This window comes from Cannabis sativa, chromosome X (genome assembly GCF_029168945.1).
Source record: "Cannabis sativa cultivar Pink pepper isolate KNU-18-1 chromosome X, ASM2916894v1, whole genome shotgun sequence".
In the NCBI taxonomy this organism is placed as follows: domain Eukaryota; kingdom Viridiplantae; phylum Streptophyta; class Magnoliopsida; order Rosales; family Cannabaceae; genus Cannabis; species Cannabis sativa.
Genome location: NC_083610.1, coordinates 11,695,113 through 11,767,201, shown reverse-complemented (window position 1 = coordinate 11,767,201; position 72,089 = coordinate 11,695,113). Strand labels below are relative to the sequence as shown.

The window sequence follows — 72,089 nt, the reverse complement described above, 5'->3', positions numbered from 1 at the left end:
GATTTGCTTGAAAAGCCTGCTGCTGAGGAAAAGGAACCTGACGAAGCTTCAGAAGCAGTCGTCGAGACTACTGTACAGGAATCTGTTGCTACAGAAAAACCAACAACAAAAGAATCCGAGTATCCTTTAAATTCAATCACTGATCCAATACAGAGGGAACCATCCTCCAGGGTTAAAAAGAATCATCCTTCAGATCTCATCCTCGGAAACTTGGATGAGAGCATGGTTACAAGAAGAAAAGAAGCACTAATGGATGAAGATTGGTTTTTAGCTATGCAGGATGAGCTTCATCAGTTTGTACGAAACAAAGTCTGGAAAATGATTCCAAGAGCCCCGTTTGTGAACATCATTGGAACCAAGTGGATCTTCAAAAATAAGAGTGATGAGTTTGGCACTATCATCCGAAACAAGGCAAGGTTGGTTGCCCAAGGATACACTCAAGTTGAGGGTGTTGATTTTGATGAAACATTTGCTCCAGTAGCTAGACTGGAATCGATCAGGTTACTTCTTTCCATAGCTTGCATTCTTGGTATTAAATTGTATCAAATGGATGTCAAATCCGCTTTTTTGAATGGGCTGTTAAAAGAAGAAGTGTATGTGGAACAACCTAAAGGGTTTGAGGATCCACATTCTCCTGATCATGTTTATAAGTTAGAGAAGGCGTTGTATGGTCTAAAACAAGCACCGCGTGCTTGGTATGATCGTCTAACTGAATTCTTGCTTTCTCATGATTACAAGAGAGGAAATGTTGATAAAACACTTTTCATCAAAAACATTAATTCTGATGTGATTGTTGCTCAAATATATGTTGATGATATTGTGTTTGGCTCTACTTCTAACTCCGAAGTGCAGGTTTTTGTTTCCCAAATGCAAAAGGAGTTCGAAATGAGTATGGTAGGTGAACTCACTTATTTTCTCGGTCTTCAAGTGAAGCAATCAGATGAGGGAACTTTTGTCACTCAAAGCAAGTATGCAAAGAATTTGGTGAAAAAGTTTGGTCTTGAGAAAGCCAAACATACCAACACTCCCATGAGCACAACTTTGAAATTAAACAAAGATGAACAAGGAGTAAAGGTAGATCAAACTTTGTATCGAAGTATGATAGGTAGTTTGCTTTATCTTACTGCTAGTCGTCCTGACATTTGTTATAGTGTTGGTGTTTGTGCACGATATCAGGCAAATCCCATAGAATCCCATCTTTTTGCTGTGAAAAGAATCATTCGCTATGAAATAGAACTATTGATTTTGGGATTTGGTTTTCAAAAGACACTAATTCTAACCTTGTTTGCTTTAGTGATGCTGATTGGGCAGGTAATGCAGATGATAGAAAAAGTACTAGTGGTGGATGTTTCTAACTTGGAAACAATCTGGTTTCATGGCATAGCAAGAAGCAAAACTCAATTTCTCTGTCCACAGCGGAGGCTGAGTACATTGCTGCGGGTAGTTGTTGTACCCAATTGTTATGGATGAAACAAATGATGGCAGATTATGGGTTTGATTCGAAAACATTAACCATCTTTTGTGATAACACTAGTGCTATAAACATTTCTAAGAATCCTGTTCAACACTCTCGCACAAAGCACATAGACATTCGTCATCACTTTATTAGAGAGCTTGTGGAAAATAAAATTCTTGTCTTAGAATATGTTGAAACTAGCAAACAAATTGCAGATATTTTACTAAAGCTCTTGACTCGGTCCGATTTATTTCTCTAAGGAAATCCTTAGGGGTTTGTACTGTTTAATGCTTTTATTTTTTCATAATCCTTGATATTTGAGTTGTCTTAGAGTTCATAATGTCTTGTCTTTGTCCTAGAAGAAAATTTCAACCTTATAAGAATTTCAGTCATTATTTTATTACTAATGTTGTAATATTATGATGTCATACAGGTTTGTCAGGAAAATTGTTCACTCCTCACAGGATTATTCAGGTTCATAAAACAGTGTTATGTAAGCTACCATTTTCGAATAATGTTGTTCAAAAACTGTGTGTTCAAGCTCCATTGGATGAATAGAGCTACCTATCTCAATGTGTGAAAGCCATCTCTGAGTAAGTTGGAACTATGTAATTAGGAGTTATGTAGAAGATACGCTACCATTGAAAAGGCCTACCATTGAGGTAGTGTGACAGCGTCTCCTATGGGTACATTTTATCAGAAAAAGTCTTTTTGACAAATTGGGCAATGTTCCCTGCTTACACTTTCACACACTAATGCTTGACACAGTTTGTGGTAAAAATTGTTTATTCTCGAAAATGGTGTTATAAAGCTGTTACATACTGTTTGATGTGCTTTAATATTCTTGGTGACGGAGTCAATTTTTCCTGTGAACCGGTATGACCTCATTCTATTACTTCATTAGTTTGATAAAATAATTTCTGATTATTCTTATGAGTTTAATTTTTTTCATCAGGGACAAAGACAAATGGACATTATGAATTCTAGTTGCAAAAATATCAAGGTTATTTTATTTTTCTGTCTTTTAATCAAAAAATAAAAAAAAAAGGGTTCATGATCGAGTTGTCAAGTGAGCTTTGTTAAAAATTCTTGTTATTTTTTGTTATGTTTCCTTATGTTCTTAGACACAATTTTTTGCTCTTAAGTGGTGATTAGTGTTTTTTGTGTCTTTGTATGTTCTCTTGTTCATTATTTGTAATTTTTCTTTGGGGGCATTTTTTGAAAAAATAAAAGAAAAAGGGGGGCATATTTTTTTTCTTTTCGAATCTGTTTCAAATCCTTGTAAATATTTTTCTTTTATTTTTTCATTTTATGGAAACATGTTTTAATTGTATTTATTTATTTAGAATGTTTCCTTTATTTGTGGAGATTTGGTCTTTTTGGTGTGTATAGGAAACTTGTACTTAAATAATTAATTATTTTTGTTTTCTTTTTGGTGGCAATTTCGGTTTTGGTAAGAGTTTTTAAATTCTTAGATTTTGTGGGGATTTTTGGTTTCCTTTTCCATTTAAGGAAACATTGACCAAATTTTGAAAAACTTTTTTTTTTGGTTTCCTTTTTCCTCTCCCCACGTGGTGATTAAGGTAAGTAAGTTACTTTCCTTTTTCCATTTTCTTTCTTATTGGGTAGTTAAAATTGAAATGTTATATATGTTCAACCACCCATTCACCCACGATCACCACTCTCTTCTCTTTTCATTTTTTTTCTCTCAAAGGTCTAACTTTTTCAAAGTGTAAGAGTGTTTGTGTTCTAGAATTTTCAAAGGAAAATGGCCAAAACTAAGAATGCCCAACCGTCCAAGAAGCCCTCTCGTGGCTCTGCTTCTGCTTCTCCGGTCACCCCGCCTGCGCCGCGTGCACCAGCAACCGGAGCTTCTGGTTCGTCTTCTGCTCCGACGAAGTCTGCCAAGAAATCGAAGACCCAAGCTCGAAAATCAGTGGCAAATTTCTCCTCTCCTCTTGTTGGTGCCTCTCCTATTGCTTCTTCAACACCTGGGTTTGGTGATCATGATGAATCTCATTCATCCGATCACACTTTGTCGAAGTCCTCTTCTTCGAATGGTGCTCCTAATGTCGACCAAACTTTGGTGACCTTGCCCACGGTGAGTTCTCGAACAAGGTCCAAGGTTGCCACTCCTAAAAAAACCTGAAGTGGTTAAACCTAAAATTGCATCCAAAGAGAAAAAGGTGGTTTCTTCATCTTCAAAGGCCAAAAATCTCAAGGAGAATCCCCCTTCGGTCTCTTCCTCGGATTCTGAACCAGAAGAAAGTGAGGAGGATCATGATTCAGAGGGCTTGTCCGATTCAAGTGAAGAATTTGTGTCCAAAGATCTTCCTGCTGTTGATGATTCTGGATCCGAGAGTGAAGAACCAGAAACTGAGCCTGTCACTACAGAATTTGTTCCAGTCCCTCCTGCTGTTCCAAAGAAGGATAAAGGAAAAAGGCCCATTGTCTCTACAAATCCTGTTCTTCCACAGAAAAGAAAGAGGCCCTCTGGTATTTCTCTTGATAACTTCAAGCCCCACTCTCATTATTTTTGTTATAATGATCATGCTAGAGATATGAAATTCTATGAGAATAGGAATTTTACTGTGGAGAAAAATTTTAATGTTATTGCTCATAAGCCTTTTGGAGTGTATAACATGTTGAAAGAAAGACAATGGGTAGATACCTTGATCGGTTTTGATGGGTATGTGGATAGAATTGTGAAGGAATTTTATGTTAACATCACTGATGAGTTTCTCGATGAGGACTCTTTCATGTTTGGCAAAGTTTTTGTCAGAGGACACTGGTATTCCTTTACCGTGAAGGATGTTGCTGAGGCACTCAATTTACCTATGGGAATTGAGCCAACTGATGTGGAGTTTGATCGTCAAAAGGTGTTCGGTTATCTCTCTGGTGATAATGAAATTGAACTCTCCAACACCATGCATATGTCTCAACTCACCTATCAACATGCTGCTCTCATGAGGTTTGCCCTATCCAATTGGTTTTCTTGCTCCAATCCAGTAAATGTTTCAAATGAACTTGCTTTCTTTTTGTATAAAGTTTTAATTGGTGCTAAAATTGATTTGGCTGACATGATTTGGGAACAAATTGTTTCTCTTCGAAAGGGTAAGAAACCTAGCCTCAATCTCATTTTTCCTCACTTAATCTATAAAATTTTATCTGATCAAGAGGAATTAAATCTTGAGAATGAATCAATTGAGATGCCTGCTGTTGGACCCACTTTCAAAATTCCTGAGAAGCCTCCTCAAGGAAAAGCTGCTCAAAGAAAGGCTCGGTCTGCTTCCCCTGGTCTTAGAAATGATCCTGCTACAGCATCTGCTTCAACTTCTGCTCCTACAGAAATGGCAGAATTCAACTTGCGTTTGGGAAGAATGGAGACAAGTCAGGCCTTGCTTCTTAGGAAGATGGACAGCATCATGAAATACTTCCGACCCAATGATGATGAATAAGTGGTTCAATCTTTTATCTTTTGCTTTTTATTAATGTTTATTTGAACTTATGACTTTGTTCATGTTTGTTTTTGTTATCTTTGGCTCCTTGATAGACAAAAAGGAGGAGTAGTATTATTTTTTTGGATTCATTGAACTCTTTGTTACAACTCTGGACCCTTGGTTTTAGGGGGAGTTGCTTGTTTGTGGTTTAACACTTTTCCGTTTAAAAAGTTGTTTGTGGTTTAACACTTTTCCGTTTAAAAAGTTGTGTTCTTCGGTTTGTAAGCTTTTCCGTCCAAAAAAAGTTCTATGTTTTATGTGTTAGAGAGCTTTCATCCAGGGGGAGTATTTTTCTATACTCTTTTATCTTTAAGAAGCTATTTGCTTTGGTTTCTAACACTTGATGCAGGTTTTCTCATAATAAAATATTTTGTCAATCAAAGTGCCAAAGGGGGAGATTGTTAATTCCATTTTTGGCATATTTAATTGACAAAAATATTTTATTATTCTTTGTATATTTCGGCTGGCATATATTGATATGGTTTTCCTATTTGTGTAAATCTAAACTTGGAAGGAAAGTTGACTAGCTTTCCTATTTATGGAAATTGAGGTAAAAATGGTAAGTTTTTTTTACACATTGATTCTTTGCTAACCAGCTGTTATTCTGATCTTGTGTTGAGTTTCCCTTTTTCTAAGATCAGGTTTCTTGAAGAGAAAATCGGAGCTACACTTTCCTTTTCTATAAAAGGAAAGTTGTAGTTACTGCCCACGATTCTGTAGGTACAGAAACGGAAATTCCTGGACTGATTGAAGAATTATTTTAAGGAAGTTTCTAGTGGGTTGAGGTCTTGTTCAGACCGAATGTAAGCTGTCTATGAGATGTATATTCATTATAAATACATCTTATAGTAGCTAGGTTTTGTATCTCTTTCACACACTTAGAATTGTATTCATATCTTAAAGAAAGAGTGTCTTTGTTTTGTTAACTCTTTTATTCACTTTCATATCATAAGAAAAGAGTGTCTTTGTTTTGTAGAGAAGAGTTGTTCTACTCTTACTCTGTTTATTTGTTGTTTGTATTGTCTTGAGTCTGTATTCAAGTCTACAACAAAGAAGAACATCAGTGCACCTTCGGGAGAAGGGTATTTACAAGCTTTCGGGAGATTGCTTTTGAAGTCTTGCATCGGGAGGATACAAGCACACAACTTTCGGGAGATGGTTGTATAGGCTTTCGGGAGATAGCCTTTAAGCCTTGAATCAGGAGGATTCAAGCACTCTACAAGGTGATCGAAGGAAGTTCAAGCTCTTGGAGTTTTATCAAGATTCGGTTAATAGGTGGAATACATCAAGCTTGCGGCATACAATAAGAGGGAGTCTATTTATGCATAAGTCAATTACTTTGTATTTTTGATACCGATCTAATGAATCTTATCTCTGGGCGTGGCCCCGTGGACTAGTAACAATCTGAAAGGATTGTTGAAACCACGTACAAAAATCTTGTGTGTTTTTACTTTTATGCACTGTTTGTTTTTCTGGGTTTCTCTGGAGTTACAGAGTTGCATTCTGTAACTACAGAAAACTATTTTCAGTACCAGTTTTATTATTCCGCATTTAATTAATCATTTAATTAAATAATCAAACTGGGAATATTAAAATACAGAATTACACCGGCCCTATAGCCAACATAGGCCAGCCAACTTTTGGACATCATCTAGCCGACCAACATGCACTTTGTAGGTGCATGGCTAACCAAATTTTGGCTTGACAGGATTTTGATGCCCAGCTTTCATACGTGGAGAGTAGGCTAGACCACGAATTGGGCCATAAAAGCCCATAAAAATAGAGGAAAAATATCAGCAACTTCCTTATTTTCTAGAGGCAATTTAATCATTATTATTTTATTAATTTAATATGTAAAGTATGGTTTTATTTACCTATTTTTAAAGGATTTTAGGGATGTAATCTCTCCTATATAAAGAGCCTTAGTCAAACCCTAAAACTCTAAGTCTTCAGTCTAAGTCTCAAACCCTAAGCCTTATGCTCTAAGTTTGATAACTCATCTCTCCCTAAGTCTAATAACTCATCCCAGTGCTTTATTCTCACTTGAGATTTGCAAACTCTAGTTTTCACATTATAATCTAAGAGAGCTATTTCAAATCCCATTACTATAGTGATATTAGTAGTATTATTTCTTGGTATCAATACAACTAAAAAGAGAGTAGACCATTAGCCGTTAACTAAGGGGTCGAACTTCTATAAAATCCTGTGTCTATTTACTTTATTGCTCCAATTGTGTAATACGTGGCAAGCATCAGTAATAAATTCGACTCCCTTGTTTGTTGGCTAAATCTGAGGTCAACACATAAAAATGTGCCATTGTACTATACTCTATGTTCTTAGTTTTGTATATTGCCTGAGTTCGAATGTATGAGGAGAATTTCAAGCCCACATGTGATCTAGAGCAAGTGTTGGTATTCCTATTCACAAATCTTAAGTTTTACACAATAGGGTTAACTCTAAAATCACATTTAATAAAATTCACATATAGGAGTCCAACTCTATATACATAATAGAGCTCAAAACGAGCTTTTTAACGATATAAAGAATGTCTAAATCAGAGTTTAGAGCTAAAAATTATGCCCAAAATAAAAGAGAAAAAATTGAATTGTCACCTCGGGATTGCCGTGACCAATCTCGGCAAAGGCTATCCCTTGTTTTGGGTAAAACCTCTCCGCATCCACTGTAAGTCTGGTCGTAGCGATAGGACTTGACAGCCGAGAAAAAACCTAAATTTTAGCTCCAAACATGCACAAATTCATACCAAACTTCAAACATAATATCCTATTGGTAACTAATACCAATTTAGAGTGTAGGAAAGTTCAAAAGAAAACAAATATCACATAGCTAATTCACACATTCAATCTCAAAAATTCCCAAAGCTCACATAATAAAAGCTTAGAATCCAAATATGAATTCATGTTCAATTCATCATTTTCAAAGCAACCAACACGCAACCAACACAACCTAAATGTTAAAAATTCATGCTAAAAAACACAACTACAAAATGACCCAAAATTTAGATTTTGCTGAACTGAAGCAACACAACATCACTAACTTAATATCCATAACAAAAATACTTTACATCCAAGCCAAGAACAACATAACACAATATGCTAGCTCCAAAACAAAGTTAAAAATTCTGAAATTAAATTAATGAAAAGGAGATTAAAATTACCTCAAATGATTCCTCTAAAGCTAAACACAACCCACAACCAAAATTCTTTTGAAATTGCTACACTTCATTCTCAAGATTACAATAATTTCAAAGAAGGATTAGCAGATAGAGGAGGTTGATGGAAGAGGGTTTCAAAGCCAAAAATGAAATTTTTATTTTTATTTTTTAGAAATAACAAGTATAGTTCAAATTATTAATTTTATTGTCAAATAACCATTTTTTCCTTACCACAAAAATTCATCATATTTCACACATAAGGGCAATTCTCATTCGACACCACACATAAATTCATGTAATATTAGATGTTTAATATTATTATCCTAATCATATTACTTACAAATTTTAGATTCCGAATCCAAGCCAAAATATTAAATTATAACTATATTGTACTAACTTATCGAAATTTATATGTAACATGAGAAAGCGAATATACTACATAATAATGTAATCCATTCGCACAAAATATATATTAAAATTATCATTTTATCCTTTGAGGTCAAAATTATAAAAATATTCCAAACACAGAAATAAGATTTTAATTTTAAATATTCTATAATAATTTTACATTTATTCTTAATTGAGTTAATTAAAATTACTAATTCATTTTTAAATTTTAAAATATTATAATTATTCTCTCCTTATAAAAATTTTGTCCCAAAATTTAACTGAACAATTCATGATATTTTTGTTTCGCATCTGATTCCCAACTCTCAAGTCGCCTCTTCAACGTTATTGTTTCTCCATTATATTTTCATCAGTAATAGTATCTTCCTTTTCAAGACTTACTCTTTTCTAATAGTATCTTCCTTTTCAAAACTTACTCTTTTCTATCAAGCATTTCAACTGATTGTTCTTCATATGAAAAGTCAGGCTGAAATTCCAAAATTTTGTAAATATGAGATGAATTTAATTAACACACACTTTTGAAGCATTAAAACATAAAATATGTATAACTACTAGCATTGAGGGCATAACCAATCTGTAGAACACTTATCCTTATCTTCTATAAAATTTTAAAAAGACTAATAAACCTAGAACTTTTAATTTTTCTTTCTTACCAAAATATTTTACTCCTTTTATTGAGTGAAATATAAAAAATAAAAAAAATAAAAAATACTATATCTCTAATTAAAATTCTGTTATTTTGAATCAAAATAACTCTTCTATCTACTCTAAACTGAGAACATCTAAACTTTAATTTTGTCAATTATCTCAGTAGATAGATGATCTCCATTTTTTGCTGAAACCATCTCGATAGTTAGTTGATTGGTACTTTACTAGAAAATCTGAATGATCCAATGTTGTACTAAACTGGTTGTTTGACTTCATAACTTAAAATTTTTTTAGTTTTTAAAAATAGAAAACAGTTTTTAACAACTAGTAGAGGTTGTTTGGCAAAATTTTTTAAGAACAATTTTCTAAAAATTGAGTTTTAAAAAATTAAAAAACAGAAAACATCAAAATATTATCTTTAATTTTCAAAAATAACTTTTTCTGTCTAACATATTATATTTTATATTTTTGCTTACATACTCGAATCCTAGGACCAGCGTTAAAATATATTTATTTTTTAGTAAGAAAAAAATTATAAATAGTTTTAAAAAATTTGTGCCAAACACTATTAAATTTTTAAAATGACAAAAAAATATTTTCTATTCTCACTCTTAAAAACACAATTTTAAAAATTAAAAATATAACAATGAGATCAATTCCCATCAATAGCTATTATTTTCTATTCATGTATATATTTATATACATATCAATTAGTATCAATTAGTTTACGTAGCATATTAATCTATTCACTATAAATTAGGATTATTACATTAATATTATTTTATTTAGATGATTTGTATATGATAATTTTTGGCTCTCTACTATATATTTTGTGTATTTGATATTCAAAAAATATAATTAAAGTCAACCTGAGCAAGTATAATCTTTTTCCATTTTTTTTTTACTTTCTCAGCCGCTTTAACATTAATTTTTTTTTTTCAATGGCTTCTACCACCATTCCCAATAATGATGACCCAAACACTCCTCTTATTGTTGTTAACCTCACCAATATCCTAAAGCTAACAACAACAAATAATTTATCGTGGAAGCTTCAAATTGAAGCTACTCTAATTGGCTATGGCCTCCTCAAGTTCTTGGATGGTTCCTTCCCGGCACCGTCTTCTATCGTTACTTCAGCATCCATCATGTTGTGGGCATTGTCCCACATAAAATAAATGGTAGAGAATTAAACCATATATAAGAACATGGACTACTCCACTCATAGTCAATTGGTTTCGAGATGGAACCCCATGATTCTCAACATAGTATCAGAGCCATATCCCTTGCGGGCAAGTGATCCTATCCGATCCGCACCTATACAGATAGTGACCATGTCCACTCTGATACGGTTCAAAATTGATGAGCAAAAAATAATCAATTTGAGGGAGAATGTTGTGGACATTGTCCCACATAGAATAAATAGTAGAAAATTGAGCCATATATAAGAACATGGGCTACTCCACTCATAGCCAATTGATTTTGAGATGGAACTCCATGATTCTCAACACATCACTACCACAAATCCTGCGCAACTTGGTTTAGGCAAGACAAGCTCCTCTTTGAAGCTCTTATTGGCACACCTTGGAACCCACCCTTGTTCCCCTCATCTCCCACTCAGAAACTTGCAATGCTGCTTGGGTTAAGCTTCCCAACACTTTTGCCAAACAAACTTGTGGCCATCTCAAATCTGTAACTCAATTTGAAGGGCATTACCAAGGGATCTGAATCAATCACAGAATACATGGATGCTATAAAGATGTGCATTGACCAACTAGCCATCCTTGGTGAACCCATGGCTCCAGAAGACATTACTAATAAAGTTCTTGACAATCTTGACTCAAGCTATCAAGGAATCATTGATGCGGTTCATGCTCGTGATACACCTATTAGTTTTGATGAGTTTCATAAAAAATTGCTGAAGAGAGAGCTTGTTATTAAATCTCAAAACCCATCCCCTTCCCTCCCTGCTTCCGCCCACCCAACCACCGCTCGTTCCTCTTACCCACCATTAAACACCAACTACAATCAAAATTCACCAGCCAACCCCAACTATCGCCCACAACAACCATACACACCAACAAACGCTCCAACACCACCAACCAGACAGGGTACCAAGGAAAATGCCAATGGTGCCATACTCATGGTCACTCTGTCCAACGTGTGCGCCCACCTCCTAGCAAAATCTTGATGTGAAATTTTCCATTTCTCAAATCTTTTCCTTAGCAAATTTTGCACCGACAGCAGGAAACAACGTTAAAATAGTCGAAATGTTTATTATCTACCTAGCTTCATTATTAAGTTCTTTAAAAGAAAGACAAGAAGTTTCTTGGAGCAAGTAACACCGGAGAAAAGGGCAAGAGCAAGAATTCTTCCATTAACTTGGATAGCTCAAGTCCAACATGGATATTGTAAGTCATAGAAAGGACGTTTCCCTTCCTATTTTGGCGGGTCGTGTCCTATGTTTGTTTTTTCATAAATATACATATTTTTTTTTGTGTTTTTTTGAAAAAATGTTTTTGCATAATTGATCTATGTGCCTACACAATTTTTCAGATTTTTGTATATTATCATTATTAATAATTTTGTTGAGCACAATTCACATAACCATAGGATCATAACAACATGAAGATTAGAACTTGTCAACATGGTGCAATAGTTCAAACCTTTCCATCTCAAAAATCCTCACCGCGCAGAGCCCTAAGAACCCTAGAATGAGGAGAATCAGGGTCACCACGCATAGCATTCTGCCTCCATATCTCCGCCGCCCTCTTCAGCGCTTCCTCAGCCGTATCAAGCTGCTCCGGCCTCCACAAGATCACGTCCCCACTCGTACCGTGATAAGCCGCCCCATCAGTGGCCTGAGCGATCGGCTTCCGTGTATCGGCCATCTCCATCTCCGACAACGGCGATGCCTTGTGGTGCTTAAAATACTCAACGTCGTCCTTCTCTTGCTCTGCTCTGTCACTCCACCTCTCTGCCTCGTCATTCGGCCAAGGAGACCCATCCAGACCCGCGCAATTCGTGTCTTCAAGAGAAATCGTCGTCGTTTGGTTCCGTTTTTGCTGTGAAGTAGGATCCAGTGGCTGGTTTACTCCAGTGCTCTCTAGCCTTGGGGAACTACCATGTGTGGCGGCCGGTTTAGGTGGCCTAAGGGGTTCAGTTGTACCTTCCACTTTATACTCTGTTTTTTCTGGCGGCTCAGCTGGTTTAGGCTCCGCAACATTTCTCGTTTCCTGATCAGTACAGAGTAAGTACAGATTGAATTCATAATAATATATAACATAAAAAATGACACTATTTTAGTAAGGAACGCACATCTGGGTTTCCATGAGGAGAAGCAGGTTGGTGAGCTTCGTAATCCTCGGCATGACCAGCAGGGTCAGCGGTGCGATACGGCGTCGTAATGGAGGCCAATCCACGCTGGCAAGCTCTAGAGGAGAAGACCCAGTGAGTTGAATTTGCTGCTACGGTTGCAAATCTTGATTGCATTTTTAATTTTTTCGGAGAAATCTAATGATACGAGTATTGTTTTGTGTCTTTAGAAAACAGAGATAATCTCTTACTCTTCCTTTTAATATAAAAGAAAATACAACAGAGGAGTTGAGGGAATTAGTGAAGTTTCTGGAGCTTACTATGATTGACACGTGGTAGGACATCTGACGTGGCTACGCTGTACAGTGCCATGTTGTACTCGTTGTTGTTCTAGCTTCTTCCTAAGTCCTATCTCCATAGCACTGAGTCTAGAAACTAGAAGGATCACGAATATTAAAAGAAGAATAAAATGATTTACTAATTTAAATAAGGGGTACTATGAAGGGAAAAAAATTACCTCTCCTCATATTCCTGTCCCATTTACGTCCCAAGAATTATATTTTGCCAACTCATTTAAAATGCTAATTATACATTTAACCAATCAAATATTATTAACTCCGTTTATTTTCCTTGTATTTTATTTTCTTTCTTATTAAAAAGAACAAAAGTAATCATCTCCCTCTTTATTCTGGTTATTAGTCTACAGTGGCTATACATAGTATATTTTCTAATTTACTATAAGTGGTTTTATGAAATATATCCAGTATGTTTAGGATTTTCTTTTTCTTACTAGGTTGAATAAGAATTTTTTTTAATTTTTATCTTTAAGCTTCTAAATCTGATAAAATATATATATATTTTTTTTGAAATTAGCGTGATGTCATTAAAACAAAATAGAACTAGACCTCATAGTCATTACATAATAGGTTCTCCGGTAACACAGAGACCGGGATAAATCCAAACATTTGATGAGCAAAGGCCCATCTAGCCACATTGTGAGCGGCAAAATTACAAGTTCGACTAATAAAAGAAAAATTACAGCTAATAAACGAGTGAGAAGACTTAGTACAAAATGAGACGTAGTTTTCAAGCGCCCAACGAGATTCCATCCCATTGATAGCATTGATCACCACCCTCGAATCATTCTCAACTATAATAAACTTGTAGCCCATCTCCAAAGCTGTTGAAACCGCTAAACAGCACGCCTCAGCTTCTCCGCAAAGAACATCAGAAAAATCCACCCGCGCCGTCTGAATTCTAACCATTGTTCCGAGATGGTTCCTGGCGACAACTACAACACACATATTGTCAAAGCCCACTTTTACATCACAATTCAGCTTAATCCAATCCCGGGGGGAGGCGACCAAGCTTCCTTGGGAAGCGAAGTAGGACTAGGTAACAAAGAAGCACGTAAATCAGCATAGGCAAAGCAAATATCATCAACACATTTTTTCACATCAACAAGGCAATTATTGTGAACTTTGTCATTCCGCACCCTCCAAATTGTATCCACAATTATGGAGGCATACAAGAAGGCATCCTCAACTCGGACCCCTCTTCGGTTCAGACCCCAGATGAACTTGACCCAATCCCAAACTCGGATCCCAGTATCACAAATGGGATAGAAACCCCAAGGAGAAGAGCGCCAGAGGTGGAAGACCACGTCACAAGAAAGGAATAAGTGTTCCATAGTTTCTTCCCTTGATCCACACAGAGGGCAACTTGTGTCCTCAATGTGGAATCTTCTATTGATCACAGATCTTGTAGGAAGCGCATTAGATAGAATACACCACCACAGGATCTTGTGTCTTTCCAGGATTTTGCTATTCCAGAGCTTGTTCCAGAGATTCGGGGCAACCTCGCACTGGGGGGCTCTATCTAACGCTTGAACAAGATACGCAGACTTACACGAGAAATTTCCATTACTTGTTTGAGTCCATATCCATCTGTCAGAGCCATGACCAGAGGGGTGGCCCCCTTTTAAAATGGCAACAACAGTTTCATGATCGAAGCTTTCATTCAGCTTATTAACGTTCCAGTGTCCATTGGATAATAACAGATCAGACACTCGGTTGAGATTAGTCGCACCTCTCCTGTTTGGTTTTGGACAAAAACCTTTATAGTGGGGAATCCAGGGATCCTCCCAAATAGCAGTACTCTCTCCATTAGTCACCTGCTTACAAGCACCTCTCTTCAAGATTGAGTTAGCCTTGACTACGCTCTTCCAGAACCAGGAGTCAGAGTTTTTATATTTGTATTTGAGAAAGTCCTTCCCTTTTAAATATTTTGCCGTTAAAACTCTGCAGCACAACGATTGGCTGCCAGTGAGGATATGCCACCCCCACTTAGCCAGAAACGCCTGATTCATTTCTCTAGTTTTTTGGAAATCGAGGCCACCAAGAGATTTGGGTAGGCACAACTTGTCCCACGCTTTTTAAATGGAGCCCATGATTTTCTTTCTCAAAACCCCACCAGAAATCCCTAACCAGGCCATCAATTCGGTTGACCATACGATTAGAAAGATTGGTGGTCTGCATAGCATACATAGGCAATGAAAGGCCCACTGATTTTATCAGAGTTGCACGACCCGCCTTTGACAAAGTCTTAGCCTTCTAGCCCTGAAGTTTTGAAGTGAGATTATCTAGAATGAAATTGAAGTCAGCATCCTTTTGTCTTGAGCGGAAAAGGGGCAGGCCTAAATACTTGATGCACCCATCAGGCGAATCAATCCCCAACTTTTCCTTAATCTCACTCCTCATGCTTGACGGGGTATTCTTACTAAAGAAAACAGAGGTTTTTAACTTATTAACCTGTTGACCAGACCACAAACAGAAAATCTCCAGACAACTCCAGAAACCATCAACCTCTTTCAAATTGGCTCTACCCATCAGAATTAAATCATCCGCGAAAAAAATATGGGAGAGAGTAGGACCACCCCTACTTAGCTTTATGCCTTGAATTCTTCCCTGAGCCAGGGCTTCATGTAATAACCTCGAAAGGACTTCCGCTGCCCAGATGAACAGATAGGGCGATAGGGGGTCACCTTGACGAAGACCACAGGAAGGAGAAAATTTTCCAACCTGACCCCCATTCAGACAAATATTTAAAGAAGTGGTGGATATGCATTGGGAGACCGAATCTCACAGGGGTCCCACAGCACTCCATCACATGGTCAATAAAACGCCAGCTCAGGCAATCATAAGCCTTGACAAGATTGAAGAATAAAAATATAATAATTCATAACAGAAATAAGATTTCAATTTTAGTTAAATATAGAATATCAATCGTCGGATAAATTATATTTTGGAAGGGTTAATTTATTTAATATATATATATATATATATATATATATATAAATTAAAAGAAAACAAACGGACTAACGGAGATAGGACAGGAATATGGGGATATGTGATTTTTTCCCATTATGAAGTCCCTCAAGTAGAAATGAAGTTTTAAATCCTAATATAATGTAACTTTTTATAAAAATATAATGCCTGCTACAGCTAATTTTTCAATGTCTTTCAAAAAAAACTAATTTTTCTATCGGTTAGTACACTTTTACATGTTAGTTAAATTGTTATTTAATTATTTTTCAGAAAACCATTGGAGGGATAAAATTAACGCCTTCAGTTCTTGAATGTAACTAATAAAATAGTAATGTAACTACCATAAAAAAAAAATAAAGGTGATTCTACAATACTCCCTTTTAAAATAGATGTATTAATGTATTTTTACTTGTTTCGGCATTTAAAAAAAAAATTTAGTCTAATTTTTTTTCATAATCATGTACGTTATAGCTATTTAAGATATTCTACAAAATTTTGAGAAATTCGGAATAATTTACAATTTAGAAAACAATGTTCAAACCATCTATTTTACACGTGTATAAAATAAAATAGTCACACGTGCAACACACTGCTTGAACGCAATTTTCGGCGTGTTAAACTTTTTCAAATTTCTTAAAATTTTGCAGGATGTCTTAAATAACTATAATTTACATGACCATGAGAAAAAATTTGTCTAAAAAATTATTTCGGATACTAAAACAGAGAGAGATGTATCGGTGTATCTTTTTTAAGGGGGTGCATTATAGAATTTTCCAAAAAATAATAATGTAACTGAAATGTTTTTAAAGAAAATGTAACTGAAATGTTATTATCAATTTAAAATTTTAAAAAAAAATATTTTAGGGTAATTCTACAATGCACCCCTTAAAAAGGATGTACTGATGCACCCTTCATTTATTTCGACATTTATATACGTTATAGCTATTTAAGGTATCCTACAAAATTTTGAGAGATTCAGAATAATTTACAATATAGAAAACAATATTCAAACAGTTTATTTTACACGCGTATAAAAATAAAATAGTCACTGTGTGCAACAACTGTTAGAACGTAATTTTTGGTATGTTTAATTTTTCTGAATTTCTTAAAATTTTGCAGGATGTCTTAAATAACTATACCATGAGAAAAAATTTGACTAAAAAATTATTTCAGATACTAAAACAAATAGAGATGTATCGGTGTATCTCTTTTAAGGGGGGCATTATAAAATTTTCCAATATTTTCTTACTAACTAATAATAAATAAAAATAAAAATGCATACCATTGCTTTTTACATGGATACATATCTATATACCAAAAATCTATTTTTTTTTTTTATATGCAAAGGCTCACACGGTGTTAAATCCCACTAAGTATAAGTGAGGTTTTAAATAATTTTTCTTTAAATAAATCATTCTTGCTTTTTATCGTTTCAAAATATTAATGTGGTTTAAACATATATGCCATTTTATATTTTTATGACCTTTTGTATGTTTTATTGTTGTTTTAAGAGTTGTCATTTGAGGGATATCTAACCCATTTATTCTAATATTTTTATACTTTGATTAAATTATTATTATTTTTTGTTTTTTTTTTTTAAAACATGATTCAATTATTAATTAGCTTATATTGATTGGATTCGAAAGGATCTTAATTTGTAAAACGAGTTTTAATATTAACTTAAACATATTAAAAAAAAAAATTACATGACAACTAAACATTATTACTAATTTGAATTAAATATTATACAAAATTATTAACTTTACCATTTTTTTTACATAATTAACTTTACAATTTTAATACAACTAAAATCTTAAAATATCTTTATTCAAAAAAAAAAAAAAAAATCTTAAAATATCTTTTATACAAAAGTAAAAATAAAAAATTTAAAGCACTTAATAATCACAATAATTAAAATATTTCAAAATATTCAACATAACAAATAATAATAAGATGTATATTTTCTTAAAAAATTTCTTTAATTAAGTGTGGAAAAGTACCTAATACTAGATTTTTTCTTTTTGAATAACATGTGTAAATATGTTAAAATTAAATAAAGCTAGACCTCATAGTCATTACATAATAAGTTATATGGTATGGAGGACGGATCAACCATACCAATTACATTACTGGCAAAAACTCATTTAGCCACATTATGGGCCGTAAAATTACACAGTCTAAAAATAAACGAAAAGTTACAACTAATTAAAAGGTTTGAGAGATTTTTATATTGAAGAACATAGTTACCAATACCCCAAACGGAACAAGTCCCCGTCAGTATTTTGATCACCGTCTCAGAATCACTCTCAATTATCACAAACGAATGCTTCCAAATGATCGATGATTCTAAGGCTAACAAATAGGCCGCAACTTCTCCAATGAGTGGTTCAGAAAAGTTGAGCATGTTGATAGACACCCACAAAACCGACTCCTTGTGGTCTCGAGCCAAAGCCACCACACACATTGAGTCACAACTAACTTTAACATCACAGTTGATTTTGACCCGATCATTCGGAGGGGAAGACCAAACAGGAGGTGCAACCATCATTAGCGAAGGAAATAGACAAGAACCAAAACCTGCGTAACATATAGAAATAGAGTCAATACAGTGCTTAATGTTACATATAGAATTATTGTTAATTGTATTGTTGCGGGTTTTCCATATTGTATCCAGTACAATTGAAGCATACAAAAATAATTCCTAGACCTCTACTCCTTTTTCCTTCAGGCTCCATAAGAATTTGATTAATCCCACACTCGGCCCCTAGGATTCAGCACTGGCATCACACCCGAGGGGAGGACCTCCAGAGGTGATAAGCAAGGTTGCAATAGAGGAAAAGATGTTCCATTGTTTCCTCTCCCTCACCACAAATAGGAAAAGACACATTCTCAATATACATCCTTCTTGCAAGAGTAGCCCTGATAGGTAAGACATTTAAGAGAACACTCCATTAAAGGATCTTGTGACACTCTAAGATTCTAGAGTTCTAAAGTTTATTCCATAGAGCGGGAGCAATGGTGCTAGGAGAAGCACGATCCAATGCATAAGCTAGATAGGAAGATTTAGTAGAGAAATGACCATTGGATTCTTTAGTCAAAATCCGCTTATCACTACCTTGACCCCAGGCCTACCACCTTTGATGATACTATTGGTTGTCTCTAGGTCAAACAAGTTTTGGAGTTTGGCAACATCCCAATTGCCATTGTCTGTCAGTAAATTTGCTACTTTCTCCAATTTCTCAGGTCGCCCGTTAATAGGATGAGGATAGAAATCCCGACCATGAATAACCATAGATCTTCCTAAATGTTTGTATCTTGCCCATCCGTTATGAGTTTACAGGCTCCTTTAATAAGAATTTCTTTAGACTTCAGAAAATTCTTCCAGAACCACAAATTCGAGTTCTTGGATGAACACTTCAAGAAAAGGTCTACTTTTAAGATACTTAGCACTTAAAACCTTGCAACATAAAGATCGATCCTCGGTATGGAGAGCCCAACCTCATTTAGCAAAAAAGGCCAGATTTATTTCTAAAGTTCTCCTGAATCCAAGCCACGTTGAGACTTAGACACAACTAAAAATCTCTAGCCATGCCTTTAAACAGATACCACAGTTTTCTTGCTCGCAGCCCCACCAAAAATCTCTAGCCATGCAAGTGATTTTAGTTGGAAGTTTCTTTAACAACTCCGTATTTTGCATAGAATAAACTGGGAAAGCCCTACCGATTTTATCAAAGTAGAACGACTAGCTTTAGACAAGGATTTTAACTGTAACCCAGCCTTGACCCCAGACCTGGACTCGAATCCCAGCCTTGATCCCGGACCCGAACATGTAACCTGGCCTCAGAGCTGGAATCCTAGACCCCGACCATGAGGAGAGAGAAAGTGGTGAGAGAAAAAGTGATGAGAGAAAATATTGTGAGAAAATAATAAGAGAGAAAGTGGTGAGGGAGAAAATGGTCGGAGAGAAAGTGATGAGAGAGAAAATAATGTGAGAGAAAGTAATGTGAGAAAATGATGAGACAAATAATGTGAGATAAACTAAAGAAAAAAATATTGAAAAAAAGTAATTTTTTTGCTCTCAAAATTTTGTCTTTAGCAACTTTATTTTTTGAAAATTATTTTCAAAATATATGGCAAAACGTGCTAAATTGTTTTGAAAAACAATTTTTTAATTATAATGTTAAACTTGCACAAAATTTCACGGGCCAAAAATTAAAATGAGAGAGAGTCTTAACCAACAAGGCTACATTACATTTTAATAAATCAAATCATTCATTTAAATTCTTCCCATAAGATCAATACGAGGCTATAGCGAAAAACAGATAAGATCAATAGAATAAAGCTAAACAATCCATACACTACCGATGAATAAATTACTCTCATCAGAATAACCCCTTCGTTATTACAAGTTAAAACCTAATATTGAAACACATAACAAATACACTGAAAAGTTAGGTTCTAAACTAAATGGTACCTCAATTAACAATTCATGAGAGAGTTAGCCATAATCTGAGTCATTAGTAGTTACATCTAATCATCTAATTCTAAATGGTCATACATTAGTAGTACACATAATTATACACAAGGGTCCTAAACTAGATTAGATAATTACTTAAACAATTCCCTTTCATAACTTCAGTTTTCCTCCGCTGTTTGAGAGTTTGGAACAAATTTCAGACAGGAAAGCAAAGAAAGCTGCAATGAAGCACATAACCCAAGACAGGACAAGGATGGTCCAGTCCAAAAAACTTCTCTTGGGTAAATGAGCTCTGTCTGAAATGATTAGTGCTCTGTAAATCGCTTCTGTCAATGCATAAGCTGAAACTGGATCTGAATCTTCTGCAATAAATCCATACTCGGTTAAGCAGACAATGTCATACACACCACTTGTCTCTGATATATTTAGCCATTCACTTATCTTTATCCTCCCTTCAATTCTTTCCTCAGTTGATAACATGTCACCATGTGTCAATATTAGTATTGGGTTCTCAACTACAAAATAAGGTTAAAAAGAAAAGGTTAAGTTTTGAAGCAAAAGAAGCTGTGTTAATTATAAGCTGAATCAGTTGATTGAACTACTTACTGCATTTTTTAAAAGCAGGGGAAGAGTAAAGCTCTTTAATGGCATCCATAGGCTTGTAATTCCCTGCCTTGTAAGCTTTATAGATCTCTGCTATGTTAGCCACCACCATGGCACAATTGACTCTCCTCCTTTCAAATTTTGAAGACGATCTCGACATAAGAACTTCTATTTCATCTTTTCTTAACAAATAATCTCCTGATCTCAAACACAGCTGGTTATGGTGAACCCCTTCATTCATCCAACTCGATAACTCTTCTATATTCTCACTCATTTGTTCATAATCAAAACCTCTCGAGTCATACACGCAAAACCCACTTCGCAGTGACCTCAGCACATTATGTTCCTCCAAGAACATACTTGTGTAATCGGGACTATTCCCTAATAAACCAAACAAAAAGCAAAATGTATATTAACAAAACAAAACCTGCAGTTTACTACTTAATAATTAATTAGTAAATATCAATTACCAGAAGAAGTTTGGGCAAAAGGAACAAGTCCTGAACGGCCCAAAACGCAGTACATAAGGTTAACAAGAGAGCTCTTGCCAGAACCAGAAAATCCAACCAATAGAATTGTAATAACCGGAGGAATATCAGTTTTTTCCTTTGGAACACCTCCGGTTGGCATCCAAAAATCACCGGACCGATACGTGACCAGCTTCTGCCTAAAGTCATTGATACCTTCGTTTGCAACAAGAGCCAATCTCTCAAGCTCTCTCAACACCCTTAGCCTCGGCGTGAGCCCAGCCACGTTAGGGAGATTATTATAGAGCTTGAGCATTGCACATTCTAATTTGAACTTCTCAGCCGATGATCTCCACCAGCAATACGGCTCCAAACCCGCCGAGTTCTCGTACTCGTCTTCGTCACTAGAAGTGGAGCATATTGGGCTCTTCATTTTCTTCCTTGGGTAAATTGAATTGTGAACAGTTATGGTACTTCTACACATCTATGGAGACAAGACAAAGGTGGTCACTTTGAGCTAGCTTGGATAATACCATGCTGAGTCCATATGTTGTGATGCTTCGTAGGCTATTTCCTGTTTTGTTTTTTATATTGTACTTTTACGAAAATACCCCTGACTTAACGTTCTTATTTTGAGAGGGATAGTTATGAAATAGGGGTGTTTTCAGGAGAGGAAATTTTTGTGGTCGTTAGTGATCGGACGAGATTCAATGTGTTTCATGCAGATTGTGTCTTTGCTATGAGTTCTTTCCTGACAGCCCATATAATAATTCAGCCACATAAGCTGTACTTTTTTTATTTTGTTCTCAATTCCAATCAAGTGACTAATACATTCCATAATATCACTTTCAAAGAGAGAATTGAAATCCTTTCTTAAAAACATTTTAACTAGGCTGGCTAATTAGTAATTTTTCTCTTTAAACTTTGACATGTACTAAATCGTGCCTCTTGAATCTTTTCGGTTATTAAAAATTTCCCTTGAACTGTTGAGATTATTAAATTTAAGGACTTTTGTCTAATTTTAGTAAAAAAAATCTAACATGGATGAAAGTTTAAGGGGTATGATTTAGCACATATCAAAGCTTGAGGAGCATGATTTGGTAGATATCAAAGTCTGGGGAGCATGGTTTAGTACATAAACAATCACTGAAACAGTAAAATTGAATGAAATTAGACAAAAGTCTTTAAATTTAACAATCTCAATAGTTCAGGGGGAATTTTTAACGGCCAAAAAAGTTTAGGGGGCACGATTTAGTACATGTCAAAGTTCAAGTAAAAAAAATTACTAATTAGTCTTTCAACTAATATATGGGCCATAATATTTCCCTCACCCAAAATTAAATGACAAGAACCAACATTAACAATAACACCATCGTCACTAGAGCCTCCTCTCTTTGTAATTGCATAAATTGGATTAAGGCAATCACACTCACCATGCAATCAATCTCCGGCCTTTTAGTGTAACACCATTTGAGAGCCTTCCAAACAAGCATATAATTTAGCTGAATAAGGAGAAAAGCATCCTGCCACCAAATTTGTGAAGACCCAAAAACACACGACCCTCATCGTCTCGAATCACCCACCTCACACAATAAAAAACTTAAGTTCTGTTGTGACTAAAAGTAATAAAAAATATTGTGACCTAAAATTTGTCATAAAAAATTTGTTGTCATGACGAGGTTGTAGCTAAAAAATCCGTGACAAAAAATTTTAATTATAATAAAAATATCATTGTCACTAAAAGTCAGTTTTGGTCGCAACTAGTCTTTGTGACTATATTTAGTTACAACCATTCTTTAGCCACAATTCATTTATCTTCACTTACAACTTTTATTGTTACTAATAATTATTTAGTGACAAATTTTGTTGTCATTAATACTTCTTTAGCCACAACCTACATAATTTTAGTCATAATTTTTATTATCATTAATTCTTTTTTAAGTCACAACAAAAGTTTATGACTGATTCTTATTTATTCACAATTTTTTATTGCGATGAATATTTTTTTACAATCAATAATAATAAAAAAAAAAACTATATGGTAGGGTATACAAAGATTAATTACTTTTTAGCTATAATATATATAAGCATAATTCAATAAATGTCTTGGCAAGGTCTTTCATTACTACTTTTTGGCTAAAAAATTGATTGTTCATGATCTATTTTAGCTAAAACTAGAAAAAACAGAGGAGGAAATAGACATAGCTACCTCAATAAATAAATATAATTACTTACATATCTAATGACTAGGCGATAGTCAAAATAATACTAAATTAATTTCTGATCCAATTGAAACAAAATCTAGTAATGCTCAACATTTGATTGTAGTACAACAAAGCTTCTTTTTTCAGAACTTTAATTTGTTTCCCAACACCTTTAACTTCATTACCCTCCTCTTCTTTCAAATTCAGCAAACAACTCATGAATTTGCAAAACACAATCCAAACTTAAACACTCCCTAAAGCTGCAACTCTTAGAACATGTCCTGCTTAACAACACATTAAATACCAATCAGAAAACAAAATCTAACACATAATAATGCTTAATTAACACAAGAAGCATAGAATTAATAGTAAAATTTAATGTAAGCTACTTAAAGTTGTTTTACCAATTTTGACAAATAAAACAAAATAAGACATTTCCCAACTGTGTGGCTAATTTCAGAACACTTATTATTAATTATAGTACATCCATTAGTTTCTCACAATATTAATTTCATAGATTATTTTTATGTGTGTATACATACCTTTTAAGAGATTCCATGCCATTTGTGGGAAAAGATGTTAGACAACTATTCTTTACAAAATTTTTCTAGTTGTGAAAATATTAGTCTATGTATGAGAAGAAAACAAATGTCATATTATTCTTCTGTCAATACCAAAATCTGTTAAGAAAAAAGGAAAATAAAATAATTAGTTACCTCACGACAGATTATGATTTCTTTACTTTTCTGTGGGGTTTTGCCACAACAAAAAGACTCATGTTTCATTACATTGAAACTATTCTGTGCAAACAGTTTAGAGATAATAATGTGAGGACAAGTTAATAATTCAAAACCTTAATCAGCTAGATTGTACTAAATCTCAATGTTCTATAAGAAAAATAACTCAGTTAATTTATAATTTGCTAAAATATTTACATGAAAGTACTAAGTACATATAAAGTCTTTCATTTCCATATATATGGGAGAAAAAATAAACACTAAAGAATAAATTTATCCCAATTGAGAATATCTATATTTACCTCATAATCATTCACTAGAACACATGATGACAAGTGTGAATCATTCAACATGTAGTGGATTGCTAAAGATTATTAGGAAAAAAATGATAAGGAAACTAAAAAAATATGGAAAGTGTCACGTTCCAAACACTTAGAGCTAGACCTCCTAAATTAAGGGCAATGAACAACTTTGGAGTAAGAAGGTCAACCTTGCTATCTTTATAAGGCTCAAAAATTGTGGAATTAAAACAAAAAATAACAAGAATTACTTTAGTGTCGTGAGAATAGAAAAGTGTCGTCTAAATATAAGTAACTACAAATCATAAAATGTAATACATCAAAGCAACAAAGTAATTGTGAATGAAAATTACAAATATAAGAAGCTATCTCATCTAAATGAATTTATTTGCACTTTGAAAGTGTAGATTACCCTCTAATTTTATATATAGTTACCTTTTAACTAATATTTCTAGTTATGTTATTACACATTATAACAGATAGAAAAGAAAACTAGCACAAAAAAATTAATTCTGTAAGGCGCTAATGGGCTGCCAAAGAGCAGAGAAATTAATTCTAATGCTAAACAAATGCACTGTACTTCCAGCCATTGAGACATCATGTCCCATCATCATCAATTTTTTCAAGGGAGCCTATGCGACCTCCCAAGCTTTATATTGAAACAAAAAATTATACCACAAGTTAAATTAACATGTTCTTGATCCAATTAACCAAAACTCTTCAATATTAAAGGGAAAATTCACTACAAAATAAACAAGAATAGAAAAATCAAACACCAAGTTAGCTGATCCAATGCACCCCAACAACTCAATAGTTTGGATAATTTTTACACACCAAGCTGTCTAGAGTCCCACAAAATTTGTGAACTTAGAATTCTTGAGATTATTAAGATTAAGAGAAGCAGGAACACTAAAAGACTATACAAGCCTTGGAATTGAACTTATGGACACAAAAAATGAATGAAAGAAAGTTGGAGGACTCCTGTAGAAATTTGTTAGCTACCTACATTAGTCTCAATGTGAAATATAATATATGCTAGAAATGAAAACAACTACCAAAATTTAAATTTCACTCTTCAAAACATCCAAAAGTGATGTAAATCAGCATCATTCTTATTATATAAAACAAAATTACTCAGCAAAATGATTGAAAACCCACCTCAAGTAGAGAGAGAGATTCATAAAAACTTTCTGCCATGGCCAAAAGAGAGGGAGCTTAACACTCCTTAAATAATCAATTTATCTGCCGTAACTCTTAAGTTGTAGAGAACTTTGATTTTTCTCCCAAATGTGATTGAATACTAGAAAATTCCTCCGTCTTCTCGAATAAGCATTTTCTAGTTTTGCAATGTGTAATGGAAGATTGGATCTCCTTAATTCGTGAACGATTCCATTGTAAAAAATCGAGATTCCTTTCTTAGGAAAAAAAAAAAAAAAAAAAAAAAGAGAGAAAATGATGTCTATACAAAAGTTATAAAATTTGTCAAAATAGACTTTTGACAAATTGAAATTAGCAAAATAGACCTTTTTTTTTATTTAACATTTAAAAATTAATTTAATATTAAACAAATTAATTAAAACCTCATGATAAAACAAAAAACTAACCCTAATTTTCTTTTTTTACAGCCTCCTCTTTCTTTTTGTTCTTCTTCTCCTCTTCTCCTCACCCAAGTCATTCATTCTTCTTGCTAATAAGACTAAATAGACCATGAATGGTCACAAGTGAACCATTCTTCTTCTTCTCCTCCTCTTCTCCTCCTTTTTCTTCTTCTTGCGGGTAAAACCAAAAAGACCACCCATTATTCATGAATGGTGGCAAGTGGTGGCAGCCATAGACAAAAGAATTTGAGATTCATTCTAAGAAAGGTAAACCCTAAATAATTTCCTTGTCTCTTCTCATTTTGTTTCTTTTCTTTAATTTTTTTTTTTTTAGTTGTAGCCATTAATATTTTTCTTCTCTCAATCTCTTATTACAATAACTAATCATTCATAATTATAATGGAATCAGCAAGTGATGCATCAACCACAATACCCACACCACCTAATGAACATGAACATGTAACATATATATATATATATTTTATTATAGTCTTTTGGGTTATAATTTTGATTTTTGTAATTTATATATAAAAGACCTTGAATTTGCTCTGAATAACTATACACTACCTTAAATTTACCCTATGCGATCATCATGGTCTTTTATATTCTTTAACTAATTTTAAAAAACTTGAATTTTCTCTGAACGATCATAAACGACCTTAAATTTACATTATGCGACCATCATGGTCTTTTATGTTTTTCAACTAATTTTAAAGAATTTGAATTTGCATAGAACGACCATAAACGACCTTGAACTTACATTATGCGACCATCATGGTCTTTTATGGTCTTCAACCAATTTTAAAGAACTTAAATTTAATCTGAACGACCATAAACGACCTTGAATTTAAATTAAGCGGCCATCATGGTCTTTTATAGTCTTCAACCAATTTTAAAGACCTTGAATTTTATTTGAACGACCATAAACGACCTTGAATTTATACTATGCGACCATAATAGTCTTTTATGTCCTTCAAATGACTTTAAAGAACTTGAATTTGCTCTGAACGACCATAAACAATCTTGAATTTATATTATGCAACCATCATGGCTTTTTATGGTCTTTAACCAATTTTAAAGAACTTGAATTTGATCTAAACAATCATAAACGATCTTGAATTTACACTATGCGATCATAATAGTCTTTTATGTTCTTCAACCAATTTTAAAGAACTTTAATTTGCTCTGAATGACTATGAACGACCTTGAATTTACACTATGTAACTTCAATTTTCTCTGAACAACCATAAACGACCACTAAGGTCGCACACAGTCGTATAGGGTTGCACTATATATTTTCATACCATGTGCGACCTTGTTCATTTAGTTAAATTTATAATTCTTTTTATACTTTTTATATTTATGTTCTTATCGTTTATATATTTTTATTCATTTCACACATTATTGTGGATGCTCAAAACTATATTAACAACAGAGCTTCCATGTATACCTCGTGCCATTACTCCTAATACATCTACAAAATCTAAAGTTACCATCAAATCCCCGCTAAGTGTAATAGGCTAAATAAAAAATTGGCTCACAAAGTCTGACTAGGATGTTTTTAAACGTTACTCCCAATTGGGTCGTCTCTTGGACCTCGACACTAAAGGGCTTTTTCTTGGCACCTTAGTAAACCAGATAGTTTTGAGAAGAGTAGATTTCCAAAAGAGGCATGAGTTATAGTTTTTGATCAATGGAAAACTTGTGAGATTTTCTCTCCAAGAGTTTGCAATAGTGTCTGGATTGTACACTGATGGTGGGCCGACACTGATGGTTTGTGTCGTATAAAATATTACACCGTTGTACCAAATACTAAGAATTTTATGAAAAAAAAATTAGAACTTTTTTTTTTTGGTATTTTATGATGATTTTTTTTTAAAAGGACTTAAATTCTAAGAGTACTAAAAAAGACAAATCAAACTCTAACGAAGAAAGAAAATAATAACTAAAATATAATATAAACAATCACACTAGACAAAAATTAAAGTGAAAAAAAAAAAGAAATAGGCTTTTTTTTGAAAAAAAAAAACAAAAACTTATACTCGTGAAACATACAAGAAGATGTCAATTATTTTTTCGTATATATATGTTTTTTTTTTCAAGAAATCATTTTTGATAAGGAAGATCGGATAAAACCGCAACTTTAGAGCATACTTTGAATTCTTAGTATTTTCTTTTCACAAATATTTACACAACATAAGACAATATTTACAAAAAAAGTTACTAACCTCTTGATTCACTAAGCTTTCAAAAATTACCTCTCCAACAACGGTGCCAAAATTTGTCTAACAGTGGTTGTAGTTTTTACGAAAAAGTTTTTACAAATGTTGAATGCTTCTAATATTTTCATGAAATGGTGCCCTATTATAGAATTTTTTTTATATTATTATTTTTAAAAAAATTTAATATTATTTTGACATACATAAAAATTTATTTATTTTTTAAATTAAGGAAAAAAATTAATTTTAAAAAACTAATATAACATTTTACACAGTAATAATAAAATATATTAACAAATTCTAAATTAAGTTAATCATGGGCAACATTATATTGATTAGCTACTCCTATAAGAGGAAAAATATAAATAGTAATCTTAATACAAATAAAAAATGAATAATTGAATATGTTATTTATAATTTACAACATAATATATATTCTAATCAATGTGAAAGTTTTGCAAAATTTAAAAATATATATATAAAAAAATAATATAAAATGGTAAAATCTTATCTTACAATGCCACCTTAGACAGATAGATAGGATTTTGGGTGAAGGCCCTGAGAGTTATCGTTTTAACTATTTTGTTCTGCCCAAAGTAGAGCAAACCGTCAAACTCTCTCACCTCAAAACAAAGTGTGAAGATAACTAGTATCAAGGAACATAATGGAAGCTGCTAATAAACTATCAACTATTGCTAAAACATTTAAGCCTTCACCAATTCAAGAACTATCTCATCTAGCCCAGTCTTGCAATGCTATCAACTTAGCTGAAGGCTTCCCAGATTTCCCAGCACCTCTTCATCTCAAAAACGCAGCCATTTCAGCCATTCATTCGGATTTCAACCAATACAGGTTAGTTTATACACTCAATTTTTGGGGGACGTTAGTAAATATAATAACATTCTAAGACTAAATTTCATTAGAAATGGTATGTTCTCTAAAGATAATTCAATATAATGTAAATATTCCCAAAGACATTACATAACAAAGACGCTTATTTAATAACTAGGGGCAAATGACATGCAAGGCATGTGAAATAAGTTTTTTTTTTTTTTTTATCTATTATATAAATGTGTATATAATAAAATTTATTGTCTCAAAATAATTATTTACATGGCAGTGGCATTGTATATGCTTTTAGAAAATAATATTACATGACACTGCACTGAAGAGACTTAAGAGCAATTATCGTAAGAGTTAGTTAATAATATACTAATATTATTTGTTGGGTTTGTAAAGATTGATGAGGTGTTAAAATTTATAAAGAGATATGACTGAAAATATTTATTGATTATGAAAAGGTATGCATTTTGAGAGTGAAAAAAAATATAAAAACGAAAAAAAAAAATCTATTTTCAATTTTGTCTAATTATTAATTAATTTAGTATAATATTATTTTTTATATTGTACCGGTATTTTAGAATTAATGTTGAGTTGTTTAATTTACCATGCACACAAATTTGGTAAATTTTAAGTAATATAAGAGCCTATATCTCCTATGTAATTTCATGTACATCTTTCTTTTCTATTTTTTTTCCTTTTTAAGACAATCTATATCCTTTTAATTAACTTTATCATTCAATTTTTTTTTTTAATTTATAATTGCTAATTAAATAATTTTATATTCCAACAATCTAATAACACTTCAAACAAAATAATAAATTATATATGATTAATTTATAAAAAACATTACCAAAATAATTTCTTATAAAGATTTTAAACAATAGATAGTAATATTGTTGGTTTTAAAAGCCAGTAAAAAATTTGTTACATTAAAGAATAAAATGAAATAATAAAATAATTTTTAATCTTAATTATATATGATATTAACTATTTTTTCTACATCAAAATTCTTAATTTTGTTTTCTAAAATTTGAGAAAATCGTGATAAGGAAACATGACTTACTAATATATATTTGATTCAATTTTATGTTTTAGCGAATAGTTATCACAATTTCTTTTTTCAGTTATATATGCCATTATAATTAACATTCTTTATTTGTTTTTGGCATTCTTTAAAACATTTGAAGAGACATTTTATCATAAAAATAAAAGATTATTAATTTTTGAGTAAATCAATTAATTTCCATATAATGTGTAGTAATTTATTGGGACTAAAGGAAGTGAAAAGTAAGTAAAACTAAAAAAAAACTCACATTAGCATTTTCTTGTCGTTTAAAACTTACAAATTGACCCTACCCCATTATTAATATTTTGGGGCATGGAAAAAGCAATGCTGCTAATAAGAGGAAAACAATAGGAATGTGAATTATGTGAATGAAGAGATACCTGCAATATTTGAAAGGTCATAATTTTTTGAAGAGTTACCACTTAACTTTTTAACAGTTAAATTAAAATTTCTGTTAAAACTAACAGATTTGACACAACAAATTCTGTTAAATACACACTTATATAATAGGTAAGATATTATTGGTATAAAACTAAGAAAAGTGCTAAAGGTGTGTATAGTACTGTGTAAATAAAGCTATCTTTCAAAATTTAACTATTGAAAATACTTTAAAAATATAATATTTTATTTTATTATTTTTTATATTATTTTTTGTACTTTTTATTCTAAAATATTTTAATAGCAAGCATATCTAAAATATTATTCAAATGATTTGAGAGTTGTTTCTGTCAATTTTATTAGACGTTTTGTAAATAGTGTTGCTCACTTCTTAGCTCGAGCATCCTATTTAGTTGTTGATCGTGTTATCAGGAGTAGTGATATTACTCCAGATTTTAATAATGTGATCACTATAAATTGCAATTAATAAAAATGATGATTTTATTTCAAAAAAAAATATTATTCAAATAATTTTATATTATTACTTAATATATGCTGAATAATAAAAATTTTCTTACTTTATTACAAAATAATTAAAAAAAATAAAATACAAAAATTATAATAAATATTATTGCAGGACATTTTTTTCACTTTAATAGTAAGCATTTAATAAAATATGTTAAAAATATATTTATATCATCAAACATTCTTTATTAAATGTAGATTAAAAGTATGCAAAACCCATAATCAAATACAGAAGAAAACATATCAGACTTTTAGCTATCAATAAAAAGTTCCGGTTCTTTTGAATCAAATGCAAATAAAAAGCTACGCTATAATACATCTTTTGGGATTTTTTTTCAGTGTAATAGATCAAAATTATCATGGTTACAACTTTGGAGAGAAAATAAACCAATATATCAGATTAACTTAAATAAAAAATTAATTGGAAACTTCAGAGAGAGAGAGAGAGAAAGAGGGGATACCATCCAGTTCAGAATAACTTAAAATAAAACATTAATTAAAAACTTCAGAGACAGAGATAAAAAGAAATACCTTGAGTTGAGCAATGAGGTCTGAGAAAGAGAGAGACAGAGAGAATCTTACATAATAATTAATGGAGTTTTTATGACTTAGGCACAAAGAAGGAGTAAAACGACATTCCCAGACATGCGTAGAAGAAATAGAGAGGGGAGAAAGTGATTTCACAATTTGTTGTGCCTAGAAAAAAAAGAGAACGGTAGGGTCAGAAAGAGTGAAGCAATCGAAAATAAAAGAAATTGTTCTGAAAATTAATATCAGCCCCTCCCCATAAAGCATGTCAAAATGAAGATTATAAATGTCACTTAAGGTGGATATAATCATGAGAATTTTTTTTTTTTTTTGGAATGGGAACAATCATAATTAGGAGTAACATTATTTACATAGTGTATGTAATATATATTATTTAAAGGCATGTTCAAGGAGTATGTGACTACCTGGCAAAGATAGTGAATGAGAAGCATAATTTAGATGTCAACCCACAAACTGATGTAGCTATTTGTTGTGGCCAGACTGAGGCGTTTGCAGCAGCTGTATTTGCAAGTAAAATTTTTCAATCTTTATTTATTTATTTTTTCAACAAAAAAATTCAAGGTTATAGCTATTTTATTTTTACTTTTGTTGTGCTTTGGACTTTGCTACAGTAATAGACAAAGATGATGAAGTTATACTGTTTGATCCTTGTTTTGAAACATATGAAGCATGTATTACCATGGCTGGAGGGGTTCCTGTAAGTGCCTTTATTACCAACTACTACTAACATGGAATTATATAATAAGAGCTATACTTTTGTCAGATAAAATATTTTGTATTCATAGTTATACTTTTACAGGTATATGTGGCTCTTGACCCACCCCACTGGACATTGAATCCGGAAACACTTAAGAGATCTTTTACTGAGAAAACAAAAGCTATAGTATTGAACAGGTTAGAGAGACTCCCATGAAGAATATATATAACGTTGAAATTGTAGTCTTCTAATTATATGTTTGGATAATCATGATAGTGTAGTATTAGCTAATTTTTGTGATGTAGTTTCCAATATATATATAGTACGTACATACATAAAGGCATGGAGCCACATTAAGCTCCCTTCACTATAAATTCTAGCCCTATCAGTTAAGAGTCAATTTATGGCTTTATAAATATGTTAATATCCTCACATTCAATTTCAATGCTAGACACTTTATATGTCAATCTAAGATGGTGGCTTTTTTCAGCACAAATTTTGAACTAATTCTCTAACGGCTTTTTCGGCTCTCACTATTCTTGTGAAGCAGATACGTGTATTGCGCTATTAAGCTCTATTACTTTGTTACTATTATGAGATTTCAACCCTAAACAAGTTGACAATGATTGGAGTAACTCTGATCTTATGAGAGTATATTAATATCCTCATATCATTCTGTTTTTGTTTTCATATTAAATCATGCTAATTATGTGCTAAAGAAAATTTTGCACAGTCCTCACAATCCAACTGGCAAAGTTTTCACCAAAGCTGAGCTTGAGGTTATTGCTGGAGAATGTTGCAGTAGGGATTGCCTTGCTATAACAGATGAAGTATGGTAGTGATACAAACATTCAAGTTTTAGTAAGCTCTGTAGTTTCCCTAAACTTATTTCGAGTAAGAACTAACTGTCACTAAGATGACTTCTTATAATATAAGAAGACATTCCCTGTGTCCATTTTTAATTTGAACCCTTTAGATGTTTTTCCAGGTTTATGAGTATGTTACATTCGACAATAACAAGCACACATCTCTTGCTTCACTTTCTGGAATGAAAGACCGGACTATCATCACATCTTCCTTGTCCAAATCCTTTAGTGTAACAGGTTAAGTGTGTTAATGATTATCTTTGTGAAAACTATTGCAGCCTTATGGATGATTACTTAAAGCTTTATTGTATTTTCAATCAGGTTGGAGGGTTGGATGGGCTATAGCCCCACATTTGATTGCCTCAGCAATTAAAAACATTCATGTCAAAATCACAGATTCCGCTCCAGCACCATTCCAAGAGGCTGCCTTGACTGCTTTAACAACCCCACCAGAATACTTTGAATTGCTGCAAAAAGTAATAAGGAGAAATAAACACCAAAAACTCATACTACAACATGCATTTATTTATTACCTTACTTACAAATTGACACTGAAAATAAACCTATTGATTCTCAGGATTATGAGTCCAAAAGAGATTACATGGTCAAGTTGCTTGAAGGGGTTGGTTTTCAGATTGCATTTAAGCCTCAGGGCTCTTTCTTCTTATTTGCAGAGCTTCCTGAAGATTTCCCATTTACTGATGTATTCTATCTTATTTACTTGTCATGTGTACCTTCTAATGGTTCTATGTATTGAGTTAAAGTAAAGTATCACCTTTTATTTTTATGAGTAATATTTGAAATTTTTCTCTTAACAGATGGAATTTGTAAAGAAGATGATAGAGAAGGTAGGAGTGGTGGCTGTGCCAGGGCGTGGATTTTTTCACGCTAACATGTATTTGGAGAAGCTTTGTGAGGTGGATTATAAGTACCAGAATAGATACATAAGGTTTGCTTTTTGTAAGAGTGATCAAACTTTGGCCTCTGCTGCACAAAGACTTGGATCCATAAAATTTTGAATTATGCGCATAGTTTTATCATGATAGTGTTAGACATTTATATGGATGATATGAAACATATATTATCATGTATGAAATGCGGAATAAATTGAACATATATGCATTAAAAGATTGAAATACCCCCAGCTATTGATTCTTTGAGCTTTAATTCCACACAAACTTTGAATCTGCAAAAGAAAAAGAAACTATTTAGTGTGGGTAATCGGGCTTCCAAGTTCTCTCTACTCTCTTTAGATAGATTTGCTCGGGGACTGAAACTCTATATTTATATAGGTGAGATCTTCCATCAAAGTCTCTACTACAATTAATTGTCATAATATTTTGACAATTAATGAGGATATGTAATTTGGGCAACTAAAAAAATTAAATTAGTAACTAAATAATGTTGACCATATATAGAATATTTTGTCAATTAAATTAAATATTGACTTTTAATAAAATCAATTAGAATTAATATAATTAATAACTTCAATATTACAAAATATTCTTACATTCTTCCACTTGGTCGACATTATATTAATGTACCACTCAAGCCTAACGATTATCCTTGCTAAATAACAAACGTAAAATCATGGCGATAGGTCCTCATTATATGGCAAGTATTATCTTCAATATTCATTATATAACAATGTACTTTATGTGATAATGTACTTAAACGAACAAATCCTGAAACCTTTTGTTTATTTTGGTCCTCTTACGATATTTTCTCAAATGAAATTAAGGTGCACATAAATATGAGAAAATATGAAAATTAGAATTTCATTGAATAATTTTAGTTGTACAGCCAAAAATTGCATTAGGGGTAACTGAATCTCATATTTACTTTACGATCCTCAAATTTATGTTGTGGCATGTCTTTAGTCAAGGATGTGCAATCTGTTGGGCTTTGTGCCTTAAATAAAACTTTATTTCAATGTAATCTTTTCTATTCAATTATCAATAAAGAAGCATATTTATTTTCATTACTTGTTTAAAGTGTTATTTGGTTCATGTGATCATTTATTTATTTATTTGATTTATAAATTAATCCAAATCCTTATCACATTGATATTCTTGTTTATTGTGTCGTCAACACACTGGAAGGTAATCAAGATTGTGTGATTAAATGTATTCCTATGATTCATCAGTACACAAGGTTTAATTGATAGGATAATCTACAATGTAGTTTACTTGATAAGTGCTATGTCCTTTCCAGGGCATTGGTTAAAGTAAGCTTGGGTTGGATGCATGGAGTATGCATTGGAAGGGACCGATATTGAACTTGAACTAGATATGATAAACTTACCGTAGTATCTATTCAATTCAATATCACCTAGTTAATCCTAGATCAAGTGATCTCAATCCTAAGATAGTTAGGTTCTAGTACAGTTGCATTATTTGTGTTCTTAAATCTGTTCGTTAAAGTCGACCAAATGGTTCTTCTCGTGACATATAGGTTAAGGACAAGGTAGTTTAATTGAGTAGGAGCGCTAATCAATAGATACAGAATCTATAGCTTCTATGCGGATTTAGAAGTCTAACGATGATTTCCTTCGAGCTTGACTTAATAGAGATAAATGGTTGAGTACTCATTTCAGTGATTATATTAGTTCACTGGAATATCATTCATAGATAGCTAAGTGTATTAAGGATAAAATACATTGAAGGGTGTAACGATAAATTAGTCCCTACTCAATGTAGATCATCTATAGAGGATTGTTGATTATTGGGATAATTACAAATAGATAATCTCATAGCGTATCTTTATCGTGGAACATATAGAGCGTTCTATATAATTGAGAGTGTAATTCCAAATCTATAGTGGTGCAAGGAGGAATTAATAAGTTAGAGAATTTACTTGGTAAATTCTAGATCTGCTTATTGAAAACTCGGTTATATAGGCCCATGGTCCCCATACTAGTTGAGACAAAATGCTTGTAAGATTCAGTTAATTGATTTTAATTAATCAATTATAATTCTAAAGTTAGACTTTGTCGAGTTTATGAATTTTCACTAAGATATGGCTTGATTGTGAAGAGATAAAATTTTAAGGTTTATTTGTTAATTAAGAGACTTTATGGAGTCTAATTAATAAATAATATAAATGATAATTTTATTTGATAATTAATTTTAATTATTAAATAATTAGTTTTGGCATTTATAGGATTGAAAGTGCAAAAAGTAGTATTTGTGAAAAATAGATAAATGATTGAGAAAAATGGCAAAAATCTAACTAGTGAGATGAACCCACATAAGCGGCCGGCCACTTAACCCTATTTTTGCTCTATTTTTATCAATTTTTTTTTATTCCAAATAATTCAATCCTAACCCTAAGAGAATTAGTATAAAAAGAAAAGTAAGGTCTCACTATCCAAACTAATGCTTCTATAGCTTTAAACCTAGTTTTCATTCTGACAGACAACTAGTGTTTTGAGACTTCTTCTTCTTTTTTTCTCTCTTCTAATTCAAAATTCTTAGTCTTCTTCAATATCAAAATTCGAGCCTTAGTGATTGAGTGCATGCCGACCCATGGCAAGTTAGTCCTCAATCACAGTGTGTAAGACTGTGAAGAATCCAAACAGCTGAAGGAGTGTTGGGCTCAAATCTTGGTGATACTCTGCTATAGAAAGGATACAAGGGTTAGAGATCTGAGTGGAATGAGTCATTTAATTCCTCTGCAACCAATGTAAGGTTTCTCATACCTTTTATGTGTTTATTTTATATCATTTTAGAAGTTCATATTTAGGGTGTTAAGAATATACTTGTTAGTAAATCTAGGTCCTGGTAAAATAAATTCCAACAACTAGCCTCAGAACTATGGTAATTAATTTACTTTCAAGAAATTTGGACTTAAAACGATGTATGTATGATTTGGATGTGATTCATGGTGATCTATGTGTTTATTGATGATTGTTTGATGTTTGTAAATTGTTTATGTAAAATAATTAGAATTTTATTTTGAAATTATTTTTGTTGGATACTATGGAAAAAATTAACCAATTCACTTTTTTACAGAACTTAACTTCGATTTTATTTGAATTAGTTATGATTTTTGAAAAAAAAAAAATCAGAGGTGGTGAGAAAAATATATAGCACTTCAATAAAGATGTTATTAATTATAATCAAGTATTACCTTAAGTTAACTTATGTGGTGAGAAAAATTATTTGCTATATGGGGATAAAAGAATTAAAATTGATATTATATTAAAATTTAAATAATATTTATTTTACATTTTTGTAAAAAGGGCCCGTTTTAAATTTTGTCATAGGCATTTCAACATCTTGAGACGACCATGTGGGCAGCCCATGGTTGAAAACTGCATGGGAGGCTACAACAGATGCATGTTTGCTTATGGTCAGGTGAGTTTACATTTGATACTATTATATGTAGTAGAATCATCATTGATGAGGTGATATCTTAATTATTGTTTATGTAACTTTAGACTACAAGTGGCAAGACTCACACAATGCTTGGAGACATTTAAGGAAGCAATCCAACACATGGTGTTAATTGTGAGGTGACACCTTGAGTCTTTGAATATTTGTTTTCAAGAATTCAAAAGGTTTGTGGGCTTTTAACCTTTAGCCAACTCATAATACAATTTGATTATTTGTTGACTTTAGATAAACTTGTTGCAATATCTTTTGTTATACATCTTTCTTGTTTTCAGTTATACAAAGAAACTAACTTTTCGTTTTGAATCTATGGTATAATCTTATGCCACTATAATTTTCCAACAGATTCTAAAAGGCGTTGATCATTTTTATAGAAGCTCACAGAGCAATATGTTGAAAAACAAATTATATTTACATCATCATCCTCTAGCTTTCTCTATGTGGAAGCCCGAAACATGTGCGAAAATTTGATGAAAGCTTTTTTGGCTAGCAGGAAAAAGAAGTCCGTAAAGATGAAAAAATAAAGTTCAACTGTAAATGCTCATTTCTTGAGATATGCAATGAAAAGATTCTTGATCTTTTAGACCCATCACCTAGCAATTTGCAGGTACATTTGTGACACAAGTAATTTTGTTGGCTCTATTATGTTCTGCTAAAATCATTTCTGCTTAATATACTTTATAATTATGTACAAATATTGTGCATGTGTAACAACAGATAAGAGAGGACATGAAGAAAGGGATTCATGTTGAAAATCTCAAGGAGATAGAAGTTACAACGAGATGTTATCCAACAACTTATTCAAGTATAACACAAACTATGTCCTTTGATTCAAATTTACATCTTCTCAGCTTTTAAAGTGTATATAATTGTCATCATCAATTAATTCACTTCTCTTTTTCTTTCATAAAATATAAGATTTTCTATATTCTAAATTAAATACCATTTTGGACCCTCTGTTTTACAAAAGTTACCAATTGGACCCTATGTCTTGTTAAATGACAAAATGGACCATGTATTTTCTAAAATAGCACAAATAGGACACTGAATTGATTTTTTATCAAAATAAAGTTTAATTATAATCCGATCTAAAAGTGCTATGACAAAACTGTTTACATTTTTTGTATCTGTTCGTATTAAGCACTGTCTTCAAGTTGGTTGTATTAAAAAAAAAAGTTGTCAAAAATTAAGTTCAGGGTCATATTTTTACTATTTTAGAAAATACAAGGTCCATTTTATCATTTAACAAAACACAGGGTCCAATCTGTAACTTTTGCAAAACACAGGGTCCAAAATGGTATTTACCCTAATTTTTATAATAAATACTTTAGGAAAATTCTACAATGCACCCCCTTAAAATAAATATATTGATGCACCCCTATCTGTTTTAGTATCCAAAATAATTTTTTAGTCTAATTTTTTCTCATGGTCATGTACGTTATAGTTATTTAAGACATCCTGCAAAATTTTAAGAAATTTGGAAAAGTTTAACATGCCAAAAATTATGTTCAAACAGTGTGTTGCACGCGTGATTATTTTATTTTATACGCGTGTAAAATAGTCTGTTTGAACATTGTAATCTATATTGTAAATTATTCCGAATTTTTTAAAATTTTGTAAGATATCTTAAATAGCTATAACGTACATGACTATAAAAAAAATTAGACTAAAAAATGTTTCTGGATGCCGAAACAAGTTAAGGGTGCACCAGTACATCCTTTTAAAGGAGTGCATTGTAGAATCACCCAATACTTTATTTTAGTATTGTGTATGCATGAGCAATCTTATAATAATTTAGAAGTTTCACGGATACACCCAATTTTAACAAAGTTTTTAGTCACTACTGTAGAGCCCATAATAACCCACTTTTATTTAGGGAAACTTACAAAAATACTGGATTTTGACTTACTCTTTACAAAAATACTGCCACACGGCAAAAATAACTTTTATACTGCCTTGAGACTTTTTTTTTTTCTTTTATACTGTAAACATCAAAAATAAAAAATGAGGTCTTCTTTTTCCACACCCGCAGACAAAACTACTACAACAACACTAGAACAGGCAAAAAACAACCATTAAATTCGTTTAGATGAAGCAAAAACATTAAAACCATTAATATTGGGGTTGTCATGGTTTTTTAATGTTGTTTTTGGGGTTGTTCCACTATTATTTTGTATGTTTAACAAATATTGGTTTTAAATTACACAAGTTAAACTAATTACTGAATATTTATTTGAGGTAACCAGAATGAAATAATCATGGACAGTAATAGTCTTACCTTCTATTAAAGTTGTGAAATCTAGAAGACCGAAAAAAAAGGATTGAAGCTGGATGGGAAAAGAAACACCATAATAAATGCAGCAAATGTAGGGAGCTGGGGTACAACAAAAGAACATACAAGAGAAGACAACAAAAATGAAAAGAAACAGAACAACTAAAAAACAACAGTAGAACAACAGAGGAAAACTGAACATATATTAGAGCATATGAGAACTGAAGAAAATAACTTACATACAAATTTCATTATTCTCTATTACTATTAAAAATAGAGCAGTACAATAATATTTAGAAAATGTGATAAAAAATGAAAGAAAACAACAGTAAAACAACATTAAAACAATAATAAATCAATAACAAAATAAGTCATAAGAGTCATCAAACGATACAACAATACTACTCACGAAACCAGAGCTAAACTACAACCCCAAAAAAGAAAAAATAAATAAAGAAAAAAAGAGAATTTTTTTACTTAGAAAGTTTGAGTTGTCTGCTGTTCTTCTTCTTCTTCTTCTTCTTCTTCTTCTTCTTCTTCTTCTTCTTCTTCTTCTTCTTATGTATTGTTCTTCTTGAAGATATTCTCACGAGATGGACTCTCTTCACCAAGAGAGCCTCCACACTCCTTCATCAGCCTACTCTCGTTTCAAGTTTTTTCTATCTCTCTCTCTGAAGCACACCCACAAAAACTTTCTCTCTATATATCTATAAATATATATATATATATATATATATATTTATATCTTGATTTTCTCTCTCAAAACTCAAGTAAAAAAAAATGAATGAAAGGAGTGAGTTTTGTAAATTTTTGAAATAGTGAAGAGTGGGGAGAAGGATTTTATCTAAAGTCCTTGGTTGATGGTCTTCATCTTAGATACTAATCTCAATAAATTTTCTTTATGCAAGACACCAATCTCAAGAAATTTTTAATAGACACCAACCCACAAAAAGAGATAGAGAGATAAATATAAAACATATGTAAAGCCTTGGACTTAATGGAGATCACGTGGGTGGGTGGGTATTTCACTTTTTCAAATTTAATTAAAAAAAATTGTCAAAAAAGTGATGTAAGCCATCAATCACCTAAACACATATATAAATTTTTAAAAATGGGACCACATGTTAGACTTAAAATTTAAATTTAAGAAAAAAATAATAAAAAACAATCAGTAAATTAAATAAAAAATCTGACATAAAATTAACATAAAAGTCATCAATCAGTAAATCAAATAGGTTTGAACAAAATTTAAAAAAAAAAAAAAACAGTATACATAGTAAAAATATAATAATTGCGGTGTAACAGTAAAAAAGAAATAAAATGGGAAATATCAGTACAGGGTGTAAATTTCCCTTTATTTATTACCTGTCACTAATTATAATCTTAGATATTGACTATACTGACGCACTTATTTTAGAGGTGTCCATTGCAGAATTTCTCAATATTATATTATATATTTTTTTAAAATAAAATATATCTTAAAATATTATACAAAAATGAACTCTAATAACCTTATATATGATTATTTATTAAAATATATGCTTATATAAAAGAATTTTTTTAAATAAAAACTAAAAATATCATTTGTGAAATTGGAAACCAAGACCTCATATCTTTATATATTAAAAGTGTCTATCTAACGGCATTTCTTGGTTTAACATTCTTGGTTTAACAGAATATACTTAAAAATAAAAGAATATTCTGTTAAATTTAACGATTAGGTTTGATCTCCCGTTAAAAAATAAACCCAATAATTAAACCCAAAAAATTAAACAATCTTTTAAATAAACAATCTTTTAAATATTAATAATCTCTTTTTAAATTAAAAAAAATCATCTTAACCACATATCTCTCTAACAAACCTATCTTGGGAAAATATTAAAGATAATATAAAAGATAATATAATTTTTGGGCTTGGGCTTAAAAAAATAATAATAAAAAAAGATGAAATGGGTTGTAATTAGTATTTACCTTATATGTTTGTGCTTATTTTTAGTTTTATTTTTAATTTTACCACCAAGAGGAGAAGGTTGAAAAATATTAGAATATGAAAATATTATTGGTACTTATTAGTAATTTGCAAAGAATGTGAAAGTCTATAAATATATAGTTGTGTAGCTATTATTAGATATGAAATGAGATAATAGAACTTTTTTCCATTAGAAGATTAATGTACATTTTACTATTAATAACATACATTATTATAACACAACTATGTTTTACTTACTAAATATACTGACACATATTTTATTTTTATAAAACAAATCGTTCAAATAATTATATTATTTTAATTATTAATTAAAATAAAAAACTAAAATATTAAATAAAACTAACACTACGTGGCTTGGCACGTAACAATCACCTAGTATATATATATATATATATATATATATATATATAGGGCAAGACTATGGTAGGACCTAGCAAAAGTTCCCTACCGGTAGGAAATTTTTTTTGACCATTGATTTTAGATCATGTGGTTATTATGATGTAAGGTGTATACTCTTACGATAGGACTGCTTGTATACGATTAAAACTTTATACATATTATAATAATATTTAGTTATATTTATTTTTTAAAAAAATAATATTAATAATTAAAAATTTTATTAATTTTTATTTTGAATTATTTTTTTTAAAGTTATTTTGAATTATTTTTTTTAAAAGTTATTTTGAATTATTTTTATATTGGTATTTATTTTCAAAAAAGAATTATTTTTTCTAAACTCATTTTTTTGGCTTCTTATTTTTTGGCTTTTCATAATTTACTGCTGGTTTTTTTTTTTATGTTTACACCTAGTCTTTTCTTTGTTTTGCTTTTAGGCTGTGTGTGATTCTGGTGTTATTGACTGTTTTTTCAGTGGTTTTTATTTTGTTATTTGGTTGCTCTTTTAAGACGTCACTTATAAAAAAAATTAATTAATTCGGTTTGATATTATTTTTTCTGCCAAAAAAATTGAGTTTAAGAGAAGCAATTGTTGGTACGGTTCCAATTAAAGAGCATATAAAATCATTCAAGCGATCCGATATAAGAAGAATTTTTGAAAATAAATATTTATATAAAAATAATTTAAATTAATTTTAGAAAATAATAATAATAATAATTAAAAAATAAAAATTAATAATTTTTTAATTATTAATATTATTTTATTTTTTAAAATAAATATATTATTAAAATATTATTATAATATGTATAAAGTTTTAATTGTATACAAGCAGTCCTATAGTAAGAGTATATACCTTACTTCATAATAACCACAAGATCTAAAATCAACGGTTAGAAAAAAAGTTCCCTACCGGTAGGGAACTTTTGCTAGGTCCTACCATAGTATTACCCTATATATATACATTCTAAACTTTAACTAACCATTTGTGCTACCATATTTTTATACAATATATTAAACTAAACTTTATATATTATATTTTGTTTCTACATACATATATATAATATAAATTTTAATTTTTTCGGGGTCTCTAAAATTGTGAGACCTGAGGCCTCGGCCCTAGTTGCACCACCCTATGACCAGCCCTGTACTCACCAACTTTTATTACTTTATTTCTTTTTTCATGCATATTATCAATGGGAAATTTGAATTTCCATGCTTAAATAACCCATAAATTATTCCCCTAAACTAATACTATGCATAATTAATTATATATGACACTTTTTGTATTTTCCCCATAATACCCTCCCCACCTACATCTACCCACTCCAACCCTTTTCTCATCAATTCAACAAACAAAATTCCCCACCCGAAAGCTTCCACAACCACCAAAATTTTTTTTCTTCTCTTCACTCATCACTAAAAGCTACAACCTTCCACACTACAAGCCACCACATTAGAAGCTAGAACACATACAAGCTCCATCAATGGGTAAGTAATTTTTTTTTTTTTTTTCTAAATCTTGTTTGTTGTTGTCATATTTAATTAAGAATGTTGTGTTTGATGATTGATCTGTGGATTGTTGCTGTTATTTTGCTATTTTTTCTATTATAATTTTTGCTGCAAGTGAAAACTGGAATTTTGTTGTTTTTTTGCATTTTTTTTCGTCGGGCCCGATGCTGGCCCGATTGGTGAAAAATTTTGTTGACCAGGGCGAAGACCCGATGGTCCGATGGTCCATCACTGGGTCCGATGGTCGGACCCCCCCTCGGGTCCAATTTTTTTTTTTAATTTTTTTTAATTTTTTTTTTATATTTTGGAACACGGGTCCGATGGTCCTTATATGGGTCCGATGGTCGGACCATCGGACCCATCGGACACAATTTTTTTTTTTTGAATTTTTTATTTTTTTTTTAAATTTTTTAATATAAGGTCCGATCGGTTGGGGTCTGATGGTCGGACCAATCGGACCCTACGAGATTTTTTTTTTAATCTATTATTATTTTTTATTTATTATTATTAATTTATTTTATATTGATTTATTATTTGTGTTATTAATTATTTTTTTATTAATAATTATTAGTTATTAATTATTATTTTAGTTAATGTTTTAAGAATTAATTTTTTTTAGTTATTTTATTAACTATAAATTATGAATTATTATTAATTATTGTTTATTTTTTATGGTTTGAGTAATAATTATTAATTATATTTTATTATCAATTAATAATTATTTTTTAATTATTAAATATTTTTTTATTATGAATTATTAATTATTGTTTTATTATGAATTATGAATTATTATGAATTATTATTTTATTATCAATTAATTATTATTGTTTTGTTATTAATGATTAGTTAAGATTTTTTTTCGGTGAGATTTTTGTTGTAAATTATAACTGTGTTTTTTTAAATGTATGTGACAGTGTCAACTGTTAATGCGTGTGTTATGTATAATGGTGTTTGGGAGTTTGATGGTAGAGATTGGGTTTATAAACGGGGCGACAATTTGACATTTGACATTGATCCGAACCTAAGCTACTCAGGTTTGGTTGATGTTTTGTACGAAGAACTGGATGTCGACAAAGTGGTGTATGACTTGAAATTGGAAGTACATTACAAGTACAAGAAAGGCTTTGAGTATCGCCCTGAAGTTATTGGAAATGATAAGCGTGCAAGGTACTTTTTATCTACACTTGCGAAGAAGCCAGATGAATTTACTCCTTTGTTTGTGACTTTGTTAAAGAAGAATGTTTGCGTCGATCCTAGTCCCACACCAAGTTTTGTTAAGGATAATCGTAGCGAGGTTGGGAGTTTTGTTCCAGAAACAAATCCAGAGGTGTTGGTTGCAGATGTATTACCTGAATTAAACAATATGATGCCGAGTGCTGATATTGTAGCACAAATGCCGTTCATCGATGGTTTTTTTAATGGTCCAGACCCTGAATGTTATGTTGAGGGCAATGATGGCGTAAGAGACGACCAAGGTACAGAGGCCCCTGCTGCTGTACCTTTGAACTTGACTCCACTATCATACCAAATACCACAGAGGCCACCGACACGGAAAAGAATGCCCCGTAGAGAAAATTGCCAAACACCTGGTACTAGTAGTAGTCGTCCAGGTGAAACCAGTCATGCTAGAGGAACTACTGACAGTACAGGTCCTAATAATGGTAGAGAGACCAATGATATTAGTGGTCCTACTGATGCTCGAGGTACCAATGTGACTGGATGGAGCGATCCATTTTCTTCTTCGACAAGTTACGGTAAATTCAAGGAGAAAATGTATACAAGAGAAGACATCGAGGATCATAGTCATTATATATCTACGGGTGGCACACCAGGCGGGGAGTTACATGTGGGAAAGTTTTTTAGAGACAAAGAGCATTTAAAGATGGTTGTTGGCCTGTATGCAATGAAGAAAGTGTTTGACTACTACGTTAGGAAGTCCGGTACTGATATTTGGTACGTCACATGTAAGGATACATATTGTGGGTGGAGATTAAGAGCGAAGAAGAACGTACTTTCTAACATGTTTGAGGTGAGTACATTTCATAATGTACATACATGTTCCCTTGATCTTCGAGGAAAAGATAACCGTCAAGCATCACCTGTAATAGTTGCCCATCTAATTAAGGATAAGTTCGCAACTGACGGCTCGGATCAGTTGCCCTCTGATATAAGAAAAAGTATGCACAAGGATTACGGGATCCAAATGAGTTACGAAAAGGCATGGAGGTGCAGAGAGAAGGCACTACACCTAGCTCGGGGTACACCTGAAGATTTGTACTCGAAATTACCAAGTTACTTGCACATGCTACAGATGCGGAATCCATGTACCATCACGGATTTTGTGGTAGAAGATGGTCGCTTCAAGTATTGTTTCTGGGCTGAGAGCTTCAACAACACAACTAAGGATGCAAGAGGCTTCTCGATCACTGCTACTGTAGCATTCCTGAGGTCCAAAGTCTAGAAGTGGTTTGCTTCACGAAAAGAAAAAGCTGACAAATGGACGAAACCCCTAGCACCAGAAATGGAGGAGGACTTGACATTGCATTTTGAAAAAGGTCGGTATTTGAACGTTGACTCATGCGGGCCTTACACGTTGCAGGTTCACCCTGGAGGAACAATTATGACCGGTGGCGTAGTGGACTTGCAGGAACATACTTGCACTTGCGGCTTGTTCCAGTGCATGAAGTTTCCTTGTCCTCATGCATGTGCTGCATCTCAGGAGCAAAGTATTAGCGCGTACACACTATGCTCGCCATATTACACGACTAAATATTGGAGGAGGACATATGAAGGAACAATTATGCCAGTTGGTGACGAGGATGATTGGGAATTGCCTGATGACATCAAGAACATGACAGTTGGAGTGCATGTTGAGAAGCAACCAGTAGGGCGACCCAAGAAGCAAAAAGTTGGAAGAATTAAGAACAACCGAACTGCTTGTAACAGTGAAAGGATTATTAAATCGCAAAATTGTAGCATGCGCGGTGCCAAGGGGCACAATAGAAGCACTTGCAACTACCGAGGTTAAAAATGTTATTTTAGTTTATTTGTATCGTGATGTGTTGGACTATTATTGTTATTGAATTAATGTTGGACTATTTTAAACATTAGAATTTGTGATGTTTTATGTTTACATAATTATTATAATTTGTTGCACGAAAGAAAGGCGTAAAATTTGTATGAACTCTTGAAAAAACATAAACATACCAATAAAAAAAACCAGTTACATTGTTATCTTAATAAATACCAAATAAAAAACACATTTGTTCATGCTAAATTCTGGTAAAACAAATCTACACACCACCGCTCTCTAAATTTCTTCATATTCTCATCGTGCACATTATCAAACGTAGTCTCCAGCATACTATGCTCGATGTGCTCTATCACGTACATCCCGCAGTTACCGCTGTATGAGACAATAAAAAGTAAATGAATAAAAGTATGCAAATTAAATTCAAGTTAAATAACAAAAAAATCAATTGTAATTAAGTTACCTTGTCTTTGTCTGTGGAACAACGGCCCGATCCATGACTTTTGAAGTGAAATTTCTGACCTGGCTCTCTGAGGCGGTAAGTTGAGGCACGAGGATCATGTCATGACTCTCGAATAGGCCAGCCTGCAGCAGCAAATTTGGTAGTAATTTTTCCCACATTGCCAGGTGACGGTTCAATTCGTTCGGGGAAATCGATCCGAGGCTGGAGTCAAATATGTTCAACAACCAATGATCCAGATCTACCTCTAGTGCCACCCAATGCTTTGCTCCATCGAAGTAGAGGGCCATATATATATTCTCTCCTTGTTCTTCCAACTGGCCAAGAATTGACTTTCATCCCCTCGAATCAAATCTAATATGCTCTCGTCCCACTGATAGTTAGCCTGCTCATCACCCGCAGCTTCCCACCGAGCAATAACTCCTGCTGGGAAAATACACGGCATTATGACACATCTATTCGGGTAGGACTCGGGATAAAAGTGTTGCCGCCTCCTCATCAAATGGAATGCCGCATCCAAATGCTAAAACATGAAAATTAAATATGTCAGAGATTAAATAAAAAAGAGTTAGATAAAGTCTTTAAAAGCAAAAGCAGTAAAAAAGTCTTAAAAACTTACATCGTTCCCAAGCCAAAATTTCGGAGTATGCAGTTCGAGGAACCAAGACGAATGGTATCGACCGGTGAAGCACTCTCTCGGGTAATTTTTCCCAATCTGGCCGAGTACCCAATTGTGAAAAGTCTTGAGCAACTTCCGATCAACCACTCTAAGTGGGTCCGCATTCACGAGTGTCGAAGTTGCCCTAGCCTTCTTCTTCATTTCAGTGTACTCAGCGAACCACCTAGGCCGCCTTCTCTTCCTCCAGTTCTCCATGACTTATGGAGCTGTCTCTAACACCTGCACCTCAGAATCCTGAGTATCCCCGATGCTGGTGATATTCGTCTTCTCAGGTGTACAGAACATGTCATCATCATCCGGTTGATAATCATTTGGGAGAATGAAGTCATCTTCCGGTGTCCGAGCCTCCTCTTCCGGTTGTGGCTGTGGCTGTGGCTGTGGCTGTGAATCTGCTGCCGGCCTTCCAGGATCTTGCAGGAGCGTCATTATGGTCTTCAACTAATCCATAATCGCTGTTTGTCCTCTTAGCAGAGCGGCCTGCCCCCTCTCCACAGTCTCCAACCTTGCCAAAATGGCAGGGTATACTGGATCGCGAGCCTCCGAGGTGCTGGGAATAGAAGCTGCCGGGGGAACAGGAGGATCCTGTGATGCTGGAAGTGGGTCAACACCAGACCTAATCAGGAACTGAAGCTGCAGATGGGTCAACACCAGACCCATCAGGAACTGAAGCTGGAGATGGGTCAACACCAGACCCATCTGGAACTGCAGGCGGTGCACGTGGAGGAGACGGTGGAGGTGGTGTAGAGTCTTTAAATATTCGGGCTGCCTCCGCTCGTTCTTCCAATGTGGAGGCAAGCTTTTCGGCCTGGCTTCGCAAAGCATCCTGTGTTGGTTGCCCATCCTCACCCAACACAAGTTCCTCCAAGTCAACAAATAACGGAGGCTGACCCCCGGTTATGTAACTCACAAACTCAATCTCGTTCGGCCGAGGACATAACGCGGAGTACACTGTCAACTGAAAAATATAACAAATATATTAATATAATATATGGAAATTAACATGAATTCAAAATAAAGCGTAACAAACTTACATTTTTAGCAAATAATCTGGTCACTTCATCCTTCCCGAGTGTAGTGTTCGGCTTACTCTCCTAGTTGACCATTCTCGGAAAGCCATGCGACCTCCTCACTGCATACTCGTTGCCCAGCTGTAATATGGCCTCGTATGCCCAATACTGCAACGCTGCAGCATAGCCGTAGGCTGAGTATTTTGCCTCCTTCTGAGTTACTCCCTTCTCAATCTTTTTCAACATCTTATTCTTCACATCCAAGTAATCCTTGTTACAAGTTTCCATCAGCTTGGTGTAAGAAATCTTTCCCTAGGGATACTCGTAGAAGAATGGAAGGTTATCAACCATTCTTATCACAAAAGGAGGAACGACAGTCTTCTCCTCCTTACCAGTGAGGACGCCCATAACAAACAAGGCCATCCCCAACTTGTAAACATCATCAGCTTCTATGCAGCTCTCAAAAACTCTACGCAGTTGGCCGAAGGTGATCGAAGCACTACCGTTGAAATATTCCTGAATCAACCGGTCAGAGCTTCCGTTTTGTTTGATGTCTTCCTCAGTAGGGCCGGGAAACAAGTTTAACCCGAAGACCAAGCCGAACTCCACCCTCCCAAATCTACATCTCTTCCTTCCCACATAGAAATGCACCTCGTCCGGCTTGTCAGATTTTATTTTGTGAAGCATCAACTTATGAAAAAATGCTCCAGAAAATTGTATGGGCGCTCTCTCGAAATTTTTTTTGAAAGGGGATTCCCTCACCCTGTCCAATAGGTTAAATTCTTCAAATTTAGCCTTAATCTTTGGGTAGTAGTAACTACCCCCGCGCCATGTGACACGGCCAGTGTAATGGTCCGACACTGGAATTATAAGATGTGCAGTTCCCTGAAAAAAAAAACCAACAACGATAAATAATTAATAATAAAACATAACCAATAATGAATAAAACAACAAAAAATAAAACAATAATTCATAATTAATAATTAATAATTAAACAATAATCAATAAAACAATAAAAATTAAAAAAAATAATCAATAATTTATACTAAAACAATAATACATAAGTAATAAAACAATAAAAGATAAAAAATAATTAATTATTAAAAAAACAATAAAAAAATAAAACAATAATTAAAAATTATTAAAACAATAAAAAATAATACAATAATTAATAATAATAAAAAACCAATAATTAATAAAACAATAAAAAAAAACAATAATATAACAATAATTAATAATTAATAAAACAATAAAAAATAATACAATAATTAATCATTAATAATAAAACAATAATCAATAAATAATAAAATTAATAAGACAATAAAAATTAATACAAAAGTTAATAATTAATAATAAAACAATAATTAATAAATAATACAAATTTATAAGATAATAAAAATTAATACAAAAGTTAATAATTAATAATAAAACAATAATTAATAAATAATACAAATTTATAATTAATAATTAATAATTAGTAAAAAAATAATCATTAATAAAACAATACAAATTAATACAATAATTAATAATTAATAATAAAATGTTAATTAATAATTAATAAAAATTAATAATTAATAACTAATAATTAGTAAAAAATAATAAATAATAACATAATACAAATTAATACAATAATTAATAATAAAACATTAATTAATAATTAATAAAAATACAATAATTAATAAAACAATAAAAATATTAATACAAAAATTAATAATTAATAATAAAACAATAATTAATAAATAATATAAAACAATTATTAATAAAAAAAAATAGAACAATCACTAAATACTTATTAATAATTAATACTAAAACAATAATTACTAATTAATACTAAAACAATAATTAATAAAACAATAAAAATTAAAACAATAATTAATAATTAATAATAAATTAAAAATTATTACTTACCAATAATTAATTAAAAATACTTATTAAGTCATTAAAAATAAATTAATACCTAAAACAATCACTAAATAATATAATAATAAATTAATACCTAAAACAATTACTAAATCATTAATATTAAAAAAAAAAAATATCGGGTCCGATTGGCCCGATTGGGTACCCATCGGACCCATCGGGCATATCTCCCTGCCCATACAGAACACTCCGAGGCCCCCAACATCAGACACATACTCGGACCCCCAATCGGACCCGACCCCAAAGGGACCATCGGACCCATACTCGGACCCCCAATCGGACCATCGGACCGACTGCACACCATCGGGCCGGCCTTCTTCCCCAGATCCGAAGGCCATTTTTCACAGTCGGAATCCGAATCCCATCTTCACAGTCGGAATCCGAATCCCATTTTCACAATAAAACTTAAATCTAACCAATAATATCTCACAAACAATCTCAAACAAAATAAATCTTTAAATCCTTTCTAAAAAAACAAAAAAAAAACCATACCTTTGACATTTTCGGAGTGGGTCGATGTTGGGAGTTCGTCGAAGGTCGGGGTTGCGAGCGTTCGGGTTGCGTTGGTCGACTGTGTGCTCAATGTTTGGGTGTCACGGGCCCGACGACTGTGTGGGTTTTTTGGTTTTTGGGGGTGTGGGTTTGGTGTGGGAAATCGGCTGAGAGAGAGGAAGAGAGAGGAAGAGAGAGGCTGATTACAAATGAGAGGGGTAGTTTAGGAAAATTGGTAAAATGGTCATATATTACCAATTTTAATAACTTTGCATTTAGGGGACAAATTTTTAGGTAATGTAAGTATAGGAATTCAAATTTCCCTTATCAATTTATTATTGTGGTAGGTAGGGGTAGGCATCATCCAATCCAATCCAATTGAACCGAACCGATCCAATCCAATCCAATCCAATTATAAAAAGTTGGATATCCAATTACAATTGGATTGGATTGGATGCTAAAAGTTAGATTCTAATTGGATTGGATCGGTTATTGGATGTCAATATCAAAATCCAATTAAAAACCGATCCAATCCAATTACATTTATATATATTAAAAAATTATTTATATAATAAAAAATATTGAAAAATATAATAAATATTTATTATATTTTTATTAGATTTTTTTTGTATGTTGAATTTGTAACACTTGATTGTTTAGTGTATTTATCTTCATGATGTTTTGTTCTATTTTATTACTTAGAAATATTGTTGTTTTGATTATTTAAAACTTTTAGCTACAATAAACTTGTAAGAATAGTATGTTTATAAAGTATTAAATTTAAATAAAAATGATACTTACTTTTTTACGTATTTTTCTTTATATTTATAAGCTAATATTAAAATTTAAGTCTGTAATTGGATATCCAATTAAAAAACCGATCCAATCCAATTAGTAATTGAATTGGATTAGATTGGATTTTGAGGTCTAATTGGATTGGATTGGATGATGATTTTCCAAATCCAATTACTAATTGGATTAGATCGGATGAGGAAAAAAAGGTTGGATTGGATCGGATGCCCACACCTAGTGGTAGGTACTAATATTTCTATTTTATTCCATTTATATATTTACTTTTGTATCTATCTATATATAAATGATATATAATAATTTTATTTCTTATATACAATAGCTTCTTATTCTAAGGACAGTATCTCAACAATATTGTTATCAAAATCTTTATGTTCGTTATGCAAGGGAGGGTGGGAATCGATTGGTCATTCTTTGTTTAGATGTACCAGAGCTGAGGCTGTTTGGAAACTTACTCATTTTTGGGTAGGTATCCCAAATATTGGCAACCTTTATGGACATGACATCTATGCATATTAGCGGAGGCTCACAATAATTCTGATCTAGAAAAAATTCTTTACCTCATGTGGAGTATATGGACAGAAAGAAAAAAGAAATTTATGGCACCAAACCCAAACCAGCTCCTACCATTTTATTTTTGCTGAATCTTACATTGACCAATACAAGAAAGCTAAAGCTCCTGCTACAAATTTGAAAGCTTCAAATGATCAAATCAGTTGCTCTACCTCTGCTGTACCATTAACGATAGACTCCAACACTTCACCTCCAATTAAATGGCTTCCACCGCCATCAGGTTTTTACAAAAATTATTGGTATGGGAGCAGTTGTAAGAGATTATGCAGGAGATGTGATTGCTGCCTTTTCAAAATCATTAAAGGGATGCTACTCTAATAAAGAAATGGAAGCTAATGCCATTATTTACTACAATGGGCTTTTGCTAACCAATTGGCTATCCACTATGTTGAAACTGATTCCTTAATTGTGGCAAATGCAATCAACAAGGCTTCTTCATTGGGTTGTGTATCTCACTTCCAAGGTTTAATAGATGATATTTCTCTTTTGTTATTCTTCTTTCCTAGAGTTAAAATCTCTCACGTAAAAAGGGATGTTAATAAAGCCGCTCATGGCTTAGCGAGATTTGCTCTTTGATTGGATAATGATTATATATAGTTGGGAGAAATTTTTTCTCTAATCTACTCTGTTGTTGTTCTTCAATAATAATAAGAGTGTTTTATTTTATTTTTTTTTTGAATAAAGAAAATTCATTAAAATTAACACGTATCGGCCTGAACAATATCACACAAAAAAGGCGGAGCATTCAGCTCATTATACGTACAACCTGACCATAATAGCAGTGTTTTAAAAAAAACATAAAAATAAAAAAGACACTATCTCAATAATATTGTTATCAAAATCTTTTTTGTTTTTTCATATAGTGAACAATAGCTACGTATTCTTTTATTTACATGTTTCTTCTGTTAATTTTCAATCACTATATTATTATTACACACATAATATATGAATAATTAATTTATAAATCATTCATAACTCCATATAACATTAATTTTATAATTTAATACTTATAATAACCGGCGAGTTGAGTAGTTTATTGTTAAAATAGTGTAGAAAGTTTTATTGACCAAAAATGCCAATTACTCGTGTTTTTAATGATAGTATAAGATGAAAATTTTAAGCTGAATCTGAGAGACTCTTTGTTCGAGCGTTATGGTCATAATAAGACTCTTTCAATAGCTAAAACTCACTTAGAACTTCTCTACACTACTGCTGCTTCGGTATTCTAAGTTGCCGGAAAATATGTCGTCGCTCATCGACATGGCCCAGGACCACCATCAACCTCTCATTCTCCAATCATCGCCCCGCGTCCCCTACAAAGACTCCTCCGAATGTGGCGACGAAATCGTGCCCTGCTCACTGTCCCACGACCCCGTTTCATCGTCACCCACTCCCGCCGATGATAATCAACGCCTCGTATCTCTTGACGTCTTTCGTGGCCTCACCATAGCTGTATGCTATTTGATTTCCATAATTCTATCCTTTTTCACTCTACTTTTGAGCCAATTTCAGCTCTGCTGAGTTTCGGTTATATTTAGTAAATTGGGGTTTTTTAGGGCTTAATTTTCGGTGTTGATGTTGTGTGTATACTTTCAGCCAGTGCTTTCGGTTTATGGAGACAATTGTTGTGTTATTGTTATTTCATTATTGGAAAATTCATTACTTCTTGTGTCTGAGCATTTTTTTCTTATTTTTATTATTACTTTACAGCTAATGATATTGGTGGACGACGCTGGAGGAGCTTTTCCGTCAATAAATCATGCTCCATGGTTTGGTGTAACGCTTGCAGATTTTGTAATGCCATTTTTTCTTTTTGGTGTTGGTGTTTCTATCAGTCTAGTCTTTAAGGTGCGAATTAGAGATATTATTAATGTGATTTTTTTTTCTTAATTATTTTATATTGCATTTGTTTGGTCGATACTATGATCCTGTAAATTCTGACAATTATCATTGGGGATGGCTCAAATTTTCCAAAACTAGGTCTCACTCTTTGGCTTTCAATGCAGAAACTCTCCAATAAACCAAATGCTACACAGAAAGTACTGCTGAGGGGAATTAAGCTCTTTCTATTAGGATTGTTACTTCAAGGTTTGCTGCTTTCTTGCTTTGACATCCTGGTTTCCGAGATCCTTTTCAGTCTCTACCATTAGCTTATGATTAGCTTAACTTTGAACAACCCACTTAAAGATAACAACTAACAACTCTAACAAACTTAGTCACTTAAAGATTCCTAACATAGTCAAATCTTTGTGTGGTTTTAGTTTATTTGGATAGAATAAGTTGTTTGAAATGAGAGCAAACATTCCTTTCCTTGTACTCTCTAAGCATTGTGCAGTATTTTTCCTATGCAACCCTTTTAAGTTATCTGAAATAATGGTTAATGAATATCAGCTCTTTGTTGTTATTGTTGGAATGTTTCATTAGGTGGGTATTTCCATGGGCGTAACCATTTGACGTATGGAGTTGATGTGGGCAAAATTCGTTGGCTTGGAGTGTTACAGGTACCATACTCCGTGGAAAGCCTTGTAGTGAAGTACTTCTATGTCATGCTTACATTGCCAATGTACATCCTTTATTATACGTTAGAATATTATCTGCTGTCTGCTGCTCTATGTGTAACTATGAGTACTGATATTTAAAGTGTAGCCATCTCTTTAATTTTGAAAATTTTGCCTTTTTTAATTGACAGAGGATATCAATTGCTTATTTACTGGCTTCATTGTCAGAGATCTGGTTTGTTAAAAACATCAGGGTTGAATCTCCAGCAGCCTTTACAAGAAAATACTACACTCAAGGGTATGTTACTCATTGGTGCTCATGTCTGTTTCATGAACTTTTCTCTTTATGTTTTTTTTTTCTTTTTTTCAATATTAAGTTTGGCTATGAAATTCATGTAAGTTGGTTTTAGAAAAGACATATATTTACATCATAGGTAGGCATTAACTTTTAACCAATGATGATCGAACTTGGAATTGGATAATCTTGTCATTTATAATCCCATTTGTTCCATATATAGTATTCTGATTGTACTAGTATAGTGCATGTATGGACTGATGATGGTTTATAAGTAATTGGATGTACTTGGGCTATTTTCTTATGATTGTTTATGTACTATGCAGGTTGTTTGCCATCTTACTCTGCTCAGTTTACATGGTCTTATTATATGGTCTTTATGTTCCAAATTGGGCTTTTGCAGCTTCCCATTTGAACTCGTCTGGTTATGCCTCAAAATTTCAAGCTGTGAGTTAACTTGTATGGTTTTCTGCCCTATGACATCAGTTAATATCTGCAAGTTTTATGTAGATAACACCTCACTTGTTCTTTTTAAGCTTTCAATACATGATCATGTAATGAGGACAATGATTATTGCTTCTTAAGTAATAAGATGATTTCCGATGTCATCTTTTTTATGATCTCATTATCCTTACAATTTTTGTGTATCTATTACTTGGTAGCTATGTCATATTCCTTTACCACAAGGGTTCTTCGTTTTGCTTCACCCTAGATGTTGGTTAAGTGGAATTGAAGAACAATGTTTCATTTCCCAGGTCCATTGTGAAGTGAGGGGAAGTCTTGAACCTCCTTGCAATTCTGTTGGTTTGATTGACAGGGTTATTCTTGGAGAAAATCATCTTTACCAACATCCGGTGTACAGAAGAACAAAGGTTTCTCCCTTGGGACAATTGTCTTGATTTGTTCTTTTGATTTGCACCCCAAAACATTATTTTGTTTGTTCATGAAGCTTTTTCTTGTTCCTTAGGAATGCAGTGTTAATTCTCCCGACTATGGGCCTCGTCCACCAAATTCCCCAGGGTGGTGCCTTGCGCCATTTGATCCTGAGGGCATTTTAAGGTTGAGTTCCAGTCTTTCATTTTTCTTACCTTTATTCACCATTTAATTTCTTAAATACTTGGAAGAGATTTTCTCTTTAGGTATAAATATTTTTTATTATTTTAAGCATATTTTCATGTAGACAAATTAGGATTATTGCCTCCCAAGCTTTGGCATGTATCAAATTATGCACCTCGAACTTTTTAGGCCTTTAAAAAAATTTCTTCCGAATTATTAAGATTGTTGGATTCTAAGACTTCTATCCGATTTCGTTCAATTTTACTAACGTGATGATTGTCCTTGTACCAAATTGTGTCTCCCAAACTTTGATAGATACCAAATCGTGCTCCGCGAACTTTGACATGTACTAAATCATATCCCTTGAACTTTCATTCACGGCAGACTTCTATTAGTCAAATTGGACAAAAATTCTTGAATTCAACAATCTCAACAGTTCAAGAAAAATTTTAAATGGCTTGAAAAGTTGGGGGGGCAAAAATCTAAATTTTCTTTTCATGTATGCATTGTCTTTCTGTGATCCCCAAAAATGATTGCCACTAGACAAGTAAGGCTACCATCTTTATTAAGCTAGTCCTTGGGTCTGATATATGGCACACTGCAGAGGATCTATTCATGGAGGTTGTAGTTGTCAAGCCCCAAAGAGAAGGATTACAATTTACTTACATAATTTATGTTCATAGTGAGAGCAAGGTCGTATTGTTTGTGATCCAATATCTAATTTGTTTTCTTTATAAAATTCTAGCTCTCTAATGGCTGCTATTACATGTTTTCTGGGAGTGCATTACGGACACATAGTTGTGCATTTTAAGGTATGTTACTAATTAACCCAGAATATCAATATGATTTGGGAATTGATTATGGTTGATAGTGCTATTTATATTCACGGGTGGGTGTTCATGATGCTTTTGTAAACGTATTGTCTCATTTGATTTATTCTCCTTCTTTCATGTAGGGCCAAAGACAGAAGATACTTCTATGGTCCGTGTTTTCATTTCCCCTTATAATCATGGGATTCATTCTGGAGGTTATAGGTATATTATCTGAAAATCGAGATTTATTAATTTTTTTTGGTTTTCATTCTTTATTTTGCAGTATAATAATGACTACTTCTTGCAGGCATTCCTTTTTCAAAACCTTTATATACTTTGAGCTACACATGTCTGACAGCTGGAGCATCGGGCTTGTGTTTAACCGTTATCTATTACATTGTAAGGACAGGTCCGGTCATTAAATACAAAGTATTGTGTAGAATTGAGAGGAAAAACATGGGAGATTATGAGGAGCTTCATTTGTTAGTTTAGACAAAATTGAGGTTGCTAAGCAAGATATTTGGTGCAATGTTTTTCTTATACAGGTCGATGTCAAATGTATTAGAAAACCTACTTTGTTATTACAATGGATGGGGATGAATGCTCTCATAATCTATGCTTTGGCTGCCTGTGAACTTTTTCCGGCAGCTGTGCAGGGTTTCTATTGGCGGTCACCTGAAAGCAACCTGGTATGTCTATTTATACAATAAAACAAATGTGTTTTGAGTGTCCCACATAGAAAGTGCCTGTGAAAATTCTACTATTTATTAGAGGATGAGGTACTCCACTTATCACTCATTAGTTTTGAGAAAGAATTCCCGTGATTTACCATTCTATTACTTTTGAAATATTCGTCCTACTTTCTCAAACTTTCCATTTTTCCAAACTTTTATTCTTACAAAACTACACTTATATAAGATTAATAACTCGACTGTGGCACATTTACAATCTATTTTGCAATTTATAACATTTCAAACTTTTTGATTATTATCAGTTTATATAGTTTGCTGTTGAAATGCTTGATAACTTTTATTCTGCATTTTCCATGCAGGTCGATGGCACGGAAGCCTTACTGCAGGCCATACTACATTCAAGAAAATGGGGTACCTTAGTGTTTGTGATGCTTGAGATTTTATTCTGGGGTATTATCGCTGGTTTTCTTCACATGAAAGGCATATACATGAAATTATAAACACAATGCTTTTTATGCGTATATAACAGTTTAAAAGTAGAAACATAAAACTCATCTGTATATAATGATCTCTGTCTCTGAATACATTTTTTTTTTCAAGTCTCTTAAGCAAATAGATCAGTTTATAAGGGAGGGAAAGGGAGTCGAGTCCTCGAGGTCTTAAATTTATTATGGCTGATGCATTGTGATTCGGTCAAAAGAATATCAAATCTTACTTGGTGTGTCTAGAAAGGTGATGACGAAAGAGATATGACCTAAGATTGTTTGTAGTATAAGACAAAAAAAAAAAAAAAAAAAAAAGAAGAATGAATTGGTTTCCATTATGTCGCCCCTTTAACATGAAAAAAGGGTAATATTATCTATACGTATTTGTGAAAAAAGAAAGAAAAGAAAAAAATTAGGGTAACAGGAGAGCTTTTGGAATTCATTCGGGGACAGGAAACTAATATTGACCAAAAGTTGAGAAACCGTTCACACTAACTATAGCATATGTTTATTATGTTATTGCTTAATGTAAATAAATTGAAGATTAAAGCCTGTGAGATGAGCCAAGACTTGGGATCTATTTATGAAAGCAGAACCTAAAAATGCTAAATATACTTGTCATAACACTATAAGCCAAAACGTTCTTTACTGACAATTCACTTTGCAGGAGGATTGTGGAGCCAGGACTAATTTATTAAAAGGAGTGAGAATGAGGGGAAAAAAAGAAGAAAAGAAGAAGAATTTGGGATTTGGTATATTGGTTTCTTGAAGTCAAAGATAACTTGAATGCTAAAAGAATTAAAAATGTTCCTTTAGGCTTGTTTGAACATCTAAAGATTCCGTTACTAGGGTGAAACAATATAAAGCTTTAGTTCATCAAGTACCTACCCACTAGAAACTGCTACTACCATTTTTTCTTTCTAGTTGAATCACTTGGCAAAGAGAGTTTTCTGAGTGTTGGAAATGGCTACTGAAAAGGAGACTGCCGAGGTTTCAGACATCCAAAATGATAGAAGAAGCATCCATGAGAATACTGAACGATTGTCAAAGTGCAAACAATCATCAGAAGAGCTGCATTTTGGCAAGGCACTAGCGCACCGAGCATTGTACGGTGCAGGCAGCGGCAGTGGCCACCGAAGAAAGCCCAGAATCAATGATGTCAAAGCACAACCAAGTAGGTTGAGTAAGGTTTCTTTGGCTGAGGAAGAAGAGAACAACTAGATATGACAAGCGCAGTTTGACTGCCTCTGTAATGTATGTTTCTCAATTAACTATTAGCCATCATCTTTGCTAGTACCAAGTATTTAGAACTATATGTATTCTAATTATATAGATGAAACCATCGGCCATTCTTGTTTTGTTTTTCATTTTCTAAGGTGATCATGTTTACACTTATTCAATTGGAATTACCAAGAGCACAATTTTCAAATTCAATCTGTCAAGTTTTAGGAAAAAGGGGTACCACTTGTAAGGTTCTGTCTTAGAGTGAAAAGAGAAAGAGAAAGTAATTGTATATTGCATTGAATTAAGAGTGTTCCAACAGAGAGGTATATATATACAAAATAGTTACAAGAAGTAACTAACACAACCAGCTAGTGAAAGGTGCTTAACTAACTCTCTAACAAATCTAATAACAATCACTTGGCTAACACTGGATAACTAATTGTTAGTATCTTTGATAATCCCATTCAAATTGAGTGTAGCTTTGAAAATTACATAGTTTGTCTCAAATTTCAGCAAATCTGGAACTGGAAATTAGCTTGGTAAGATAGTCAGCAAGTTGAGCAGAAATAGGGACATGCTTAATATAAATTTGTTACTGTAGGATCTTATCTCAAACAAAATATAAATCAATTTCAATATGTTTCGTACGAGCATGGAGTACTGGATTAGTAGCAAGAAGGACAGTACTTTCATCGTCAACACCATATGGAAGGAAGGACATTTTGAGGAATTTGAAGTTCAGCAAGTAAAGATTGAATCCATGATATTTCAGATACAACCTTAGCCAAATTTCAAAATTCTGCTTCAGTGGAGGACATGCTAATTGTTACTTTTTTTTAAGACTTCCAAGCAAGATTGCCTCCAAAATATATGCAGTACCCAGAGGTGGACCTCCTGTCATCAGGATCTGATGTCCAATCAACATTACATAAGGCTTCCAATGAGTAATCATTTGTTGTTTTCAGATGAAGTCCACAATCTAAAGTGCCTATTATGTATCTGAGTATGCGTTTGACTATTGTCCAATGAGCTTACAAAGAATTTTGCATGAATTGACACACTTTATTGATAGAGATGGCAAGTTCATGTCTTGTTATTGTAGCATATTGAAGATCGCCTTTATATAGGGTGGCATCCTTGACTTGTTCACTGCCATAATTGGAGAATTTGAGGCCACTATTTATTGGTGTGTTCTGAGTGTTAACATTCTGCATATCTGCTTTGCATAGAAGATCTTGCAAATACTTTGTTTGAGACAGAAGGATGGCATCTAAATTTGTGGTGACTTGAATTCCTAAGAAATAATCAACCGGACCAAGATCCTTGAGAGCAAAAGTGGTGCTGAGTTTTGTAATGAGTTTATTTACTAAGACATCATCACTGCCCATAACGATGATATCATCTACATAAACTAAGACATAGATACAACTAGTAGATGTAACCCTAATGAAGAGACGCTTATCAGCTCTAGAGAAATTGAAACCATGTTGTAGAAGAACTGTTGAAAGCATGTCAAACCAAGCTCTAGGAGCTTGCTTAAGTCCATATAGGGCCTTTGTAAGTTTGCAGACATGAGTAGGATATTTAGGATCAATAAAACCTTGTGGTTGTTGCATGTAAATCTATTCTTGTATGTCCCGTTTAAGAAGGCACTATTGACATCAAGCTGCCTAATTGCCCAATTTTTGGTTACAACCATAGTTAGCACCACTCGAATAGTAATAGGTTTTACAACTTGACTAAAGGTTTCTGAGTAGACAAACCCCACTTGTTGATGAAACCCTTTAGCCACAAGCCTTGCTTTGTAGCATTTGTGGCTCCCATCAACATTAAATTTCTCTTTGAACACCCATTGACACCCTATAGGTGTTCTATCTTTAGGAAGCTTGCACTTCAGTTTCCATAGCATTGAACCAATGACACTCTTTGATGTCTGTCGTATACTGTATCAAATTTACTATTTTTTAATTCTAATACTTTCAATTATTTCAGTATAAAAGCAAGTACAGGTCGATCCCACGAGGACTATGATTAATTTATCATTCACTATCAAGCAGAAATTAAAGGGGGTGTTTTGAGTTGTAATTAAATAGCATAAAAACAAATTATAATTGAGATTGCGATATGAGATAAATAGTTAAAGGTTATTCTCCACCCCTAACAATCATCCTTAATTTCTATTAATGAATGTAATTTCAGTTTCCAATCAAACTATTAATCCCGCAGATAAATCTAAACAAGTCAATTATTCTAATCTCCCTATTGTATGTAATCAAGGCAAAGCGCTCACTAATTAACTCTTTTACCTAAGCAGTAAATTCACATAGCATGCAAACTTAGAACAAGCTTTGAGATTTATGGAGATAGATTAATCTAGGCAACAAATTAATGAAGTATATAATTCATTTAACTTAGGATTCTATTCTTCATCACAATAAAAAATTCCAATTTATCACAAACACTTAGAATCTTAGACTATTAAGTGAATAATAATCCTAAGATGACGGTAGATTAAAGTAAAACCTAAATTTAGTGGCCATCTAAACAAGATTAAAACAATAATCATGACATTGAACATAGAAAGATAGAAGCAATTTGATATATAATAAAAACTAGAAATTAACATTCAATATAGGATTCAGAATTCATGTCTCGAGTTTTGAAATAACCCTTAATTAAAAGGAAACTACTCAAAACTAGACATTATAACGATAATGATAATAATTGGTAAGAGTTTAAGGAGAAGAAAAGAACTAGAATGAAGAACACTTCAAAGCTGCGATATTCCCTCTCTTCCTTGCTCTCTCTTTAAGTTTCTCTCTCAATTTGGTAGCTCTAGGATACTGAAATTCGCAGCCTAAAAGGTCCTATGTATAATATTAGAAAATATCTCACTAAAATAAAAGATAACTCCCCTTTAAAAAAAAGATAAAAAAATCGCAGTTTAGAAATCGACCCCTCGTCGCGGCCATGAGGTTGCTCGCTGCGGCGACAAAGTCCTCGCCGCAACGAGCAGGTCTGCTGCCCCAAATTTTTTATTTTTTTTTTGCTCGCTTCCACCCTTTCTGCAGCGATAACTCATGGTTTTGCTCCTCATGGACTTCTGAAATTTAAAAAAAATGTTGTTTTGGTACGTCAATCGATCTACCAACATCACCTAGCATAAAAAATATTAAATCCATCACTTCTTTCCATAAAAATTAATTTTCTTCCAAAACTCGAAGAATTCCAAAAACTGACGAAAAATACTAAAATTGATAAGTATCAACATCCTCTAACTATAGAATAATCAACAATTTTAGAGCCTAAAAGGCTCTTATCAAATTCCTCCACACATAGATTTTGCTAGTCCCTTAGCAAACACTAACTAAATTAAACACAAGTAAATGACTCAACAAGAAAGGAAAATCAAACAATGGCTTCATCGACAATAAATTTAGTCTCAAAAATTAGTCAAATAGATAATACTATAAAGATTTTTAATTCCACACTCTTTAGAATTTTAACATAGGATAATAACTTTTCAAGCTAATTTTTTTTTTTTTTTTTTTGTATCTGTGTGCTTAATTCAATCATCTCATTACTAATATCTAAATCAACTTATGCATGCAACCACTAATACTCATTTCTAAATACATGTGTATTTCAACCAAATTTCACTCCATAGGCTTAATTATTAAACCCATTCTCCACTAATGAAATCACACATAATTTAAAGATCAGTATGACTTTATAGGCTCATAATGATTGGCTAGGGGTTAAGGTGGGTAAGAAGGTTATTTTTAAGCTCAAATCACACCATATCATATGCATATATTTTCCTCTCCAAGTATTCCCATTTGCATTCCTCACTCATTCCCTTGAATAATTCAATCTTGCATTCTTTTGTTTTTTTCAACATAAACTTACTAATTTCCCCACACTTATATTGTTGCAAGTATTCAGTTATTTTTTATTGATATTTCATTGATATATTTTTTATTACTTGCAACTTACAAACATTCATTCAAGGGGAATTGGTTTTTCATTTCTTTTTCTTAATTTATGCATAACTAAATATTATTTTTCAACAACATCTACACCCTCTACAACTACAAAAATCATTCATATACTATGGCGTGAAAAAGAATGAAAAAAGAAAAAAAATTTAGGCTCAAATATTATTGTATAGGGTCAAAAGAAAAATAAGATTTTGACATTAGGGTCAAATTGGATAAAATTAGGGAATTTACAAATAGGGTAGGTTTGAAAGGTTCAATCGATATAAGAAAATTGCCTATATCATATCCCAAAACTATGTGTAATTTATCGATTTCGCCTCAAATGATTATCAAACAAGTTCTAGAGTGGTTGAGATGAGAAATTCATAATTACGCATGCACTTATCTTTTCAAATATTAGCAAATTTGATAATTCAATTATCGTGAAAATTTAAGAAAAAAACTAAGCTTGAGCAATCATGAACCACAGCTAAGCACACAATCAGTGAGGAATTTATCATCTTCCTAGCAATATCTTTAGATAAATTAAAAGTCTCATCATTGACTCATTACTGTTAATTAAAGCTATTGCTCAACCCATCAAATAAATAGTCATAATTAAAAAACTACTACATAAAACTTAAAAAAAAAAAACAAAACAAAAAAATAATAAGAAAAGACATCAAAATAAATCCAACAATAAGAAAAGATATCAAAATAAATCTGACCAAAAAAAAACATAAAGTAAACCGGGAGGTACACCCCCACACTTAAACACAATATTGTCCTCAATGAAACTTATTTGAAAAAAATAAAAAAGACAAAAAAGACAAAAAAGTAAAGAAAAACTCCCTGAACAACGCTTCCCATCACTCCATGGCATCTCCCATGTCATGTGCTGCCTTATCATTAGTCCCCTGAGTTGCATATGTGTTGTACTACTACATCTATTGTGGTGGCTGGGGATAAGTAGACATGTCGACCCCAAGGTGCATGGCATTCATTAGAGCACAAGCATCCTAGTACATTGTCCACTCCCGCATCTATTGTCGGTGTTGCCTCATGTCTTCAGTAATAGAGGCTAACTTTTCTTTATTCATTCAAGGCGTTGTGGTATAGTCATCTGACTAGGCTCCTCTTCCTCTGGTGTCTCTTCCCTAGATGAGGATGCCAATGTCTTCTTTGTTTTAGGATCCATAAATTGAGTCGCAACGTTTCTGTCGAAAATGTGCTAAGGCTGCAGACTTTGTTCTGAAATAGAGTATTGTACCCCAGCTTTAGCACACAATGTTGTAATTAGATTCGAATGAGAAAATCCCTTTTTGATATTTCGAACATGATCCATAATCGAGTGCTAGATGACACTTCCCACATCAATGAACTTCTTATGAAGAATGGCATATAAGAGTTTGGCCATTGCGGTGTCAACAATAGAAAAATGTTTTGTTGGAAGCAACTTAGCTCCAATAAATTGGAGCCAAATATGACATTCATACTCAATGTCATTCTGATGAAAGTGCCTTAATTCTCCATCTTCAGTTCAAACTTATTGAGAGCCCAGTTTGCAAAGGCTTCTGATGATAAGATCATAATCAGGCTCTTGAACTATCTTGCCATAATCATCATCCTCAATGTCATTGAGGCCATAGAACTTGTTGATCTCCTGGTGTGAAAAAGACACCTTTTTGCCCCGGACTCACTTCATGGTTTACATGGTTGACATCATTGGTGTAACGTCCCCACTTCAAGCCTCCATTGGGCCCTTACACCCTCGGAATAATGGCTCTTATATACGAGTACATCACTCTGGCCGCTTCATGGACTGATGAGTGGCCCTACAGACCAACACGAGTGTTTCCAACATGCTTTGTCCTTACTCGCACGCTTCCTGGGAAAACTTCCCAAGAGCTCACCCATCCTGAAATTGCCCCAGGTCAAGCACGCTTAACTGTGGAGTTCTTTCGTGATGGGCTACCGAAAAACAAGATGCACCTTGTTGATATAGGTAGTACCAATCAATCCATTTAAGCTCTCTTCAACTATGTAGTCCCATACCTACACAGTCTCAGAATCATCCCACTTGACCTTCCCTAGGCGATGTGGGATTGCACAGCTTACTCGGTATTTCCCCTTACGGATCACGGGACTACTGATTGTCACAATCACCCCCCCCTTATGGGGTCCGACGTCCTCCTCGACCACACTTCCAGCTGGGTCAAGGCTCTGATACCATTTGTAACGTCCTCGCTTCAAGCCTCCATTGGGTCCTTACACCCACAGAATAATGGCTCTTATACACGAGTATGTCACTCTGGCTGCTTCTTGGATTGATGACTGACCCTACAGACTAACACGAGTGTTTTCAGCGTGCTTTTTCCTCACTCGCATACCTCTTGGGAAGTTTTCTCAGGAGGCATGCGAGTGAGGACAAAGCACGCTGAAAATACTCGTGTTGGTCTGTAGGGTCAGTCATCAATCCAGGAAGCAGCCAGAGTGACATACTCTTGTATAAGAGCCATTATTCCGTGGGTGTAAGGATCCAATGGAGGCTTAAAGCGAGGACGTTACAATTGGCATAAAACTCATAACCACTGGAACAACTACAGCATCGGGCTGAGCACAAAATTTGAACAAATCTTGATCACTAATAATTATTGTAAATTGGAAGAAGGAAGTTGAAAGATTGTCATAATCAAATCTTTGTTCTGCAATCATCTTCCTATCCTAAGTGATGTCATCTTGATAGAAGGACTTAGTGGAGGAGTCCTATTAGTTCTCTCGTTGTTGTGAGGTCATTCAACATTAGGTGGAGGACCCATGGGTCGGTGCCCTTGAGCTTGAGCCCTTTTGGGCTCTTGATCGAAGGTACTTTCACTCAGGGAGGTCTCCACGCCTAGTGTCTTCCTAGTGCCTGCTCGATTACCAGGTGTAGCATTGGGAGTCTGAGCATTTAGTTTGCCTTGGACACTATTTCTCATTTGACCAATTGCTTGATGGGGTGTCTGTCTTACTAACTCAAAAATACCTCTATGGAAAGTAGTTCTGTGATTAGATCAATAAGCTTTTTCAATCTGCTGAGATAGGTTAGCTCTCCAGTGTTCTTGCTCAACACATTGGCTTTAAATGTTCTTCTAGTTTTCACAAACCACTGTTGAAATCGTTCGTGTTGCTTATGGAGAGAGTCTTGCAACTATTGTTGCAAGTCAACCACAGTCTGGCTGAGCTGAGCTACCTGAGGATTAGCCTTCTCATGGTGTTCTACCTCTACGTGTGGCTCTCGAGGTGGGATTTGGTTGTTGTTTTATGTCCCGAGAGCACTTGGTGGTGGCCTTGAAGGATGAGTTGAGGAGTCGGTTCCAAGGCCTGCTCTTAGTGCATGGGGTGCATGTTGAGTTTTATGCCCTAAATAAAACTCATTTCAATATAATCAGATTTACTTATTAATATAGATCAGAAATAACATTTAATGTTGCATGGTTCACATGATTTATTTCATGATTATATGTACATAATGTATGAATTCATCTGAAACCCTTTTCACACACTTGATCCTGTTTATTGTGCCGTCAACACATTGGAAAGTAAACATGACTATGTGAATAAAATTTCCTAGATTTATCAGACATAGGGTTTTACTGATATGATAATCTACAACAGAGTTTACTTGCATTTGGAGAAGTGCTATGTTCTTTCCAGAGCATTGGTTAAAGTAAAGCTCAGGTTGGATGCATGGAGTATGCATCGAAAGGGACCGATATTGAACTTTGACTTAGATTTATTAAACTTACCGTAATATCTATTCAAGTCAATATCGCCTAGTTGATCCTAGATCAAATGATCTTAATCCTGATATGATTAGGCTCAATCTCGAGAGGCTATTCGTGTTCTCTGATTTGTTAGTTAAGCCTACTTTTAGGTCAGGGTGATACGTACATTTTGTGAACACGGTAGTGCAATTGAGTGGGAGTGCTATCATAAACATGGAATCTATAGCTTCTATCTGGCGAATAGTAAGCAAAGGATGATCTCCTTCGAGCTTGACCAAACGAACATAAATGGTGGAGTACTCATTTCACATAAGCTGAAATATCATTTATACGGGGTCAAGTGTTTTAAGGAATAAATACATTGTAGGGTGTAACGGTAATTTAATCCCTTTACAGTGTAGATCATTCATATAGAGGATCATTGATCACATTAGGATTATAACAATGGATAACTAATGATGTGTCTATATGGTCGAACATATAGAGCATTCTATATACTGAGAGTGCAATTCTAAGTTCTATGCGTGGATTCAACGAAGAATTAATAAGTTAGTGAATTTTAGTGCTAAATTCTTGATCTACGTATTGGAAGCTCGGTTATATAGACCCATGGTCCCCGCACTAGTTGAGATAATATTGCTTGTAAGACTCATATAATTGGTTTTGATTAATCAATTATAATTCTCAAATTAGACTATGTCTATTTGTGAATTTTTCACTAAGTAAGGGCGAAATTGTTAAGAAAGAGTTATTAGGGTCATATTTGTTAATTATGATACTTTGTATGGTTCAATTAATAAATATGATAAATGACAATATTATTTAATAATTATTTATAGTTATTAAATAGTTAGAATTGGCATTTAAATGGTTGAAATAGAAAATTGACGTTTTTGAGAAAATCAGATGCAGAAAAGATAAAACTGCAAAATTGCAAAAAGTGAGGCCCAAATCCACTATGTAGGGCCGGCCACTTTTGTAGGGTTTTTCCCTCTGATATTTTCATTATTTTAATGCCTAATAATTCAAACCTAACCCTAGTGAAATGCTATAAATAGATAGTGAAGGCTTCAGGAAAATTACATTTTTTTTCTTCTGACACTTTCTGAATCAGAAAAACCTGAGCCTTCTCTCTCCCTATCTTTGGCCGAATCCACTCTCTCTCTCTTCCTCTTGAATTTCGAAATCCTTAGTGTATGAGTAGTGCCCACACACAGCAAGTGATACCTCAATCATAGTGAGGAAGATCGTGAAGAAAGACTTTCAGCAAGAAGGAGTTTCAGCATCAAAGATTTAGAGAAAGAGATCCAGGTTCAGATATTGATAATGCTCTGCTACAGAAAGGAATCAAGGGCTAGATATCTGAATGGAAGGAGTCATTATATTCCGGTGCACCCAATGTAAGGTTTCTTAAACTTTATATGTGTTTAATTTATCGTTTTAGAAAGTTCTTATTTAGGATGTTAATAAACATACTTGTGAGTAGATCTAAGATCCTGGCAAAATAAATTCCAATAACTGGCCTCAGAGCCATGGTAATTGATTTACTTGCAAGAAATTTGGACTTTAAAACGATTGTTTGTTTGTTTTTGGATGGTATCATGTTGTATTGAGTGTTATTTGATGATTGATTGGTGTTTGTGAATTTTCGTTAAAAATAATTGAATATCTGTTTCTAGAATTATTTTTATTGGATAGTATGGAAAAAATTAAGCAAGTTACTTTTTTACAGAACTCAATTTTGATTTAATTTGAATTAGTTATGATTTTTTGAAGATTCGAAAAAATCGGAGTTGTGCTGAAATTTTCCTGCGATCGCGAAAACTGTCCGTACAGCTCACAATTTTTTGTTTTTCTTCGATTTTTCATGCTTTTTCATGGAATTAACTTCCGATTTTTTGTGTAGTTCTATATTTATACTATTACTATTCCTAATTCAATTCTAATTATCATTATGAATTAATTTAATATTTTTTAAATTTAATTCAAGATATTAGTGTAATTTGAATTTAAAATAGTTAGTATCTATCTTATTTGCTTAATAATCTATCTTATTTTTAAATTTGATTATATCTTATCTTATTTTTAAATTTAAGGTCAGATTTTAAATATTTTAAATTTAAATTTTTTAAATAATTTGACCTTATTTAAATTTAAAATAAGATAACTATAATCATGTAATTTTAAATAGATGTAAGATATTTTGCTAACTTTTAAATTTTGTTATTTTATTTATTTAAATTACATTTAAAATCTGAAAAAGATATTCATTTATCTTTTTTAATTTTTTATTTAATTTTTATTTATAAAATAACATTTAAATTTTAAAAGTAGTTAGCAAATTTTGAAATGATATTTAGGTTGGTTGAAACCTAATTTTTCAAAATTGTAGGTTTAATTTTAAATTTATTTATTTTTTTTTTAAATTTTTTATTTTTTTTTTAATTTTCGAAAAATAAATATTTTATTTATTTAATTAATTATTTCGAAATTAATAATTTAATTTAAAATTAAATAAATCCTACATCCAACTATCCAGCTAACCTTGTTGCAGGAGTATGTGTTTTAGCTTGTGTGTAAGTTTTCAAAACCTATTATTACTTGATTGCAAATAGCCATGGTTACCTTTTGCCAGATCTATTGATCTGATGGCTCCCTTGGTCAAGATAATAATTTGTAACAGGTATATTTACAATCTTCTTTCATCTGTGTATGACCTAGCAACATGATAGGACCCATCCAAAGTGTGCCTGTGTGAGCCTATGTGTTTAATTTCATTATAGATGCATATAGGTTAATGTTGCTAAATAAATTATCATAGTTCTTGATAGATTTTATTTAGGCCCATTTAGGTTTTGGGCCTATTCAATTAATAACAGTTGTTCTTATTAAGGTTAAATTCCTCTCTTTTGGGCCTTGTGTGAGAGTTGGGAGCCATAAAAGTGGGTACGACATACTGAACCCAGCACCCCCTCACATGAACCACGCCAATTGTGAAGGCTCATTTGCCTGATTTGAACAACTGTACTAGGTTAATTACACTAGTTTAACCTAATAAAATTGATTAGCAACATAATTAATTTCATTTATTTTGAAATTAATTTAAGAAAATTATAGTTTTAAGAATTCTTTATTCTAAGCTAAACTATATGTATTTTCTTGTATCTAATTAAATATAGAATTATAACCATCTAGATTCTTTCTGGAACTTAATTTAAAATTTTCATTAAATATTCTTATTTAAGTTGATATTTAGTCATCTACAACTAACCAACTTAAATCTGAATATCTTTTGAATTTCAAATTTCAAAATTAAGTTGAGGAATTTTAGGCATTGGTTATTAAGATTCTTTAGATATTTTTTAAGTTGATATCTTTTCGAATATTAACTTTAAATGGAATATTTTCAGATTAAGTGGTTACAACTTAATTTTTGATATTTAATTAAATTTAAATTTGAAAAATAGTTAAGTTCTAGATTTTTTCTAATACAACTTAAATTAGATATTTTTTCAAATTTTGTGGAAAAGATACTTAGTCAAATAAGATATTTTCTAGATAGTTATTTCTAGACTACTTATTATTTCTAATATTAAATAGGAAAATATTATACATTGTGAAATTAATTATTTATATAATTAATTTTGGTACAATTTATTTTAAGTATATTTTTCCTAGTATTAAACTAGAGACTAATAATTAAGCATTCTCTACACTTAATTATTTATTTCTTGAATTTAATACATTTAATTAATTTGAAAATTAAATATCTAAGTTGATTTTCATCATCATACTTAAATATTTCTTTTTCATGACACTTAATTAAATAGAAAATTATTTTTAGTTGAAATTTATTTTTTTCAACTAAATTTAAATAATTTCAAAATATATTTTTTCTTTATTTTATTAATCAATTTTCGAAATTGCATTTCTTAAATGCTAGAATTTCGAATTTTATCTTGAAAAATAGATTAAGTCGTAAATTAATTATTTATTTTAATTAATTCTTGGATCAACTTAAATCAAAGATTTTTTCATTTATTGATTAATTTAAAATAAATTGAATTAAAGTATATTATTAGAAATTGAATTAATTAGTTAAAGGAAAATCTAGATAGATGATATTTTTGCTTGAAGTATTTTTGTAGTGTATTTAATTAAATAGAAAATTAATATTTAAGTTGATTTTCATCATCATACTTAAATATTTGAAATTTTTCTTGTATATTTAATTAAATAGGAAAATTATATTTTTTGTTGTAAATTAATTTTATTAATTAATTTTGGGCCAACATTAAATTAGAATAATTTTTCAAGAATTAATTTTTTATTTTAACATGCATCTTCGAAAATTGTATTCTTAAATACTTTAATTTTTCGAAATGCAATATATATT

At 32.6% G+C, this 72,089-nt stretch overlaps 6 protein-coding genes across 7 annotated transcripts; 3 read left to right on the top strand and 3 right to left on the bottom strand.

The window, feature by feature from the left end:
• Positions 1 to 11,279: 11,279 nt before the first annotated feature.
• LOC133032419 (uncharacterized) lies at positions 11,280 to 12,754 on the bottom strand. Its single transcript, XM_061106354.1, has 2 exons — positions 12,500 to 12,754; positions 11,280 to 12,417 (listed from the first exon to the last, which is right to left on the bottom strand). Exons 1-2 carry the CDS (start codon positions 12,671 to 12,673, stop codon positions 11,857 to 11,859), a joined length of 735 nt encoding a protein of 244 aa, XP_060962337.1. The 5' UTR covers positions 12,674 to 12,754; the 3' UTR covers positions 11,280 to 11,856.
• Positions 12,755 to 13,829: 1,075 nt separating this feature from the next.
• On the bottom strand, positions 13,830 to 14,864 carry LOC115719208 (uncharacterized). The gene has a single exon (XM_030648163.1). The coding sequence runs from the start codon at positions 14,862 to 14,864 to the stop codon at positions 13,830 to 13,832; it is 1,035 nt and encodes a 344-aa protein (XP_030504023.1).
• Positions 14,865 to 20,131: 5,267 nt separating this feature from the next.
• LOC115708017 (uncharacterized) lies at positions 20,132 to 21,984 on the bottom strand. Its single transcript, XM_030636179.2, has 3 exons — positions 21,373 to 21,984; positions 20,906 to 21,283; positions 20,132 to 20,814 (listed from the first exon to the last, which is right to left on the bottom strand). Exons 1-3 carry the CDS (start codon positions 21,851 to 21,853, stop codon positions 20,450 to 20,452), a joined length of 1,224 nt encoding a protein of 407 aa, XP_030492039.1. The 5' UTR covers positions 21,854 to 21,984; the 3' UTR covers positions 20,132 to 20,449.
• A 6,964-nt stretch (positions 21,985 to 28,948) lies between these two features.
• LOC133031819 (uncharacterized) lies at positions 28,949 to 34,472 on the top strand. The gene is made up of 9 exons (XM_061105521.1): positions 28,949 to 29,278; positions 32,167 to 32,297; positions 32,399 to 32,484; positions 32,587 to 32,681; positions 33,218 to 33,314; positions 33,473 to 33,587; positions 33,672 to 33,826; positions 33,928 to 34,053; positions 34,169 to 34,472. Exons 1-9 carry the CDS (start codon positions 29,091 to 29,093, stop codon positions 34,367 to 34,369), a joined length of 1,194 nt encoding a protein of 397 aa, XP_060961504.1. The 5' UTR covers positions 28,949 to 29,090; the 3' UTR covers positions 34,370 to 34,472.
• Positions 34,473 to 46,433: 11,961 nt separating this feature from the next.
• On the top strand, positions 46,434 to 46,940 carry LOC133032024 (uncharacterized). The gene has a single exon (XM_061105835.1). It carries the CDS (start codon positions 46,434 to 46,436, stop codon positions 46,938 to 46,940), a length of 507 nt encoding a protein of 168 aa, XP_060961818.1.
• A 7,004-nt stretch (positions 46,941 to 53,944) lies between these two features.
• On the top strand, positions 53,945 to 58,836 carry LOC115708040 (uncharacterized). 2 transcript variants are annotated; one of them, XR_009684877.1, is made up of 13 exons: positions 53,945 to 54,336; positions 54,595 to 54,732; positions 54,891 to 54,972; positions 55,309 to 55,385; positions 55,574 to 55,680; positions 56,004 to 56,124; positions 56,433 to 56,549; positions 56,645 to 56,736; positions 57,479 to 57,545; positions 57,689 to 57,767; positions 57,853 to 57,954; positions 58,091 to 58,234; positions 58,597 to 58,734. XR_009684877.1 is itself a non-coding variant. In XM_030636210.2 (13 exons), the coding sequence occupies exons 1-13, from the start codon at positions 54,127 to 54,129 to the stop codon at positions 58,735 to 58,737; spliced, it is 1,467 nt and encodes a 488-aa protein (XP_030492070.1). In that variant the 5' UTR covers positions 53,949 to 54,126; the 3' UTR covers positions 58,738 to 58,836. The 2 variants fall into 2 exon arrangements, 1 of the variants encoding a protein (XP_030492070.1); XM_030636210.2 differs by having other exon boundaries at positions 53,949 to 54,336; positions 57,853 to 57,944; positions 58,597 to 58,836.
• The last annotated feature ends 13,253 nt before the right edge of the window (positions 58,837 to 72,089 follow it).

Coding starts and splice junctions, on each gene's coding strand:
- LOC115708040 (XM_030636210.2), top strand. CDS start 54,127: ATGTCGTCGCTCATCGACATGGCCCAGGACCACCATCAACCTCTCATT. Junction 56,550..56,644: donor CGGTGTACAGAAGAACAAAG/GTTTCTCCCTTG, acceptor CTTGTTCCTTAG/GAATGCAGTGTTAATTCTCC. Junction 57,768..57,852: donor ATTCATTCTGGAGGTTATAG/GTATATTATCTG, acceptor TACTTCTTGCAG/GCATTCCTTTTTCAAAACCT.
- LOC133031819 (XM_061105521.1), top strand. CDS start 29,091: ATGGAAGCTGCTAATAAACTATCAACTATTGCTAAAACATTTAAGCCT. Junction 33,315..33,472: donor GCCTTGCTATAACAGATGAA/GTATGGTAGTGA, acceptor ATGTTTTTCCAG/GTTTATGAGTATGTTACATT. Junction 33,588..33,671: donor CAAATCCTTTAGTGTAACAG/GTTAAGTGTGTT, acceptor ATTTTCAATCAG/GTTGGAGGGTTGGATGGGCT.
- LOC133032024 (XM_061105835.1), top strand. CDS start 46,434: ATGGAGGAGGACTTGACATTGCATTTTGAAAAAGGTCGGTATTTGAAC.
- LOC115719208 (XM_030648163.1), bottom strand. CDS start 14,864: ATGAATCAGGCGTTTCTGGCTAAGTGGGGGTGGCATATCCTCACTGGC.
- LOC115708017 (XM_030636179.2), bottom strand. CDS start 21,853: ATGTGTAGAAGTACCATAACTGTTCACAATTCAATTTACCCAAGGAAG. Junction 21,284..21,372: donor TTTTGCCCAAACTTCTTCTG/GTAATTGATATT, acceptor TTGGTTTATTAG/GGAATAGTCCCGATTACACA. Junction 20,815..20,905: donor CCCTGCTTTTAAAAAATGCA/GTAAGTAGTTCA, acceptor CTTATTTTGTAG/TTGAGAACCCAATACTAATA.
- LOC133032419 (XM_061106354.1), bottom strand. CDS start 12,673: ATGCAATCAAGATTTGCAACCGTAGCAGCAAATTCAACTCACTGGGTC. Junction 12,418..12,499: donor CTCCTCATGGAAACCCAGAT/GTGCGTTCCTTA, acceptor TGTACTGATCAG/GAAACGAGAAATGTTGCGGA.